The following is a 68,452-nucleotide window of genomic DNA, read 5'->3' on the forward strand; positions in this document are numbered from 1 at the left end:
TGTTGTCCAAACCACAGAAATGACCAAATATCCCCGACTTGGCTATATAATGCTTTTTTTTTTTTTTTTGGCTAATGACAGCTTTAGCCTCCACTCTAGTTAGACTGCCCTCCTTCTAAATAAAATTTATTGTGATAGCCAATCATAGAATTAGCACCAACACGCAAACTGAAAAAAAACAAAGCAAAATAAAACAGCAACTAAACAAACAAAAAAAGAATTAGCACCAGTTCCTAGCCAAAGCAAAGCCCTGCTTCCTTAAACTGTCCCCAAAATCACTGAACACAAGCCTCAATCCTATAAGTTCTAACTCCCTTTTACTGAGACACCTCATGGTGCCCTACAGTGTATGCTCTCCCTTGTTGCGATGGGCAATAAACCCAACTTGTTCAACCACACGTGTTCCTGGGGGGTTTTGGCTGGAGGACTTTGACAGCACTTACAGAGTTGGTTGCAAGCTCAAGGACTCTTTGGAATCCCATCTATGCATCTGCCTAGTCCACAAACTTCTAATTAAGTGGCCTTGAGTCTAGAGCATCAGTAACACCATTAAATAGATGGAGAAACTGAGGTCTAGACAGATTGACTTCTTCAAAGTCCCATTGTAAGCTAGCAGCTGGGTAGGAACGGGAAAGGGTGGCTGCTTGGTCCCAAGGTGAGGTATGTCCTGCAGACATGGAACCCATCCCCAATCTCACCTTGGCCACAGCAGTGTTCTCCCTGCACAGGCAACAGAACTACCTGGCAAGGTACACACATGCTCCTCTCTGAAGAATGGCTTCACTCTCTCCCTGCCCTACTATTCTCTCTGTAGAATGGTGCAGTGAGATCCCAGGTTGAGGTAAGGGATAAAGGAACCCCCACATGAGGGCTACCCTCAAGAAGGCTCACACACTGGAGTCTCAGATTAAAGGAGCCTCATATTCCCTGCCCAGCTGCTGTGTCCCAGAGTATGCACCCTCACAGACCCTGTCACCAGGAGCACCTCATTCCCATCTCACAATTTCCCTCTGCCTTTGCCCAGGTCAGGAACTACCTGGGCTACCTAGAACCCTCCTCCCTTCCTTTCTTGACCTTGAGATCTCATAATATTTCTTTAAGATCCAGTGTGGGGCCAGGCATGGTGGCTCACACTTGTAATCCCAGCACTTTGTGACATGGCAGGATGGATTGAGGCCAGGAGTTCAGGGACAGCCTGGGCAACATAGCAAGACCCCATCTCTGGAATATTTTTATTTTTATTGCATTTTAGGTTTTGAGGTACATGTAAAGAACATGCAAGATTGTTGCATAGGTACACACGTGGCAGTGTGATTTGCTGCCTTCCTCCCCTTCACCTATATCTGGCATTTTGGAAAAGAATTTTTAAAAGTCCCAGCTACTCAGGAAGCTGAGGCAGGAGGATCGCTTGAGCCTAAGAGTTGTAGTCTGCAGTGAGTTATGATTGAGCCACTGCCCTCCAGCCTGGGCAACAGAGTGAGACCCTAAAGTCAATCAACAAAATAAGAATCTGGCCGAGTGCAGTGGCTCACGTCTGTAATCCCAGCACTTTGGGAGGCTGAGGTGGGTGGATCGCCTAAGGTCAGGAGTTCGAGACCAGCTTGGCCAACATAGTGAAACCCCATTTCTACTAAATATACAAAAATTAGCCAGGCATGGTGGCAGGTGTCTGTAATCCCTGCTACTTGGGAGGCAGAGGTTGCAGTAAGTGGAGATCGCACCACTGCACTCCAGCCTGGGTGACTCCATTTCAATAAATAAATAAATATTTAAAAAAATAAGAATCTTTGAGTCCCAGAGAGAGAAAGAGAAAGAAAGCTCTTCCTCACAGTAAAATCACGTTGTATGTATAAAAGAAAAATCATTATTTGGCCACCATCAGAGTAGTTATTGCTTCAGGCAAGAACCACCAATGGATGCTAAAGTAGGGAGTAAAAGTCTGATTTTAAAAAATGCAGAGTTACAGTCTCAAAGTATCTCCCGACAAGATACTTATTAATTACAAAAGGGGATCACGGCTGTAATCCCAGCACTTTGGGAGGCTGATGCAGGAGGATTGCGTAAGCCCAGGAATCTGAGACCAGCCTAGGCAACACAGGGAGACCCTGTTTCTACAAAAAAAATTTAAAATTAACCGGGCATGGTGACTCACACCTTTAGTCCTTGAAGATCACAAGCCCAGGAGTTCAAAGATGCAGTGAGCCGTGATTGCGTCCATGCCCTCAACTTGGGTGACAGAGCAAGACCCTGTCTCAAAAAAAAAAAAAAAAAGAATTACCAAGGGAAAAATATTAAATTTACACTGGTGAAAACTGGAAGACCGCTTTAACCAAAAGATCCAATGCTAATGCCAATTTCAGGATTGACTGAACCCTCCTGCCTCCTGATAAGCTGAGAACACAGCGTCACTTCTGTGGAATTCCTGCCAAAAATGTAGAATTCAAATCTAATCATGAGGAGACATCAGAGAAACCCAAATTGAAGGACATTCTTCCAAAGAACTGGTCTGTGCTCTCCTAAAACATCAAGATCATGAAAGTTAAGTGAAGATGAAGACATTGTTCCACATTGGAGGAGACTAAAAAAACCTGATAACAAGATTCTGTTATCAGGTTTTTTGGTCTATAATTAGTCTTTTAATCTATGATTCCATTTTCCTATACAAAGATGCTATTGACATGTACACCAGGGTGGCTAGAACCAAAAAGTCAGATAACAAATATTTCTGAGGATGTGAAGCAATGGAAGCCTCATACTATGCTGGTAGCAATGTAAAAAAAAAAGTCATTGCTCTTAGGAAATTCATACTGAAGTATTTAGTTAAAAGGGCATCATATCTGCAATCACTATCAAATAATTCAGAAAAATTATATATATATATATATATATTACATATGTATATACAGAGGAAAAAACAGAAGGACAGAGACAGAAAGAGAGTAAATATGTTATCATTATAAGGCTTGGCATTTTTGCTAGTCCCATAAGAGAAAAGCAGTATATCATTGTTTTTAATTTGCATTTATTTAATTATGGAGTACTCATTTAAAACGCCCCAGAAACCATAACCCAGAATGACCACAGATATTTACTGAGTGTCCACCCTCTACTAAGCTCCAGTGATAAAAAAATATGAAGCACAACATCTGGTAGATGCAAAATGGTATTATATCTCACCGTTGTTTTCATTTTACATTTCCCTGATAAGTAAACAGATTGGGTTATCTTTTCATATATTACACATATTGGCCATTTCAGGTTTCTTCTGCTGTGAATTACCTGTTTGTATCCGATGTCTATTGCCAAGTGTATTGTTTGTCCTCTTCTTAGTGATTTGTAGATGTTTCTTACATATCCTAAAATCTAGATACTAGTTCTTTGTTGCACAGGTCAAAAGCCTAGATGGAAAGGATCAAGTTTTCAAAGCCCAGAAGCACATGTGGTAAGAATCTTTCAGATTTTTTTTTTCTTGTTGGAGAAAACCAGCTTACTAAAGAATCTTCCAGTTTTAAATGCCAGATCTTGCAGCTGAGGGAAGTATTCCGGTAGGTGCTGTGGGTCTTTGTTGAATCAACTTGAGTGTGTTTGACAACTGAGAAAAAAATTAAAATGAAATTTAATTCATAAAATACATGTCCTGTATTCTGCTGTTAAGGAAAAGAATTGGGATCTGTGCATCCGGTCTAAGCTATTATTCATTTTATATATATATATGGTAATATATATATATTAAACACATTAAATATTTTTTATTATACATGAATACCAATTTATGAGCTAGAACTGCACTTAACCACATGTTAAAATAGAAAACATACATTTCTCTTCAATTACCATTGGTGTTTCCCAGCAAAAACCTGCCAAGCCCACTCTTTTGTTTAACAGAAAATGACACTGAAGACGGGTTAATGAACATGACTTACCAGTTCCATACAGGACCTTGTTAATCTGATTAAAATTTGTTTCAGTTGGCTGCCTAGGTCAGGGTGGAGTCCAGCTTGACCTGGGCTTCCTTCCCCCTTCCATGTCACAGCTAAGCATGCAGTAAGGGCTCTTTTGGAAAAATAGGCCATTCATCACCCTAGGTACAAAGTGGAATGCCTAGAAACTGCAGCAGTAGGGTAGGTAGAAGGCGGGTGCTACTTAAATCCTGAGTGTTGGTGCAGATAGAACCCTATACGGGTCTTTGTTGGGGCCAGTTTAAGTGCTTTCTTTCTTATTTATCTATCTATCTATTTATTTATTTAGAGAAGAAGTTTTGCTTTTATTTGTTTATTTACTTATTTTTTTACTTTTTGAGAAGGAGTTTCACTCTTGTTGTCCAGGCTGGAGTGCAATGGTGTGATCTTGGCCCACTGCAACCTCCACCTCCGGGGTTCCTGCCTCAGCCTCCGGAATAGCTGGGATTACAGGCGCCCGACACCACGCCCAGCTAATTTTTTTTTTTTTTTTTTTTTGTATTTTTAGTAGAGATGGGGTTGCTCCATGTTGGCCACTCTGGTCGCGAACTCCTGACCTCAGGTAATCCACCTGCCTCTGCCTCTCAAAGTGCTGGGATTACGTGCGTGAGCCACCACACCCGGTCTTTATTTGTTTATTTTTGAGACATGGTCTCGACCGGTCACCCAGGCTGGAGTGCAGTGGCGCGATCTCGGCTCACTGGAACCTCTGCCTCTCAGGCTCAAGCCATCCTCCCACCTCAGCCTCCCGAGTAACTGGGACCACAGGTTTGCATCACCACTCCCGGATAATTTTTGTATTTTTATGAGAGACGGGTTTTCACCATGTTGGCCAGGCTGATCTCTGACTCCTGACCTCAAGCGATCCTCCTACCCTTGGCCTCCTGAAGTGTTGGGATTATAGGTGTAAGAGCTTTATAAATACCCTTTTTACGTGCTCCGTACTAGCCTCCTTCCAGTTCACAGGGAACATTTACTAGTCGCTGGGGTCACCTTCAATGCAAAGAGTCTGCCGGGGAATTAAGCATGCAAATCATTTCTCAACGACGACACGCCAAGTGCTCACAGCTTGTCCCTAGGGGAAGCACAGGCGCCTAATTTGTGTTCCTAGGTGACACAGTCATTACTTATCAATGTTCCTGGCCCTTCCCCGGAGGCGGGAAGGGTTGGAAGTTACTTCGGTTCTCTCAAAGGATGAGTAAGGAGAGATCTCGGTTTGTTTTCCCATCTGTGAAACGGGGCCACCACGGTATCTAGAGGACGTACCAGGGTGACCATTTGGGGGTCACCTCCTCCCTCCCCCTTCTTTCCCTTCTCAGCTTCCAAGGCTTGGAAATTTGGAGATTTGGAAGTTTGTTCTTGGATGGCCAGAAATCCTCCGGACGCAAGCGGTCCAGAGCTGCAACAGCCACAGGCCGGAAAGGTGCGGGCGTGAACGTCCTGCGCGCCGACGTACCCCCGCGCCCGGCTCCCCTCAACCCCCCGCTCCTCCTTCCCTCGATCCTCCCGCTCCCCTCCTCCGCGTCCCTGTCCCCGCCCCCCTCCCGCTCTCCCATTGGCCGAGCCAGCGGCCGGGCCGCCCCGGGATTTAAAGGGCCCGCTCGCCGAGCCGCCCTGGGAGCCGCTGCTGGTCCCGGCCTTGCGGCCTGCGGGGTAGGCTGCCCGGAGGAGGCGGCGGCGGCGGCAGCGCGTCTTCGGTCCCCAGGACCACGGGCTTCTTTCCTGCCAGGTAGGTCGCCAGTAGTGCGCACGCGACTCCCCCGCTCCCATCCCTGAGCCGACCTCCCCGGGTGGATCTGTAGCGCGAGTGCTGGGACCCCCTCCCCATCACCTTTCCGACCATCCCTCCTGCTATGTCCCCTACCACCACCTCCTTGCAGCCCCCGGACCTGGGCAGGACTTTGTTGGCGGCCTCTCGCCGGGTGAGGATGAGATGGGGCGCGCGGAGGATACAGGACACCCCCCAACCCGCCGCATCCATACAAGGAGAGATGCACACGGCCCCCAAGTGTCACAGAATCCCCCTCTCTGCCCTCCACCCAGAGCGACTCTACCTTGGAAACCAGGGATTCCCCTTCCCGTCGCCCGCCCCATTTGATATATGGGCCTGAAATGTATGCCATCCCATCACCATCGGACTGGACTGTTCATAGCATTGGAGAGACAGAGGTCCTTCATTCACTCCAGGTCACAGGCTGTGCGTGTGCGTGCCGAACGAACACCCACACGCACACAGTTGGCGGCTCAGCCTGATGTACCTGACTTCTCACACCCTCCCCCAGTCCCCCAGTACCTTACCTCTACATGGGTTGGGCAGCCCCAAACTGAAATGTGAGTGCTGGAGTCCATCCCTTGAGCAAGGTCTGCCCCACGGACACCCGCTCCCTCTGTGTCCCCGCTTTGACAGATCTATCCATCTGGTCTTCCATCCGTGGGGGTCCGAAATGGCCACCTTCAGCCGCCAGGAATTTTTCCAACAGCTACTGCAAGGCTGTCTCCTGCCTACTGCCCAGCAGGGCCTTGACCAGATCTGGCTGCTCCTTGCCATCTGCCTTGCCTGCCGCCTCCTCTGGAGGCTCGGTAAGTGCCTGCCATGCCGTGTGCCACCATGCCAGGCGATATCAGACTTCTCACATTCATCCATATCGAGCCACACCTTACCCTGCCACATCCTGCCAGGGCCCAGCATGTCCAAGCTGGGCCCCAACATGTTCAGCCTCACCACATCCCACCAGGCCAAACCCCATTCCACCACACCGCATACATCCTACTATGCCAGCCACCCCATGCCACACCACACTGAGCCACATCCTGCCATGCCAAGCCGTGCCCTTCAGTATTCCTGACTTCTGGGATTCCGGAAAGCTGAGATTCTTGGATCTTGGGATTCTGAAATGTCTACAACCCAAGGTTATAAGACACTGGCATGCTGATGTCACAGGGTTATGGAATCCCAAAGTACCATGATTACAGGGCTTGGAGATTCTGACAGTTTGAAATTCTCACATTCTAGACTTCTAAAATGTTGGCATTGTGGATTTCTATAATCAGGGCATGATGCGATTTCTGGATTCTAGGATTATGAAATGTTTCCACAGTCATAGCAGGCCTGTATCTTAATGAAAGATTCCAAGTCCCCAAGGTTCCTATAGGAGGTGGAGAGTTTTGGAAATCTGAGATCCGAAGGTTCTACATTTTCTTTTTTCTTTTTCTTTTATTTTAAATAGATGGTTTATTTTTTCCCAGGTTTATTATTTTGAAAATTTTCAAAGCTACTGAAAAGTTGAAAAAATAGTACAATGAGCGCCTATGCATGCATCACCAGATTCTCCAGCTTCAACATCTTGCCACATTAGCTGGCTCTATCTATCTATCTATCCATCCATCCATCTATCTATCATCTTCCTGAATTGCTTGAATAACCTGCTGACATCACAACACTGTACCCCACATCCTTCAATGTGTGGCCCCAAGAACAAGAACATCATCCCCCACAACCACATCCTCCACTATCACCCCCTGAGACATTGAATCTGGATACAATAATGTTATCCTATATAAATTGATGCTTGAATTTCTTCCAGGGTCCCCTAAATACCCTTTATAGAAGTTTCTTTTCTTTAAACTCAGGCTCTGCCACCCTCTCCAGCTCCCCAACACCTGTTCCGGGCCCCTTCGATCCCACTACATTCCAGCCTATAGGCCTTTGCCCTGGCTATGCCCTCTGCCCAGGCCATCCTCCCCTTCCTACCAGTCCACCAACCTTCTCTTTCTTGTTCTCCCTCTCTCCCTCCCTCCCTTCCTCCCACACTCTCTTTCTCTCTCTTTTTCTCGTTCTCTCTCCCTTTCTTTCTCCCTTTTGCCCAAAGGGTTGCCATCCTACCTGAAGCATGCAAGCACCGTGGCAGGCGGGTTCTTCAGCCTCTACCACTTCTTCCAGCTGCACATGGTTTGGGTCGTGCTGCTCAGCCTCCTGTGCTACCTCGTGCTGTTCCTCTGCCGACATTCCTCCCATCGAGGCGTCTTCCTCTCCGTCACCATCCTCATCTACCTACTCATGGGGTATGGGTGTGCATCCTTATCCTCACACTGTTGGCTGAAGTGTGTGGGTGGGTCCCCAGGCCCCGGATGAAGTTGTCCAAGGCAGGGAGGGGGTAAGATTCCCCAGAGAAAGAAGGGAGTCTGGGAGAATCATTCGCCTATGAGGAGACACAGAACAGGAGGGCATGGAGTGTCCCTGGAGAAGGGAATCTGGGAGATTTGTCCTCTCACAGGATTGTAAGGGACAGGTTGAGCAAGGGCTCCCCCTGGAGGAGAGAGCCTGGGATAATTTTTCATCCATGAGACTTGTAGGGTGGGAGGAAGCAGAACCCTCTGGCACCTTGGTTCCCCACCTTTATGGTCTCAGAGGCCATGAATGTCATGGGACCAAGACCAACACCTTTTTCCTCAGTGAGATGCACATGGTAGACACCGTGACATGGCACAAGATGCGAGGTAGGTAGCCCTGCCCCTCTCACCTGCTCACCCACCCCCCGCCCCACTCCACGTCTCCTAACTGCCCCACCCTGTGAGTTTCCTCCCCTGCTTTTCTCGCTCATCTGCCCACCCCACTGGACATGAAGGCCTCACATTACCCTCAGGTTCATGTCTCTTTCCACCGTGCATTTTCCCTAAGTCTGTCTGTCTCATGTCATGTACGTGCCTGACTCTCTGGAGTAAGGGCATCTATCTGTCATGCGTTTCCTTGCCCATCTGCCTACCTGTCCCATGCCCATGTATCCATCTTTGTGCCCCCTTTTCCTATTACATCTCACCTGGTGCACCTCCTCCCTGCCATGCTGATCTGCCCTCTGCCCATCCACTTGACCATGGGCACCACACATAGGGGCCCAGATGATCGTGGCCATGAAGGCAGTGTCTCTGGGCTTCGACCTGGACCGGGGCGAGGTGGGTGCAGTGCCCTCACCAGTGGAGTTCATGGGCTACCTCTACTTCGTGGGCACCATTGTCTTCGGGCCCTGGATATCCTTCCACAGCTACCTACAGGCTGTCCAAGGCCGCCCACTGGTGAGGTCCTGGGTGGACAGGTGGGCAGGGACTGTGGGAGCTGCCCCGGAGCAGCACTCATGAAGCCTTGATCCCTTCCCTACAGAGCCGCCAGTGGCTGCAGAAGGTGGCCTGGAGCCTGGCACTGGCCCTGCTGTGCCTTGTGCTGTCCACTTGCGTGGGCCCCTATCTCTTCCCGTACTTCATCCCCCTCAACGGTGACCGCCTCCTTCGCAAGTGAGCATAGCCTTTGAGACCCCTGCCCAGCAGTGAGGGGGTTGGGTAGGGACCTGTGGTTTCCCCAGTTCTGAGTCTGTCTCTTAATGCTTCTTTCTGTCTTCTGTTACTACAGCAAGAAACGCAAAGCCAGGTAAATGAGGGGGCAGGTGTAAGGGCTTATGGAGTGGGGCTGACGTGAGTGGGGGCAGAGCCCATGACCAATGGGTTCTGTGTGTCCAAGTGTGTCTGACCGTCAACTCCACGACTAGACAGAGACTGTGGCTGGCTGGCTGACCAAGCTTGGCTCTGTGACTCTGTATGACTGACACTCCAACACATACTATGTGTCTGGCTGTCCATCTGTTCAGCTGTGTTGCTATTAGAAGCAAGTCACATAACTGTCATGGAGAGTGACGTGTATGTTGGTTGAGTAACTTTAACCTGTCAGCGACTCTGGCTAGGGACATGTATGGGTTGTTTTGTCTATCGGCCACTGACCCCCTGAGTGTGAGCCTGTGAGTGGCTGTCTGGCTGTGCCATCATCAATGATAGGGTGCGTGGCTCTCATTGGATCAGATAAATCTGTGTTGATGATTCTGACATTTCGTAGCTTTGGCCAGGAATGGGTCTGACCATAGCATGTCATATGCCTGTCTGTGGAGTTCATGGGCTACCTCTGCCTGTATGTCTGCTTGTCTGACAGCTTGGTGTTATCTAGCTGACGGGTCATAACCAACTCTGGTCTGTGCCTGTCTGCAGGACTGACTGCCTCTGGTTGGACTACAGGGTTTGATCCGGCTCTTTGTTTTTATGGCCCCTCCCCTACTCCCTGGCTGCTGATTAGGTCTAATGCTGAATGACTCTCTAAAAGGTCAAGTGACTTGACCAGGGTCACCCAGCTAAGCAGCCAGGCATGAATCCCAGGCCTAACTTCAGAACCTATGCTTCTTCCAACCCAGGATGCTGCCTGTTTTTGCCCATGTCTGATTGCCACTAGCAGGGTGTGTGTGTGTGCACAGCAGGGTGTTTGATGCTCTCTGTGCCCAGCTCAGGCATTTTTGGCTGTCCTGTGGTCGCTGAGTCAGGTTAGAGCACTGCAAGGGTGGGAGTCTGATAAGATTTGTGTCTGGCTGTTAGAGGGGGCAGGTCTGTGAGATTGGGTCTCTGATGGTGGCTTTGGCCATCTGGCCATGTGAGCCTGCAAGGCCATGCCATATTTTAGGACAGCTCATGCATCTGTTTGAGCCACATAAGACTAACTACTTGAGGGTGGATGTCTGTGTGACTATCATAGTTCATCTTTTTTTGCGGCTACATTTCGTCTGTCTTGTCTGAATAATTCAGACCAGCCTCCAGGGCCTCTCTGACTCTCTTTTCTTTCTTCTCTGCTGCCTTCCTGACCCCTGGGGGCCCTAGGGGCACCATGGTAAGGTGAGTCTACAGAGTGGGACCCGGGATGCTGACATGTGGTGGGGTATCATGCTAGGGCCGAAACATGATGCCTCTCTCCCCTGCCCCTTTCTCCCCAGGTGGCTGCGAGCCTACGAGAGTGCTGTCTCCTTCCACTTCAGCAACTATTTTGTGGGCTTTCTGTCCGAGGCCACGGCCACGTTGGCGGGGGCTGGCTTTACCGAGGAGAAGGATCACCTGGAATGGTGGGAGGGCTTGGGGACCCCCCTCTCCCACAGGGTGCCGCCTAGAGGAGCTGCAGGGAGGAGGGCGGGTACTCCCAGGGGAGGGAACAGCCTAGACAGAAGTGTGGCAGTCAGATGAGTTGAGATCCCAAATGAATTTGCATGTGTCTTCTGCCCACAGGGATCTGACGGTGTCCAAGCCACTGAATGTGGAGCTGCCTCGGTCAATGGTAGAAGTTGTCACAAGCTGGAACCTGCCCATGTCTTATTGGCTAAATAACTGTGAGTCACCAAGTCACCACTCCAGCCGTATTAGTAACCCAGGCCCTTTCATACATTCATACAACATTTACTGAGCACCTTCTGCATGCAAGGCACCCCAAATCCCTACCCTTGTGGAGCTGCAGTTCTGTTGGGGGGCAAATGATAAATAAGAGAAAAAAATACCTAATAGCTCAGGTGTTGATAAGTGCTATGGTTTAAAAAAAAAAAAGATAAAGCAGGTAAAGGTAATCTAGGAGTGCTGGTGTGAGATAGGAGTGGGGAGGGTGGGGTGTTGTAATCATAAAAAAAATTAGTCAGGGCAAGTCTCCTGGAGGAGGTGACATTGGAGCAAAGATGCAAGGCAGGTGAGGGAGCAGGGAGTGCAGGTATACTCGGGAGGAGTGTAACAGATGGAAGGAATAGCAGGTGCAAAGGCCCTAAGGCAGGAGCTTGCTTGGTGTGTGGGGAACAGCAAGGAGGCCAGTGAGGCAGGAACAGAGTGAGCGAGGGGCTGGTGGCAGGCAGTGAGGTCAGGGAGGGCCCAGAGGGCCTCGTGGGCCACGGAAAGGGCTTTGGCTTTTTCTCTGAGAGAGATGAGAGCTACGGCAGGGCTCTGAGCAGAAGAGGGCCCTGGGCTGACTTCGGTTGCAACAGGATCCCTTTGGCTGCTGTGAGGACAGAGGGGAGGGGGCGTGATGGTGGTGGTGGCAGTGGATACAGAGAGGAGAGCTCAGATTCTGGCATATTCTGAAGGTGGAACTCACACAATTTGCTGAGTTTGGATGTGGGAGTTTGGGGAGGACAAATCAAGGGTGATTCCCAGGTTTTTGTCCTGAGGAACTGGAAGGGTGGAGTTGACATCCACTGAACTTGATGAGACTGGGAAGGGCAGGCTGGGGGGGAGATCGGGAGCTGGGCTTTGGGCATGTGAAGGACTTTATCCTGGGTGCTCCAACAGGTTGTGGGTACTCTCATCCTGCTGGTGGCCCTCCAGGAGGGGCTGGGGGGCTCTCAGGAGAATTTTGTCCCACATCTCTTCCCCTCCAGATGTTTTCAAGAATGCTCTCCGCCTGGGGACCTTCTCAGCTGTGCTGGTCACCTATGCAGCCAGTGCCCTCTTGCATGTGAGCAGGGCAGAGCAGGATCAGGGTGGAAGCTGCGTGGGGGCAGGTGGCAGGGCCTCTTCCTCACCCATTTCATTGTCCCCTCCACTCCCCCAGGGCTTCAGCTTCCACCTGGCTGCAGTCCTGATGTCCCTGGCTTTTATCACTTATGTGGAACATGGTGAGTGCATGACCAAGCCCAGCCCAGCCAATGGATAGAAGATTGGTGGGGGACTGGAACCAGCATCCCCTGAAGTTAACCTGACCCCCTTGCCTCTCTCCACTGCCCCAGTCCTTCGGAAGCGCCTGGCTCGGATCCTCAGTGCCTGTGTCTTGTCAAAGCGGTGCCCGCCAGACTGTTCACACCGGCATCGCTTGGTGAGGGTTCAGCCTAGGCAACCTCGTACCCGACACCCATCCAAAATGTTCCTTCTGTCTCTATCTTGTATTTGTCTCAGGGTGCCCAGCTTCTTCCTTTGGTGCCATCCTCATAGCCTCTCCTCTATTCACTGGCATCTGTTTCTCTAACAGACGTTTATCGAGCATCTGCTGTATACACACCTGGCATTCGTTTCCCCCATTGAATATCTGTGGAGCACCTGTTGGCACTCTAGGTGCTGGAGACACCATGGTGAACAAAACAGACCAAAGTCCCAGCCCTATGGGACAAACGTTTTAGCCAGGGACAGTAGATGAAAAATGAGTCAGTAAAGTCTAATAATAGTGTGTTAGCTTGTGAGTAGTGCTAAGGAGAAAATTCTTGGGGAAAGGGGGAAGGAAGGTATGGGGGTGATTTCCATTTGAAATAGAGAGGTCAGAGAAGCCTCCCTGGTGAGGTGACGTTTGAGGCCTTTAACTGAAGGAGGTGAGGGAGGGAAACGTTCCAGGCAGAGGGACCCCCAGGAAAGGCCCTGAGATAGGAAAGGCCTGGAATCTTTGAGGAACAGCAATGCAGCCAGTGTGGCTTGAGCAGAGGTGAGGTGGGGAGGGGAGATGGGTGGGAGGCATGGGCCCTCTAGGTCATAGTGGGGATTTGGTTTTGTTTCATTTTATGTTTTTCATTCTGTTTGCAATAAGAAGTACAGATAACCTCATATTTGTCTCCCACCCGCCTCCAACATTTATCACTATAAAGCCCTGACTCAAAGCCCTGCCACTCTTCCTCCTCTGCCTGGAGACGTGCCCTCCCCCAGCCCAGGATGCCCTCACTGTGGACAGCACCCTCATCCTTGGAAGCCTCTGCACTCCCATAGGAGGCTCCCTGAACCATCTCTTTTCTATCTCAGGGGGTACCCTGGGCATCCTCAGTTCTGGGATCCACTGTGCCCTGTGTGTCCCCTGGGCTCCCCTGCGCAGGAGGAGGTGGGGGACAGTGAGTAGGTCCAGTTGCCAAGTGTTTCCATCTGTTCCCCCACAGGGCCTGGGGGTGCGAGCCTTAAACTTGTTCTTTGGAGCCCTGGCCATCTTCCACCTGGCCTACCTGGGCTCCCTGTTTGATGTCGATGTGGATGACACCACAGAGGAGCAGGTGAGGGGGGGTGGCCCTGGGCTGGGTGGTTAACCAAGGGTGGCACTACCTGCCAGGGGGAAACCATGAGGACAAATGTGGGGAAGCTGAGGCCTGAGCTGCTCAGACTGTGCTGCTTCACGTGGGCAGCCAGTGCTCCTCCATCCTCTCCTGTAGTCCCTCTGCTTGAGTCACACTGTTGGGTCTTTTATTTGGGTGAAGTGTGCAAGATATGTTTATTTATTTTACTTGTAAAATTCATTTTAGGCTAGGAGCAGTGGCTCACACCTGTAATCCCAGCACTTTGGGAGGCCAAGGCAGGAAGATCACTTGAGGTCAGCAGTTCAAGACCAGCTTGGCCAAGCTGGTGAAACCCCATCTCTACCAAAAATATAAGAAATTAGCCAGGCATGGTGGCACATGCCTGTAATTCCAGCTACTCAGGAGGCTGAGGCAGGAGATCGCTTGAACCTGGAAGCGAGAGGTTGCAGTGAGCTGAGATCATGCCACTGCACTCCAGCCTGGGCCACAGAGCAAGACTCTGTCTCAAAAAAAAAATTCATTTTATAGAGATGGAGTGGAAAATCCAGGTTTTACTTTTGTTAATTATTTTACTTCATTATTGTTTAGGTAAAATTTGCGAGACTTCTTAATTTTTTTTTTGAGACAAGGTCTGTCCCCCAGGCTAAAGTGCAGTGGTGTGATCATGGCTGACTGCAGCCTCACATTCCTGGACTCAAGCCATCCTCCTGCCTCAGCCTCCTGAGTAACTGGGACTACAGGTGCACACCACTAAGCCCAGCTAATTTTTTTAAATTTTTTTGTAGAGACAGGGTCTCCCTATGTTGCCCAGGCTGATCTCGAACTCCTAGGCTCAAGCAGGCCCCTCACCCCAACCTCCCAAAGTGCCAGGATAACAGACATGAGCACCCTGTTTTATTTAATTTATTTTAAAAATATTTTATTTTACTTAGGTTGAGTATACAAACCCTGGATTCTGCACTTCAAAATTTTTCATTAAAATGTCTGCACTGGCCGGGCGCAGTGGCTCAAGCCTGTAATCCCAGCACTTTGGGAGGCCAAGGCGGGTGGATCACGAGGTCAAGAGATCGAGACCATCCTGGTCAACATGGTGAAACCCTGTCTCTACTAAAAATACAAAAAATTAGCTGGGCGTGGTGGCGCGTGCCTGTAATCCCAGTACTCAGGAGGCTGAGGCAGGAGAATTGCCTGAACCCAGGAGGCGGAGGTTGAGGTGAGCCGAGATCGCGCCATTGCACTCCAGCCTGGGTAACAAGAGCGAAACTCCGTCTCAAAAAAAAATAAAAAAGTCTGCACTATTTTTGTTCATGCTGAGTATGCAAATTCCAGATTTTACTCCTTTTTAAATTAACAACAATTTTAAAATAACATTTATTCATATGGCTCTTGTAGAATCCAGGTTTTTGCTTCTCTTTTAGTTAGTTTTTTCAGTCTAAAACAAAACTTCATGTTTTTTGACATTAAAAAAATTTTTAATCCAGATTAAGTGTACAAAATCTGGGTTTGCTTTTTTTTTTGAAACAGTCTCTGTCATCCAAGCTGGAGTGCAGTGGCACAATCATAGCTCACTGAAGCCTCAAACTCCCGGGCTGGAGCAATCTACCCACCTCAGCCTCCCAAGTAGCTGGAAGTGCATGCCACTACACTTGGCTTTTTTCTTTTGTTTTGTTTTCTTTTTGAGATGACGTCTCGCTCTGTCGCCCAGGCTGGAGTGCAGTGGTGCGATCTTGGCTCACTGCAACCTCTGCCTCCCGGGTTCAAGTGATTCTTCTACCTCAGCCTCCTGAGTAGCTGGGACTACAGGCATGTGCCACCACCCCCGACTAATTTTTGTATTTTTAGTAAGACGGGGTTTCACCATGTTGGCCAGGCTGGTCTCAAACTCCTGACCTCATGATCCACCTGCCTCAGCCTCCCAAAGTGCTGGGATTACAGGCATGAGCCACCACGCCTGGCCTGCTTCTTTTTAAATAAAATTTTTGTTTTGTTTTTATTAAAATATTTTAAAATAGTGAATGTCTATCATGTGGTTCAAAAACCAAACAGTAGTCAAGATATTCAGAGAAAAGACTTGCTCCCACCTTCTGCCCCCCACCCTCTTACAGGTAATCACTTTTATCCTTTTTTTTTTTTTTGAGACGGAGTCTCTCCCTGTCGCCCAGGCTGGAGTGCAGTGGCGCAATCTCAGCTTATTATAACCTCCAGCTCCCAGTTTAAGTGATTCTCCTGCCTCAGCCTCCGGAGTAGCTGTGATTACAGGCATGCACCACCACACCCGGCTAATTTTTGTATTTTAGTAGAGACAGGGTTTCACCATGTTAGCCACGCTGGTCTCGAACTCCTGACCTCAGGTGATCCACCCGCCTTGGCCTCCCAAAGTGCTGGGATTACAGGTGTGAGCCACTGCGCCCGGCCCATTTTTATCCTTTTATTAAAATATCTTTACAAAATTTAAGCATATTTGTGCCCTCACCTAGGGCACAAATATAAAAATGTATTTTAGGCCGGGTGCAGTGGCTCAGGCCTGTAATCTCAACACTTTGGGAGGCCGAGGCGGGAAGATCACAAGGTCAGGAGTTCGAGACCAGCTGACCAACATGGTGAAACCCTGTCTCTATAAAAATACAAAAATTAGCTGGGCATGGTAGCAGGCACCTGTAATCCCAGCTACTTGGGAGGCTGAGGCAGGAGAATCGTTTGAACCTGGGAGGCAGAGGCTGCAGTGAGCTGAGATTGCGCTATTGCAATCCAGCCTGGGTGACAGAGCGAGACTTCATCTCAAAAAATATATATATTTAAATTCTACCGCCCCCCCCCCAGTTTTTGCCCTAAAGATAACGCACGAATGATACTATTCTGTAATTTTTGAAAATCTTCCACATCAGTATATAGTGTCCTCATTCATTTTTTCCACTGTGAGGATGTAACAGTTTAATTTTTCTCTTATTGGTGGACATCAGGTGATTTCTAGTCCTTTCCTGTTATAAGTGATGCTGCAGCAGGAACTCTGTACCCATGTGGATCCACACAGGTGCAGACAGATCTGTAGGATCTGTTCCTGATAGTCTCAATGGAGTAGTACTTTTGTGCTTTCCCACCAGCAATGCATGAATGTGCTTGCTGCCCCACCAGCATAGAGTGCCTCTCAAACTTCTGGATTTGTTTGCCACTTCAATAAAGAGGAAGATGGCCGGGCAGAGCGGCTCACACCTGTAATCCCAGCACTTTGGGAGGCCAAGGCAGGTGGATCATTTGAGATCAGGAGTTCGAGACCAGCCTGGCCAACTAGTAAAACTCCATCTCTACTAAAAGTACAAAAATTAGCCAGGTATGGTGGCACAGTATCTGTAATCCCAGCTACTTGGGAGGCTGAGGCAGGAGAACCCAGGAGGTAGAGGTTGCAGTGAGCTGAGATCATGCCACTGCACTCCAACCTGGGCAACAGAATGAGACCCTGTCTCAAAAAAAATAATAATTAAAAGAGGAAGATTATGAATGAGGCTGAGCATCTTTTCATATGTTTAAGAGCCATTTGTTTTTCCTTTACTGAGATGACTTATTCACCTTCTCAAAATCTTTAGGAGCTCTTTATATGTTTGGGAGATAACAGGCCAGAGAATGGGATCACTTTGTTTTTAAAATGATTTTTAAAGAAGATGACAAAAACTATATCTGGTCACCTTTCATATGTATGCAAACCCTTCTGCAGGGCCTCACCTAGGGCAATCATAGAAATGTCCTTGGGCAAAGGATGGGTTTTCCTGAGACCTTCTTTGTCCTTGCTGAGTAAGACCATCACCTCTTTCTCTCCCACAGGGCTACGGCATGGCATACACTCTCCACAAGTGGTCAGAGCTCAGCTGGGCCAGTCACTGGGTCACTTTTGGATGCTGGATCTTCTACCGTCTCATAGGCTGAGGCACATCTGTGGACCCTAATAACCCTCTTGAGACCCCTCTCAGCGTGCCACTGATGGAAGACGAGGGAAGGCCCTCTCTCTATTCCTTGGCCCCCTCCATCCTTGATTCCCAACATCTTAACAGACACACACACACACACACACACACACAATCACACTATGTCCATGCCTGTCAATCCCCACCCCACCACAAGGCGGGAAGGGGGTAGTCCCTGCTGGGACCTAGGGGTGGGGGACACTTGGGGAAACTGAGAGCGGGAGATCCAGGGCCTCCCCGCCTTCTGTCTTCCTTTTTATATACAGTTTGTTATTGTCAAATAAAAGTAGGAAATATACAATAGGCTTCTTCTTCACTGCTCAGAGGGGAATAGGAATGAGTGAGGAAGGGGGCACAGCATGGATAAAGGTTTGGAAGCTGGAAACCATGAGGAGAGAGCAGACTATGATTGGTTCATGGTTAGTTTATGATTGTTAGATTAGATGATGAGATGGCAGGGTCCTGGTCCTGCTTGGTTTGAGTAGGGCAGGGACAGATTGTATAATTGGATGTTGGGGAGGCCTGATTGGCTGGAAAACTGAAGGATCCCCATTCTGATTGGTTGTTCTGAGTGGGACACAGAGGAGAGAAAGCAAGAGAGATGACGGATTGGTGCCTATTTGTCCTTCGGACTGAGGGTTGTGGGTTCTAATTGGATGGGAGATCTGGGATAGGTCTGGATTCTGATCGATTGCTCCGTCTGGGGTTCCACTGGTGGTTAGCCATTTGATTGACTTTTTAGAATTGGCACAGGGAGATTGAGGGTCTTCATGCCAATTGGCCAGTAGGACTCAGAGGCTTGGGTTCTGATTAGTTATTCTGACTTGTGGTTGGGGGAAGAGAGAATGATCACTATTAGAACCGAAGAGTTCTGAGCACGTAAGAGCTGGGGAGGGGGTGGTTGCAGTGTACAGGATGCGATCTGCCTGTAACAGTTTCCTTGCATTACGATGCGGGTTACTCTACTTAGAAAAGGGCGGAGGTGAGAGGATGCAACGCAACGCTGATTTCACCAGCAGATGATGAGGATACAGCCCTTAATGAGTCCCTGTTTTGATCGACTGAAGAGGGAATGGGGAAAGTGAAGCCAGGACTCGATGCAGATTGGCTACGGACGCAAAACGCCCACCAACCTTGGCCGGCCCCCAGTCTCCACCCTAAACCTGACTCAGGTGAAAATGGCGCCACGCGTGGGGGCGGGACCGGCAGCACACAGAGAGCGCCTATTGGTTGGGAGCGGCAAGGGCCGCCTTCTTCGCTTCGCCATTGGCCCGCTCCATAAGGCGAGGAAACCTACGAGGGGGATGAGCCCGAACTAGGGATGTGACAGAGCTCCAGAGGCAACACAGAGAGCGTCCGGCGCCCCGTGGGAGGCCGCTACCGTCTCGCGGCTAGGTGAGTGCCCTCCACCCGGCACCCTGTCCCTCCCCTAGCTCTCCCAGGCTACGCTGCCAGCCCTCGGCGGCGTGCCTGCGCGAGACCCTTTGCCACCCCCCCCACACACTGCCCCCTTGCGCCGGCGCGAGACCCCCTGCTACCGCAAGGTTATCCGGACGACAGGATCCGCCTTCTCATTGGGCAGTAGGACTGAAGGGGTCTGGTTCGGATTGGAGGACTTTGTGTTCCGCTTTAGCGCTCCTCTCCCGATGCTAGCCTTTCAATTTCCGCCACTTCCCGGCAGGTTGACGGCATTGCACGCTTTCGCGGGAAGGCTGTGGCTTTCCAAACCCCTGCACTGAAGGTTGTAGTTCTGATTCGTTTTCTTTCCTCTGTCCCCCAGCTGCAGTTTTCAGGACTACGGGGACGGCGGAGGGAGGGAATAGCTTTCTTTTGAACAGTCCAAGACGCTGACCCGTGCAACGGGACCACGCCTGGTTCCTGTGTCTCTTACCAAACCGTGACCCCGGAGCACAGGACTGGGTTTGGTGGTCGTGACCAGTTTGTGATCCTTGAAGGAAGAGACCAAGCCTGGTCCTGTATCTCCCTCGCCAGACTGACAGAGAGGGCTGGGATCAGGTGTTGTTCTCATTTGCCTCCCACCAGACTTTGACCCCCAAGGACTGAGATTGGGACTGTTTCTACTACATTATAATATGGCTCCTAGAGGGCTGGAACTAGCTTTCAGTCTTTCTGTGGCCTTATATTTCAGTCATGTTCTTTTTCTTTTCTTTTTTATTTTATTTTGAGACAGAATCTTGCTTGTTGCCCAGGCTGAAGTGCAGTGGCGCAATCTCTGCTCACTGTAAGCTCCGCCTCCCGGGTTCAAGAGATTCTCCTGCCTCAGCCCCCCAAGGAGTTGTAACTACAGGTGCAGCCACCACACCAGGATAATTTTTGTATTTTTAGTAGAGACGGGGTTTCATCATGTTGGCCAGACTGGTCTCGAATTCCTGAGCTCAAGTGATCCACTCGCCTCGGCCTCCCAAAGTGCTGGGATTACAGGCATGAGCCACAGCACCCGGCATTCTTTTCTTTTTTAGAGGCAGAGTCTCCGGCTGGAGTGCAGTGATGTGATCACGGCTTACTTTAGCCTTGAACTCCTGGGCTCAAAGCGATCCTCCTGCCTCAGCCTACCTAGTAGCTGGGACTACAGACATGTGTCATCACACATGGCTAATTTTCTCATTTCTTTTTTTTTTTTTTTTAAGATGGGGTTTCACCATGTTGATCAGGCTGGTCTTGAACTCCTGACCTCAGGTGATCCTCCCACTTTGGCCTCCAAAGTGCTTGGATTACAGGCGTGAGCCACCATGCCGGGCCAATTTTCTTATTTCTTAAGAGTTTTGCTACCTTGCCCAGGCTGGGCTTGAATTCCTGGCCTCAGGCACTACTCCTGCCTCAGCCTTCCAAAAGCACTGGAATTACCAGCCATAGTGCCTGGCCTTAGTCATACTCTTAAAACAGAATGTAATTAGAAATGTTACAGTCCTGTCTGTTAACTGGTAAATTCAGTCCTTTTACATTTCTTTTGGTAATAAACTATTTGAATTTTATTATCTCATTCTGTGCTTTCTATTTGTCCAGGTTTTCCTGTTCCTTTTTTTTTTAACTTCCTACCTATCCACACGCAGCCATCTGCCCACAAAGACATGACTACCAACGCGGGCCCTTTGCACCCATACTGGCCTCAGCACCTAAGACTGGACAACTTTGTGCCTAATGACCGCCCCACCTGGCATATACTGGCTGGCCTCTTCTCTGTCACAGGGGTCTTAGTTGTGACCACGTGGCTGTTGTCGGGTCGTGCTGCGGTGGTCCCACTGGGGACTTGGCGGCGACTGTCCCTGTGCTGGTTTGCAGTGTGTGGGTTCATTCACCTGGTGATTGAGGGCTGGTTCATTCTCTACTATGAGGACCTGCTTGAAGACCAAGCCTTCTTATCCCAACTCTGTGAGTGCTGAGTTCTTTCATATGCTGTGGGAGGGGATTTGCTGGGCAGGGATTGGCTTGGATTTTACCTTCCCACCTATTCTTCCGTTTGATTTATTTTAAATTTTTATTTAACCTTTTAAAAAATTTATTATGGGCCGGGTGCAGTGGCTCACGCCTGTAGTCCCAGCACCTTGGGAGGCTGAAACGGGAGGATCACTTGAGATCAGTAGTTCAAGACCAGCCTGGCCAACATGGTGAAACCCTGTCTCTGCTAAAAATACAAAAATTAGCCGGGTGTGGTGGCACACACCTGTAGTCCCAGCTACTCGGGAGGCTGAGGCAGGAGAATTGCTTGAACCTGGGAGGCAGAGGTTGCAGTGAGCCAAGACTGCACCATTGCACTCCAGCCTGGGCAACAGAGTGAGACTTCATCTTAAAAAAAAAAATTGTAATAATTATCGTTCTTTTTTTTTTTTTTGCCCTTCTCCAAAACTGGTAGATAACTTGTTTTTGAGACAAGGTCTTGCTCTGTTGCCCAGGCTGGAGTGCAATGGCGTGATCATAACTCACTGCCATAGCTCACTGCAGCCTCCAACTCCTGGGCTCAAGTGATCATCTCACCTCAGCCTCCCCAGCGGCTGGGAGTATAGGTGCATAGCTCTATGCCTGGCTAATATTTTCACTTTTTTGTAGAGACAGGGTCTTGCTATGTTGTTCAGGCTGTTCTTCAACTCTTGGGCTCAAGCAGTCCTTCCACCTCAGCCTCCCAAAATGCTGGGATGACAGGTATGCACCACTGTGCCCAGGCTTATTTAACTTTTTTGTTCCATGTATATTTACATGGGTCAAACAACCATTTAAATAGATTTGCAGTGAAAATCTTTCTATCCACCAAGTTTCCCCAAATGCTATTAGGCACTGGTATTTTTTGTTTGTTTGTTTGTTTGAGATGGAGTCTTGCTCTGTCCCCCAGACTGGAGTGCAGTGGCGTGATCTCAGCTCACTGCAACCTCCACCTCCTGGGTTCAAGCGACTCTCTTGCCTCAGCCTCCCTAGTAGCTGAAATTACAGGGGCCTGCCACCACAACTGGCTAATTTCTGTATTTTTTGTAGAGACGGGATTTCCTCATGTAGGCCAGGCTGGTCTCAAACTCCCGACCTTGCTCCTCGGCTTCCCAAAGTACTGGAATGAGCCATTGTGCCCAGCCAGCCACCATTGATAGTTGTTTATGTTTCTTTCCAATTTATTTACATTTGTAAATCTCAATTTGCTCCATTGTAAAAGGGGGATAATAGTAATAACCAGCTGTATGTAAGATACTTAGAAGAGTGTTTGGCAAACAGTGGATGCCATGTAATATTCCTATTATTATTATCATTGTTTGTATTTTTCCCTTTTTATGCAAATGATAACATGCTATACATACTTCTGATCTTTTCGCTTTTTCTTTTTTTCCTTACAAGAAAACCAAAGAAGCCATTTTCTTTTTTGAGACAGAGTCTCGCTCTGTCACCCAGGCTAGAGTGCAGTGGCATGATTATAGCTCACTGCAGCCTTGAATTCCTGGGCAATCAAGCGATCCTCCTGCCTCAGCCTCCCTAGTAGCTGAGATTATAGGCATGTGTCACCACACCCAGTTAATTTTTTAAAACAACATACTTTTTTAGTGATGGGGTTCTGGCTTCAAATGACCTGCCCACCTCAGCCTCCCAAAGTGCTAGGATTACAAGCATCAGCCACCACACCTGGCTGCTTTTTTCAATGAGGTCACTCTTCATGATTTCATAAAGAGCTTTTGAAACAAACATTATACAGTTATTTGACTTGTCTTGTATTGATGGACATTTTCCCTCAATCTTCTGCCATTATAAACAAGGCTGTGTGCGGTGGCTCACGCCTATAATCCCAGCACTTTGGAAGGCTCAGGCAGGTGGATCACTTGAGGCCAGGAGTTCAAAACAAGCCTGGCCAACATGGTAAAACCTGTCTCTACTAAAAATACAAAAATCAGCTGGGCATGGTGTCGCTTGCCTGTAATCCCCAAGCTCAGGAGACTGTGGCAGGAGAATCTCTTAAACCCAGGAGGAAGAGGTTGCAGTGAGCCAAGATCACGCCCCTGCATTCCAGCCTGGGCAACAGAGCAAGACTCTGTCTCAAAAAAATAAAATAGGCTGAGCGTGGTGGCTCACGCTTGTAATCCCAGCACTTTGGGAGGCCGAGGCAATTGGATCACTTGAGATCAGGAGTTAGAGACCAGCGTGGCCAACATAGTGAAACCTCATCTCTACGAAAATACAAAAATTAGCTGGATGTGATAGTAGGTGCCTGTAATCGTAGCTACTCGGGAGGAAAATCACTTGAACCTGGGAGGCGGAGGTTGCAATGAGCCAGGATCGCGCCACTACACTCCAGCCTGGGTGACAGAGTGAGACTCCGTCTCAAAAAATAATAATAAATAAATATACAATAGTGTTTTTTGGCCTCAGGAATAAAGCTGCTATGAACATTCTAATATAAGTCTTTATGTGGACATCTGCTTTTGTTTCTCTTGGGTAAATAATAGGAGTGCAGTGGCTGGATTTTATGGTAGGTGTGTGTATAATTTTATGGAAAACTACCAAACTGTGTTTCAAAAATGGTTTCACCATTTTATATCTCCACCAACAACGTAGGAGAATTCTGGTTTCTCCACATCCTTGCCAACACTTGTCATGGTCAGATTTTTTTTTGGTTTTTATTTTTTGGAGGCCAAGTCTCACTCTCTCGCCCATGCAGGAGTGCAGTGCTGCCATCTCAGCTCACCGCAACCTCCGCCTCCCAGGTCCCGGCAATTCTCCTACCTCAGCCTCCTGAGTAGCTGGGATTACAGGCATGCGCCACCACACCCAGCTCATTTTTATATTTTTAGTAGAGACGGGATTTCACCGTGTTTGTCAGGCTGGTCTCATACTCCTGACCTCAGGTGATCCACCTGCCTCAGTTTCCCAAAGTGCTGGGATTACAGGTGTGAGCCACCAAGCCCGGCTGGTCAGATGTTTCTTAAATTTTAGTCATTCCAGTAGATGTGAGTGATATCTCATTTTGGTTTTAATTTGCTTTTTCTTAGTGACTAATGGAAGTTTGAACATCTTTCATGTGCTTATTGGCCATTTAGAAATCCTCTTTGTGAATAACCTATTCAAGTCTTCTGCCTAGTTTTATATTGGATGGTCTTTTTCTTTCTTTCTTTCTTTTTTTTTTTTTCCCTAAGACAGGGTCTCACTCTGTCGTGCAGGCTGAGCACCGTGGTGCTATCATAGCTCACTGCAACCTCAACCTCCTGGGTTCAAACCATCCTCCCACTTCAGCTTAGGTTCATGCCACCATGTCCAACTAATTTTTGTGTGTTTTGTAGAGATGGGGTCTCACTATATTGTTCAGACTGGTCTCGAACTCCTTTATGCAAGCCGTCATCCCACCTTAGCCTCCCAGAGTGTTGGGATTACAGGTATGAGCCACCATGCAAGCCCGATTCTCTGCTCTTTTTTTTAATATATAATTTTTTTTATTTTTTTGAGATGGAGTCTCACTGTTGCCCAGGCTGGAGTGCAGTGGCATGATCTCTGCTCACTGCAATCTCTGCCTCCCAGGTTTAAATGATTCTCCTGCCTCAGCCTCCCATGTAGCTGGGATTACAGGCGCACACTACCATGCCTGACTACTCTGCTCATTCTTTTATTCACTCCTCTGTTCACCTACAGTCTCTCTGTCTCATTAGCTACTTTACTCACTCCCGTCATCTACACCTGCCTCCTTTCATGCCACACACATTTCTTGAGTACCAATCACAGCCACACTGTTTTGTGTCAGGCTTTGCACACATTACCTTGTTTTAGATAAACCACTAGAATCCAAACAGTTACCCCATTTCACTGATGAGGAAGCGGGCGTGTGGGAAGGTTATGAAGTCGCTTGCAGGGGCCCCCAGCTCTCACAAATGTGGGTTGCTTTCCCTGCCTTTATTCTTCCTGTCTCTCTCTTTTCCTCAGGGAAAGAATATTCCAAGGGAGACAGCCGATACATCCTGTAAGTGTTTGCGTCTGTCAGTGGAGACTGGCATTGGTTTTGGGGGAGTGGTGAGTTGGGAAGCACTAAAGGGGTCACCTGTGGGAAGAGCATAGCAATGCCAGTGTCCCCTCATGCTTTCTCCCGCAGGGGTGACAACTTCACAGTGTGCATGGAGAGCATCACAGTTTGCCTTTGGGGACCACTCAGCCTGTGGGTGGTGATTGCCTTTCTCCGCCAGCATCCCCTACGCTTTGTTCTACAGCTCGTGGTCTCTGTGGGTGAGGAGAGGGCACTAGAGGGGCACTGGGCACTAGGTGGGGGAAGGTACATCCCTGGGATCTCTCAATGGTGCCCTTCCAGGGATGAGTCAGACTCAATGACAAACCCCCTGAGGCTCTGGAATGGCCATGCCCTTCTCTGAGCCTGTGCTTTCAGGTGGGGAGGGTTCGTTTTTCTTCCTCCTCCTCCTCCTCCTCCATCACAAAGTCTCCTGTGAAGGTTATGTGAGGTGGCTCAGGGTGACAGGAAGCCCCTGGAACCTCCAGGATCAGGACTCTGAAATCCTTTCCTGTAAGTCAGTCATCTTTTTTTTTTTAAAAAAGACGGGGTTTCACCGTGTTGGTCAGGCTGGTCTTGAACTCTCGACCTCAGGTGATCCACCCACCTTGGCCTCCAAAGTGCTTGGATTATAGGCGTGAGCCACCATGCCCAGCTCAGTCATCTTTTTTAAAAAACAGGGTCTGGCTCTGTCACTCAGGCCAGAGTGCTATAGCATGATCTCGGCTCACTGCAACCTCTACCTCCTAGGCTCAAGCAATCTTCCCCCCTCAGCCTCCTGAGTAGCTGAGACTACAGACATGTGCCACCGTGCCTGGCTAATTTTTGTATTTTTAGTAGAGATGGAGTTTTGCCATGTTGCCCAGGCTGATCTCAAGCTCTTAAGCTCAAGCAATCCTCCTGGCTTGGCCTCCTGAAGTGCTGGGATTATAGGCTTGAGCCACCATGCCTGGCCTCAGTCGTCTTTTGTTGTTAAATTGTTAGCTTTCGGGGTCCAAAGTGGCTCCCGCCAGAGGTCATGGCACTCGCGAAGGCGAAGTCATCAGTTCAAGGCTAACCTGAGCAACCTCATAAGCTCAAACTTATTGGCAAAAAAAAAAAAAAAAAAATTGTTAGCTTTCTTTAGTTCTAGAGATACGAGTTATCTTTAGTCCCAGAATCCTAAGCTGTCTTGGATTCTAGGATTTTGAATTTCCTTAAATCTGAAGGCGTGAGCTCTCCTGAGTTCAGATATTCTCAGCTCTCTGTCGTCTGGAATCCCACTTTTCTGATTTCTTAGATTTTCAGCTTTAGGATTTCAGAATACTTAGCTCTGAGACCCTAAATGATGACTTGGAAAGTGCCTTGGAATAGAGTTGGGGAAAGCTTCCCCTTCCTCACAGGGGCTTCTCCTTTCCCTCCTGCCACCCACAGGTCAGATCTATGGGGATGTGCTCTACTTCCTGACGGAGCACCGTGACGGATTCCAGCATGGGGAGCTGGGCCACCCTCTCTACTTCTGGTTTTACTTTGTCTTCATGAACAGCCTGTGGCTGGTGCTGCCTGGAGTCCTTGTGCTTGATGCTGTGAAGCACCTCACTCATGCCCAGAGCACGCTGGATGCCAAGACCACGAAAGCCAAGAGCAAGAAGAACTGAGGAGTGGTGGACCGGGCTCAAATGCTGGCCAAGGAGGAGCTCTCCACCTGCCAGAAGAGTCTAGTCCTGCTCCCACAGGTTGGAGGGACAAAGCTAATTGATCTGTACACTCAGGCTCGTGCGTGGGCACGAGACGGGGAAGAAAAGGGCTGTGTGGAGGCACTGCTGGGAGCCATTGGGACACAGATACAAGAGAAGCCAGGAGGTCTATGATGGCGGCAATTTTTAAAATCGGGAAATAAAAGATCTTAACTCTAATACTGAGTGATCTTTAATTACTAACCCCAGAGATGCCCTATGACCCCACAGACCCCCATCGGCCTCATATAGACCTCCCACCTCTGACCTCACAAACCTCCATCACTGACCTCCCAAGACCCCATAACTTACCACACAGACCCTGTCACTGGCCCCACAGTCACCTTCTCTTAAGCTGCCATAGCAAAATACCACAGACACATATATATCATGGAATATTATGCAGCCATAAAAAAAACGATGAGTTCATGTCCTTTGTAGGGACATAAATGAACCTGGAAACCATCATTCTCAGCAAGCTGACACAAGAACAGAAAATCAAACACCACATGTTCTCACTCATAGGCAGGTGTTGAACAATGAGAACACATGGACACAGGGAGGGGAGCATCACACACTGAGGTCTGTTGGGGAAATAGGGGAGGGACAGCGTGGGGTAGGGAGTTGGGGAGAGATAGCATGGGGAGAAATGCCAGATATAGGTGATGGGGATGGAGGCAGCAAATCACATTGCCATGTGTGTACCTATGCAACAATCTTGCATGTTCTTCACATGTACTCCAAAACCTAAAATACAATTTAAAAAAAAGTATTACATGCAGGGCCAAGCGCAGTGGTTCACACCTGTAATCCCAGCACTTTGGGAGGCTGAGGTGGGAGAATCGCTTAGGCTCAGGAGTTCAAGACCAGCCTGGGCAATATGATGAAACCCCGTCTCTACAAAAATCAGCCAGGCATGGTGGCACACACCTGTAGTTGAGACAGGAGGATCACTTGAACCTGGGAGGTCAAGGCGGCAGTGAGCTGAGAGTGCACCACTGCACACCAGCCTGGCTGACAAAGTGAGACCCCATCTCAAAAAAATAAAAGAATGAAAAAAAAATGCCACAGACTAGGGGGACTAAACCATGGAAATTCATTTTCTCACAGTTCCAGAGTCCAAGATCAAGCTGTCAGCAGGTTTGGCTTCTGCAGCCCCTCTCCGTAGCTTGCAGGTGGCCACCTTCTCACTGTGTCCTCACATGGTCTCTATGAACTAGTGTCCCTGGTGTGTCCAAATTTCCTCTTTTTTTTTTTTTTTTTTTTTGAGACAGGGCCTCACTATGTGCCAGGCTAGAATGCAGTGATGTGATCATGGTTCACTGCAGCCTCTACCTCCCGGGCTCCAGCGATCTTCCTGCCTCAGCCTCCTGAGTATCTGGGACTATACAGGTGTGTACCACCACATACTGCTAGTTATTTTTATTTTTTATAGCAATGGAGTCTCACTGTTGCCCAGGCTGGACTCAAACTCCTGGGCTCAAGCAATCCTCCCACCTCAGCTTCCCAAGTAACTGGGACAACAGGCATATGCCATTATTCCTGATTAACTTTTTAAAAAATTTTTTGTAGAGATGGGGTCTCACTATGTTGCCCAAGCTGATCTCAAACTCCTATACTCAAGTGATCCTCCCACCTCAGCCTCCCAAGTAGCTGAGAGTATAGGTGTGAGCTACCATGTCTGGCCCAAATTTTCTTTTGTGAGGACACCATTTGACCAGCCTGGGCAACATGATGAAATCCCATCTCTACAAAAAATTTTTAAAAATTAGCCAGGCATCATGAGGCCAAGGTGGGAGGATCACCTGAGCTGGGGAGGTGGAGGCTGCAATGAGCCATGATCATGGTAAGACCCTGTCTTTAAAAAAAAAAAAAAAAAAAAAAAAAAGGGGCTCCTGCCAGGCGCAGTGGCTCAATGCATGTAGATCACCTAAGGTCGGGAGTTTGAGACCAGCCTGGCCAACATGGTGAAACTCTGTCTCTACTAAAAATACAAAAATTAGCCTGGCATGGTGGCACATGCCTGTAATCCCAGCTACTTGGGAGGCTGAGGCAGGAGAATCACTTGAACCCAGGAAGTCAAGGTTGCAGTGAGCCAATATCATGGCACCACTGTACTCTAGCCTGGCAGCCTAGGCAACAGAGACTGTCTCAAAAAAAAAAGGGTAGGGGAAGCTGTGTTGGATTAGGGCCTACTATATGAGTCTCATTTTAACTTAACCACCTCTTTAAAGTCCCTGTCTCCAAATATAGTCACATTCTGTGATATTGGGGGTTAGGGCTTTAACATACAAATTTGGGGAGGACACAGTTCAGTCTATAACATTCTGTTCTCTCTGGCCTCCCAGAATTCATGTCCTTGTGTGCAAATGTGTTCACCCCCATCCCAGCGACCCAATGCTCTGTGCTCTCTCTTGTGCTTTCTCTCTCTTTTTTTTTTTTTTTTTTGGAGACAGTCTTACTCTGTGGCCCAGGCTGGAGTGCAATGGCATGATTTCAGGTCACTGCAACCTCCGCCTCCCGAGCTCAAGTGATTCTCCTGCCTCAGCCTCCCAAGTAGCTTGGATTACAGGCATGTGCCACCATGCCAGGCTAATTTTTGTATTTTTAGTAGAGACAGAGTTTTACCATGTTAGCCTGGCTGGTCTCGAACTCCTGGCCTCAGGTGATTCGCCCAACTTGGCCTCCCAAAGTGCTGGGATTATAGGCATAAACCACTGTGCCTGGCCTCTAAAAACTCTTAAACCAGTCCAACATTAAGTCCCAAGTCTTACATAAATGTCATCCAAATCAAGTGTGAATGAGACTGGAGGTATGATTCATCACGATGCAAAAATTCTTCTCTAGCTGTGAACCCGTGAAACCAGATAAATATCTGCTTCCAAAATTCAGTGGTAGGACAAGCATAAGCTAGATAGATATTTCCATTCCAAAAAGGAGAAATCAGAAAGAAGAAAGGGATCACAGGACAGGCATGGTGTCTCATGCACGTAATCCCAGCATTTTGGGAGGCTGAGATGGGAGGGTCACTTGAACCCAGGAATTTGAGACCACCCAGGGCAACATGGTGAAACCCTGTCTCTACAAAAAATTAAAAACTTAGCCAGGTATGGTGGCTGGGACCTATAGTCCCAGCTCCTCAGGAGGCTGAAGTGGGAGGATTGATTAAGCCCAGGAGGCCAAGGCTGCAGTGAGCCCTGATCTCACCCCTATACCCCAGCCTGGGCAACAGAGTGAGATCCTGTCTCAGAAAAAAAAAAAAGGAGCACAGGTCCCAAATAAGTTTGCAACTGAATAAGACAAATTCTATTAGATTTTTAAGACTTGAGAATGATCCTATTTGGCTCTGTGCTCTGTCCTCTGGGCCCATAAGATTGGGGGCCCCACTTTCCTGGGTCACTGGAGAGGCGGTGTTGCTCACTGAGCTCTGGGTGGCAGCCTGGCCCACTGAAACAGAGGAGGTTTCTCTGCCCTCTGGAACTGAGGAGGAGATAGCCTCACCTTTGGGATTATTCTTCCTTTTTCTTGAAGTATAATGCATATACACAGCCAGAAAGCTCTGTTGTCTTGTCCTGTTGAATCCCAGAAGTCCTGCAGTCTTCTTTCATTTTGTCCAGTCTCTGTCCTCTTTAGTCCCAGCTGGCCGTGTTTCTGCTGGTATCTCTATTTCTGGCTTCTGCTGAGATGGCTGATTAGGTCAGTGAGTCACACCCATGATCTCTTTGTGGCATGATTGTCTAGCCACACCCTTTGTCTTGTCACCAGAGCACATTCTCAAATTTTGCAGTATTGGATAGGCTGTGAATTTTTTTTTTAATCTTCACATTCAAGTTCCTTTCTGCCTGACAATTTCTTTTTCAATTTCTCTCTCTCCTCTTGCATTCTACTAGAAGCAGCAAAGAGAAATGAGGCCACATAACACACTGCTTAGAAATCTCCTTAGCTAAATCTCCCAAGTTCACATCTCAACTTCTACCTTCCACAAAACAGTAGAACACAATTAACCAAGTTCTTTGCCTTTCCTCCATTTTCCAATAACATACTCCTCATTTCCATCTGAGGGCTCACCAGGAGTACCCTCAACATCCATATTTCTACCAGTAGTCTTCAAGATAATTGTCTTAGTCCGTTTGGACTGCTTTAACAAAATACCATAAACTGGGTAGCTTATGGGCAACTGAAATTGATTTCTCACGGTTCTGGGGTCTGGGAAGTCCAAAATCAAGGTGCTGGCAAATTCAGTGTCTAATGAGGGCCTGTTTCCTTACAGGTGGCTCCTTCTCTCTGTACCCTCACATGGTGGGAGAGTAGAAATCTGGTCCCTTCATCACGTATAATGGAATGACCTAATCACCTCCCAAAGGCCCCACCTCCTAATATCATTACACTGGGGATTAGGTTTCAACATAGGGATTGGAGGTGGCAGGGGGACACAAATGTTAAGAGCATAGCAGCAACATGTTTTTCGGTTTTGTTTTTGGTTGTTTTTTGTTGTTGTTGTTGTTGTTGTTGTTTTGCGACGGAGTCTCACTCTGTTGCCAGGCTAGAGTGCAGTGGTGTGATCTCAGCTCCCTGCAACCTCCGCCTCCCAGGTTCAAACAATTCTCCTGCCTCAGCCTCCCGAGTAGCTGGGACTACAGGCACGTGCCACCACGCCCAGCTAATTTTTGTATTTTTAGTAGAGACACGGTTTCAGCATGTTGGCCAGGCTAGTCTAGATCTCTTGACCTCTAAAAAAAAAATTAGATCTCTTGACCTTGTGATCCACCCACCTTGGCCTCCCAAAGTGCTGGGATTACAGAGGTGAGCCATCATGCCCGGCCAACATAGATTTTTTTCTAACATGTACCTCAAAACTCATCCCAGTTCCAAAGCCACTTCCACATTTTCAGGTATTTGTTACTGCAGCACCCCACTTCCCAGGACCAAGATCTATGTCAGTTTTCTAGCACTGCTGTAACAAAATGCCACAGACCTGGTGGCTTAAACAACAAAAATTTATTTTCTTACAGTTCTGGAGGTGGGAAATGCCAAGTTCAAGGTGTCAGCCAGTTTAGTGTCCCCTGAGGCCTCTGTCCTTGGCTTGTAGATGGTCACATTCTCACTGTGTCCTCACACAGTCTTCCCTCTGCCTGCGCATGTCTGTGTCCTAATCTCTTCTTATAGGGACACCAGCCATATTGGATTAGGACCTGCCCTCACCAACCTCATTTTAACTTAATCACCTCTTGAAAGGCCCTATTTTCAAACAGTCACATTCTGAAGTACTAAGGGTTAGAGCTTCAGCATGAATGTTGGGGAGATACAATTCAGTCAGTAGTATCTCTCTGTGCTCACCCCACTCGCTCCCCAATACTTAACCTCACAGACCCCCATCATATGCCTTGATTACTCAGCTCACAGATCCCCCTGCATTGCTGCCACATGGACCCCCCCAACACCTACCCTATAGACTTCCCATCACAAACCCTAAGGATCCCCCATCACTCACCCCACAGGCCCCATCATGAACCCTGCATATTCACATCATTCACCTCACAGAGCCACATTACTTATCCAACAGACCCCACCCCTGGATCATTCAGCTTATTGGCTCCTAATCACTTCACTCACTCTACAGACTCACTCATCACTGACTCTACAAAGCTCTAATCACTCACCCCACTGACATCCCATTACTAACCCCACAGGTGCCTTCCAGTCACCTCACAGACTCTCCGTCTCTCACACCACAAAGCCCTCTCACCTTGCAAGCTAGCACATCAGCACTCCTACAGCTCCCCCAGTCATTCACCCACCACACAGATGCTCCCATCACCCCACAGAACCTCATCAGTCATCTACACATCCCCATTCCTCAAAGACCTTCACTTCCCCTACAGACTCTCCCCACAGCCCCCATCATTAACCATATAGAATATTGTCACTTGCCACTCAATACCCCATCATTCACTCTCTAGGCTCCCTGCACCCTGCAGACTCCTCCGTCACTACCCCACAGATTCCTATTACTCAGTTTATTGTGCCCTGATCATACCTTCCATAGGCCCCATCACTAACCCCACAAACCCTCATCCTCCCCTGTGTTCATTGGCTCTGGCTTCCATAACAAAACACCACAGACCAGGTGGCTTAAACAATAAACTTATTTTCTCACAGTTTGGGAGGCTGGAAGGTCCAAGGGTAAGGTGCCATCAGGATTGGTGTCTGGTGTGGCTTCTCTCCCTGGCTTGCAGATGGCTACCTTCTCACTGTGTCCTCACGTGGCCCTTTGTGCACTGACCCCCAGTGTCCCTGGTAAGGACATCAGTCTTGTAAGGACACCAATCCTGTTAAATTAGGGCCCCACCCTTATAACCTCATTTAACCTTAATTAGCTCCTTAAAGGTTCTATCTCAGATATAGTCACATTGGAGTTTAGGGCTTCAACATATGAATTTGGGGAGGAGGACATCATTCAGTTCATAACATTCCCTCAGATGCCACAGCTCTCACCTCACAGAGTCCCCAGCACTCCTGCTGCACACATTCCATCACTCAGCCTCTTGGCTTCTGATAAGCCACCCCGAAGACATCCCATCACTAATTCTATAGGTCCCCCATCACTTCCCCGACGTGCCCCATCAACCCATAAGATGCCCATCACTCCCTACAAACATGTTCATTTGTTCTGTAGATTGCCCATTATTGACCCCACAGAAACCCCATAACTCACCCCACAGACTTAGACTCCATGATTCACCCCCACAAGCCCCTATCACCTCAACATCTTCACCCTGAAGATCCCATAACTCACCCCAGAAGCCCCTCATTGGTCACCCTACCAGCCCCATCACTGACCTCACAGACCCAGCACTCATCCTACAGATCCTCCTTTACTAACCCTATAAGCACCCCATAACTCACCTTGCAGAACCCATCACTCAACCCACAGAGTCCATCTCTCATCCCACAGGCCCTTTATCATCATACCACCATTCCATCCCTCAACTCACAGTCCTCCACCATTTACCATGTAACCCCATCACTTACAGATGCCGTCATTCACCCCGTGACTTACCTCATAGTCTACCTATCATGCACCCACAGACCCCCATCTACCCCAGGGATCCCCCATCACTCTCCCCACAGACCTGTCATTCACCTAACAGATACCCTTCACTTACTCTACAGACCCCCATCACTCATCCTGCCGGCTATCATTACCTTATAAACCCTCAGTCATAAAACAATTGGGTACTTGAGAAGTTTTGAAGAGATGGAAAAGAATAAATAATAAAACTACAGATACCTGGAGACTGGCTTCAAGTGACTCGTGTAAGGCCAGGCGCGATGGCTCACACCTGTAATCCCAACACTTTGGGAGGCCCAGGAGGGTGGATCACCTGAGGTTCAGGAGTTCAAGACCAGCCTGGCCCACATGGTGCAGCCCATTTGCACTAAAAATACAATAGAATTAGCCAGGTGTGGTGGCAGGCACCTGTAGTCTCAGCTACTTGGGAGGCTGAGACAGGAGAATCACTTGAACCTGGGGGGCAGAGATTGCAGTGAGCTGAGACCGTGACATTGCACTCCAGCCTGGGCAACAAGAACGAAACTCTGTCTCAAAAAGAAAAAAGAAATATCAAGGGACCTGCGGACTTCAGTTCAAATCCTGGCTCTGCTTAGGCCTACAGTATATAGCTTTGGAGAGATGCCTCACTGTTACGGTCAAAGCCCTGCATGATCTCACTCTATTCTCACCTTGTCTGCTGTCACTTGCCTACCATTCACTCTACTTAAAGGCATGCTGACCTCCTTGCTCTTCCTCAGACACAACAGGCATAGCTCCAAGTTCCATCCATTGCACTGCCTACTCTCTGTGACACTACCCCCTTTGACTTTGAGCTTTTTTCTCCCTGGCTTTCAGTACTGTAATCTGTAAAATGCTAAGAATAATAACACCTACCTGCTATGGTTCGAATGTTTGTCCCCTCCAAAACTCATGTTGAAATGAAATCTTTATTTTAACAGTATTAAGAAGGTGGGAAATCCGACTATGATATTTGAGAGATGGGACCTTGGGAGGTAATTAGGATTAGATTAGATGAGGTCACGAGGGTGGGGCATTAGTAGCTTTCTAAAAGGAGAAACAGATCTGAGCTAGCAAGGTCAGCCCCTCACCATGTGATGCCCTGCTCTGCCTCACTACTCTACAGAGAGGCCCCACCAGCAGAAGGCCCTCACCAGATGTTACCCCTTGACCTTGGACTTCCCAGCCTCCAAACTGTAAGACATAAATTTCATTTCCTTCCCTCCTTCCTTCCTTCCTTCCTTCCTTCCTTCCTTCCTTCCTTCCTTCCTTCCTTCCTTCCTTCCTTTCCTTCTCTCTCTCTCTCTCTCTCTCTCTCTCTCTCTCTCTCTCTCTCTCTCTCTCTCTCTTTCTTTCAGACAGGGTTTCACTCTGTTACCCAGACTGGAGTGCAATGGCACAATCACAGCTCACTGCAGCCTCAAACTTCTGGGCATAAGCAATCCTCCTCCCTCAGCCTCTTAAGTTGCTAGGACAACAGGCATGTGGCCACGCCCAGCTAATTTTTTAATTATTTGTACAGACAGGAGCTTGCTATGTTCCCGAGGCTGGTCTTGAACTGGCCTCAAACAATCCTCCCACCTTAGCCTCCCAAATTTCTTTTTTTTCACATCTGGGAAGAAAATCACTTTATTCTGATTAACTCACAAAGAATAAAATCATAACAGCTGGTTTAAGGAGGCCACACAAACATTTGACCAGCTCCAAATTCTACAGAGTAGGAACACCCCCTTCCATTTCAATTCTGAAGCAAGGAAGCTAGGAATGACAGGAGAGGTTTAACTGATGGCTACACTTTATACCTTCACTATTAATTAAATTTTTATGTTAACTTGGTTATGAGAGCTGGTTTTCCATTTCTCCAGTTTGAACTTCTTGATTAGGCCAATTCGTTTGCAAGTCGGCACTGTTTCAGCACCTCACTGAAACCCTCACAGAGCTTGATGTCGCCTTAGTTCTGGGCGCACTCCAAGAACTGTTTGATCTCACAGAAGCAAGGCTGCTGCTGCTGTGCCAGCTGGGTTCCCTGAGGCTCCTGGTAAGTGATGTCAGGCCTTGCAGGCTCAGGATCACTTCCTCCACTGAAGCCCCCAGTAATGGCATGGCCCAGTGTGTGCCCCACAGCAGAGCCCACAGCCACGCCAGCTGCAGTGGTTGCCATCTGGGACAGCAGACCTGGCTGCCGGGGCGCAGCAGCAGGAGAGCCAACTGCAGAGGAGGGTGCCGCTGCTGGTGGCTGAGCGGCTGGTGTTGGCCTGGGCGCAGCTCTTATCTGAGGGGCCCGGCTGGCCGGAGGGGCCATGCGGGAGGTGCGGCTTCAGCTTCCACGTGGCATCCTAGCTATGGGGCTGCTTGGCCTTTAGACGTGCAATAACCAGCCAAATTTCTTTATAAATTACCCAGTCTTGGGCATTTGATTATAGCAACAGAAAAATGGACTAAGATACTACCTCATAGGGTTTTTATGCAGATTATTAGAATTAATTTATGTAGACTGCCTAGCATACACTTTGTATTTGTTGCATGGAAGAATGAATAAACAAAAGAGAAAGTTCTCCCCAGGACTATGGCAGGGACTTCCTTTTTTATCTCCTTGCTTCCAGTATCTTTCTATCCAAGTCTCTCCCCAGGACTAAGACAGAGGCATCTGACCACATCATATACCCCTGTCTAAACCTTTGCCCCAGTGCCCTCAGGATCGATTCCAAACTCCAGGCTAATGCTTTGCACATCCCACCCCATGATAAATAAAAAGCAGACTCTTAGTCCTTGTTTCCATCAGAAAATCCAGCCATGTTATAGGTGATTTTGACTCTAAGTACGTGGAGCAAGAGAGACATGCCCATAACCCTCTTCTGGCTTTCAGAGAAAATCTCCATTATTTATACCTTCTAAAAATAGAGATATCTATTTAATATTAATACCAAGGCAACATATTATTTTAAAAGACACCAAAATAGAATTGTAGACTTGCCTAAAAAGTTAACCTTAAGGGTAGCATCCATATGACACAGACACAATAGTTGAAGTGCTAATATCTTACAAGACTCCATTGTTGGAAATAACATTTGTAAGTGCAGCTTGTATTTTGTCCAAATCACACCCATGTTGTGCAATGAAGTGGGAAGAGTGCCTTTTTGCATTTTGCCATACATAAAGTTTCTCAGAAAAGTCTAAGATATATTCAGCAAATCAGCCAATATCTAGTAGACATACACTGTTTAAGAACAGGACCAACCTTAACATGTTATGAAGATTAAGACAAAAGCAAACTTTTGTGGGTTTTTATTTTGAATTGGGGTCTCTGTCACCCAGGCTGGAGTGTATTGGCATCATCACAGCTCCATTGCAATCTGGACCTCCCAGGCTCAAGCAGTCCTCCCACCTCAGCCTCCTGAATAGCTAGCAGCACAGGTGCACACCACCACACACAGCTAATTTATTTTTAAAAATTGTAGAAACAGGGACTTCCTATGTTGTCCAGGCTGGTCTCAAACTCCCTGGCTCAAGTGATCCTCCCACCTCAGCCTCCCAAAGTGCTGGGATTACAAGTGTGAGCCACTGTGCCCGACTCAGTTTATTTTTTAAAATTTTTCTTCATTTATTCTTGGCTTCTTGCATTCATTGTTTGGAGCACTATGTGCTCAGCACATTACTAAGCTTTTTGCATGCTCTGCTGGGCATTTCCCATTTGCTGTTCCAGATCCATTATCCACCCTGCTCTGGGACCACAGGAAGCTGATCTTTTACAGATGGTATCATTTAGGCTCCATTGATTGGTTCATAGTTGAGGCTGGCCACTTCTCTTTTAATGGGTCCCTGGCAGTCAGTACCAACATTTTAGTCAGGTTTCAAAGAAATCTCTAGACTAAGCTGGACAGAGGCTCTTCCAATGATTTAGTGATTCCCCAAGATCTGAGAATGTGAAACTTGGAAAAGGGACACAAAGACCGGGGGTCCTTTGAGCTGGTTCCATAATGGCAGAGCTTTAGAGACATGCTGCTGAGCTCCCTGGGGTTGTCTTGCTTTCTGTCCTCTGAAGGCTTGATTGTTAACTTCTCCCTGGGTTTCAGTTAGAAGCATTAGTGTCCTTCCTGGAGTGGAATTACCTGTAAGTTTTCCTCCTAGTTATATAAACTTGGGAAAGTATGATCTAGTCAAGTTTCAGACAATGGCAAACTAAAAAGCTAGAACTCCAGAGAGCATAAAAATGTTTTTTGGGGATAAATTATTTAATGAAGTATAACATTCATACAGAAAGTACAAAAATCATCAATGTACAAAATCTCCATGAATTTTCACAACGCATAAAACATTTTCCTTTTTCTTCTTTATCTGATTTTACTAAGTCGAGGTGTAAATTATTAATTTTTTTTTAGACAGGGCCTTGCCCTGTGATACAGGTTACTGCAGTGGTGTGATCATGGCTCACTGCAGCCTTGACTTCCTAAGCTCAGCTATCCTGCCGCTTCAGCCTCCGGAGTAGCTGGGATTGCAGGCGTGCGCCACCACGTCCAGCTAATTGTTTATTTTTTTTGTTAGACAGGGTCTTGCCGTGTTTCCCAGGCTGCTCTAGAACTCCTGGGCTCAAGCGATCCGCTCGTCTCGGCCTCCCGAAGTGCTGAGATTGTAAGGCGTGAGCCACTGCGCCCTGCCGAGTATATTTTTTAAAACACTTTGATCGGGGTCGGTGCTCACACCTGTAATCCCCACACTTTGGGAGGCCAAGACGGGCAGATCACTTGAGGTCAGGAGTTCGAGACCAGCCTGGGCAACACGGCTAAACCCGGTCTCTACAAGAAATACACAAATCGGCTGGGTGTGGTGGCGCGCACCTGTAGTCCCAGCTACTCGGGAGGATGAGGCGGAAGGATCGCTTGGTCATAGCTCACTCTGAAGCTACAGTGAGCTGTGATCGCGCCATTGCACTCTATCTTGGGTGACAGAGCGAAACCTTGCCTCCAAAAAAAAAAAGGATTTTTTTCGGTTCAGTGGGTTCATTTAAAGCGAGGGCCAACGGTATTTGAAATATATGACATAATCTGTCAGCAGAGGCATGAGGCAACGTGAGGCGGGGTGTGGGGTCTGACGTCATCACGCAGCAGCTTCCTTTCCCCGCCCATTTCTCTCGGCGAACGAGGTTTAACACCTTTGTGAATACGGAAGTAGACTGTCAAAACAACCAAACCGTGGGCCTGGGGGAGGCGGGGCCTCAGTAGGCGTCTGCTCGCTAGCTGAAATAAAGCAAAACGCCCTACTTTTGAGGGGCGGGACTCCTGACAACAGTACTCGGCGCAGGCGCAGAGGCGACCTCAAGGCAGGGCTGGGTGGGCGGGGCGGTGAGGGAGGAGGTTCGCGCCGTACCCTCTGCGCCTGCGCCCTGGTGCGAGGTGGGGCGGCGGGCTTCAGTACAGTAGAGTGCGCGCCGGGTTGGGGGCCAACTGTCTGCCGTCACCCTGAGACGGGCGGTGACGGGATGGCGGCAGCCTCCGGGGCCTCGGACTTGTCTGGCTCCGGAGCGCCCCCGCCCGGCGTGGGAGCTCAGGCGGCGGCGGCCGCTGAGGAGGAGGAGCGAGAGGTGGTGCGGGTCCGAGTCAAGGTGAGGCTGGCGGAGAGTCGGCCCAGCAGCTGGGGCATCCCAGGGGATGGGGAAGCGGTGGCTGTCATAGGATAGAGGGCGGGAGCTGAGATTTGGGACAAAACCTGAGCGATGAAGCTTGAGGGCTAAGTGATGGTGGCGAGGAGGAGGGAGGGCCTGAGTGCCTTGGAACCTTAGCGCTGTACCTAAGGTTCTGAAAATGGAGAGACAGAGGTCTATGGGAAGAATGGGTGGAGCTTATGGACAGAGGGGAGGGGCTATGGGGCGGGAGGAGGGGCCGTAGTAGTTGAGGGTGGGGTTCTGAGGTATGAGAAGATGCTGGCCGTGGAGTCAGTCAACTCATAAGTGTTGAGAGTGCACTTATGAGCAAGTCCCCACTTTGATGAGCTGATGGGCTCGTGGGAGGAGCCAAAGAAATGAGATGCTTCGAACACTGAAATAATTAAAAAGGTTATGAACTAGGGAGTCACTTTAGCCAAGATTGTACGGGAAAATCCCCAGAGTATTGAAGGAGCAGAGCCCTGAATAAAAGTAGTCAGCCATGTGCATATTAGAAGGGAAGAGTATTCTAGGCAGAGGGAATAACAAGGGCAAAGGCTAGGGGATGGGAATGAGCTTGGCATGTTTCCGTAGGTCCCTGATTGCTGGAGTGGAAAGAAGGAGGGGAAGAGTGGTAGGAGGTGAATAAGAGAGCTAAGACAGAGGCAGATCACCAAAGGCCTTTGGTGCGATGTTGAAGAAGAACGCTGTTGCAATAGTTCCAGCAAACGATGGTGGCTCCAACCAACCAGTGGCACTGGCAGTGATGAGAAGAGGGCCCACACATCACTTCAGTGTAATAGAGCTCTAAGGTAGAAGTTTGACATTCAGAAAAAAGATGATGCCTGAGCTGGGAGTGAACCACGTGAAGGAAGTGGGAGGGATGTTCCAGATAGGGGGATCAGCACAGTCACTGGCCTGGAGTCAGGATGGGTTCAAGGTAACTTCTAACAGCTTGGTACTACCAGAGTGTAAAGTTCAAGAAAAAACTGGTGATAGGCTGGCTGGGGCCCTAGGGTTGGCATTGAAGAGATTTAAGCAGGGGAGTGTTGTAGGTAGATGTGTTAGATTGGTTGCAGCATCATAGAGGACTGATTTAACAGCAGCCAGACTGGACATGGTGATTCTGGCAACCATAGTTGAAGGGATATAGAAGAGGGATTGGGGGCCTGAACCCTTGCAGTAGCCTCCTCCTCACTGGACACTGTGGTCCAGAACACCTGCCTTGATCTGGCCCCTGGCACCTCTCTGACTTTACCTTCTGCCACTCTGCACCTCACTCTTCAGCATGGTGATGAGGCTCCTATTGGCCTACCCCATGTCTTCTCTCCCTAGAAATGTGAGAGCTTCTTGGCGCCGGAGTTCCGCTCTTTTGCTGTAGATCCCCAGATCACCTCACTCGACGTGTTGCAGCACATCCTCATCCGAGCCTTTGATTTGAGTGGGTGAGTGGGAAGATGCTGGGGACTGGCCAGTAGGCCACCCACCTCTACAGTGGTTGTCTGGCCTTTGTTTGGTAGGGTTTTTGTTTATTTTGCTACTACAAATAATCCCAGAGTGAACAGCCACATATGCATGTCTTAGAGTACAGTAGTCTCCTTTTATCTGTGGTTTTGCTTTCTGCAGTCAACCTCAGTCTGCAAATATTACATACAATAAGATATTTTGAGAGAGAGAGAGAGACCACATTCATATTACTTTTATTACAGTTTACTGACAGTCCCCAACTTACAATAACTGGACTTAGGATTTGTCTACTTTACAACGGTGCAAGTGATATGCATTCAGTAGAAACTGTACTGTGAGCGCCCAGCCATTCTGATTTTCACTTTCAGTAGTGTTCAATAAATTACAAGACATATTCAACACTATTATAAAGCAGGCTTTGTATGTTAGATGTTTTTGCCCAACTATAGGCCGATGTAAGTGTTCTGAGCACGTTTAAGGTAGGCGAGGCTAACTTCTGATGTTTGGTAGGTTAGATATGTTAAATGCATTTTCTTTTTTTTGAGATGGAGTCTCGCTATCACCCAGTCTGAAGGGTAGTGACACGATCTCGGCTTACTGCAGCCTGCACCTCCTGAGTTCAAGTGATTCTCCTGCTGCAGCCTCCCAAGTAGCTGGGACTACAGGCATGCACAACTACACCCAGATAATTTTTTTTTTTTGAGACAGAGTTTTGCCCTTGTACCCCAAGCTGCTGTGCGATGGTGTGATCTCGGCTCACTTCAACCTCTGCTTCCTGGGTTCAAGTGATTTTCCTGCCTCAGTCTCCTGAGTAGCTGGGATTACAGGCACCCACCACCACACCTAGCTAATTTTTGTATCTTTAGTAGAGACGGGGTTTCACCATATTGGCCAGGCTAGTCTCAAACCCCTGACCTCAAGTTATCTGTCCGCCTTAGCCTCCCAAAGTGCTAGGATTATAGGTGTGAGGCACCACAGCCAGCGCCAGATAATTTTTTGAACTTCTCTTTTTTTTTTTTTTTTTTTGAGACAGAGTGTCACTCTGTTACCCAGGCTGGAGTACAGTGGCCTGATCTTGGCTCACTGAAGCCTCTGCCTCCTGGGTTCAAGCGATTCTCATGCCTCAGCCTCCTGAGTAGCTGGGATTACAGGTGTGTACCACCACACGCAGCTAATTTTCACCATGTTGGTCAGGCTGGTCTGAACCTCCTGACCTCAAGTGATCTACCCACCTTGGCCTCCCAAAATGTTGGGATTACAGGCATGAGCCTCTGTGCCCGGCCAATTTTTTTTATCTTTAGTAGAGACGGGGTTTCACCACGTTGCCCAGGGCAGTCTCAAAGTCCTGAGCTCAAGTGATCTGCCCACCTCAGCCTCCCAAAGTGCTGGGATTACAGATGAGCCACTTTGCCCAGCCAAATGCATTGTCAAGTTACAGTATTTCCAATTTATGATGCGTTTATTGGTATTTAACTATCATAAATCAAAAAGCATTTGTATTGTCATAATTGTTCTATTATTGTTAATCTCTTACTGTGCCTAATTTATCAATTAAACTTTATCATAGGTATGTATATATGTGAAAAAAACATAGTATATATAGGGCTTGGTACTATTTTCGGTTTCAGGCATCCACTGTGGGGTCTTGGAATGTATCCCCTGCAGATAAAGAGGGACCACTGTATTTGGAAACGTCCAGTCATGGAATAAATTCCTAGCAGTAGCATTGCCGGGTAAAAGGGTATTTGCTTTATAAAGTTTTAATGGGTGTTTCCAAAATGCTCTCCAGACAGGTTTTACCAATTTATGATCTCACCAGCGGCACATAAAATTCCTGTCTCCCTCACACCCTCACAAATACTGGCTACCGTAAAACTGCAAAATTTGCCAACCTGATAGCTGAAAAGTGGTGTCTCTTGGGGTTAGATGTGATGGTCATTTTGGTTCTGGAGGAATACCTGCCCATGGTGAGAAGTTCAAACTGTACAAAATTGTTGGGTATTTAGGATTCGTCTGTGGTTAGTATCTAGGTGAGTATCACGCAACAAACTTCTTTGCATAGTTGCATAAGTATAGCTGAAGAATAAATTCTTATTTGACTTTTTTTTTTACTTTCTTACATAAACATTTTTGTTGTGAAAAATAACAAAGATTGCTTTATTTTTATATGTAGTAAGAAGGTTGCTGTCTTCCTACTTCTGTCCCCCATCTATCCTGTTACTGTCCCCATAGGGGACCAACTTTTTTTTTTTTTTTTGTGATGGAGTCTTGCTCTGTCACCGAGGCTGGAGTGCCATGGGACGATCTTGGCTCACTGCAACCTCCACCTCCTGGGTTCAAACGATTCTCCTGCCTCAGCCTCCTGAGTAGCTGAGAATACACTTGCACCACCACACCCGGCTAATTTTTTTGTATTTTTAGTGTAGACAGGGTTTCACCAAGTTGGCCAGGCTGGTCTCAAACTCCTAACCTCAGGTGATCCACCCACCTTGGCCTCCCAAAATGCAGAGATTATAGGCATGAGCCACCGCACCTGGCCAACATTTACCAGTTTCCAATGTGACCTCCAATGTGTGTTTGTGTAACAAAGTGGATATAAATGACTTCACCTCAGGCTGTCCATAATCCTTGGCACAGTCCCTTGCACATAGTAGGAAGTTGTTTTCAACACCATCTATATTACCTTCCTTGTTTTGGAAACTGTCCCTGAGGTCTCCAGGGCACCAGTGGCCCTGCGATCTCCCTCGTATCCTCTGTCCAGGAAGAAGAACTTTGGCATCAGCTACTTGGGCCGGGACCGGCTAGGACAGGAAGCTTACCTCTCACTCCTATCTGACTGGGACCTCAGCACAGCCTTTGCTGCTGCCTCCAAACCTTACCTGCAATTGCGCGTAGATATTCGGCCCTCGGAGGACAGTGAGTACCCAGTGCCCCTGGGAGCTCTGCTCTGGGTTCCCCATAGGGTGATGTCACCCCTCACAATATACTCTCTCACAGTGGGATGGGCAGCAAGTTATCCTAAGTATAGATCCTGGCTCAGCCACTAGGCCTCTGTTTCTTCACTTGTAAAGAGAAAGTTGTATCTTAGAACCATTGTGAGGATTAGATGGGGAAATTCATATAAAATGCCTGGAACAGTGCATGACTGCATAATGAAGGCTCAGAAAGTGTTATAATAATGATAATTATTAGAAAGCTCTAATATAATTATATTGTATTATACTATTATAACCTAGTAATGTATGTTTTAATTATATATAATAGAAATTTATAATATATAACAGGATAGCTTTAGCATCATGTATTTCAGTTATAATACCTAAATGTAACAATGCATGTTATAATAATGCTAGGTGTGTTTATTCATTCCCTCATTCTGCACCCATATTCATTTGTTTGTGTTCTTGCTCACTCATTCATTTGTTCCCTTGACCTCTCAGCCACTTTTTCTTTTCTCATCTTTGTTCCTCCACTCTTGCCTATTCTGGTCCCTGCGAGCAAACAGATAAATTAAGACATGGTCTCAACATTTGATTACAGACCATACGTTAGATAATTGTATTGTGTCGCTATTAAATTTCCTGGGTGTGTGTCGTAGTCATTTTGTGCTACTATAACAGACTACCACAGACTGAGGAATTTGTAAAGAAGAGAAGTTAATTTCTTACAGTTCAGAAGACTGGGAAATCCAAGATCAAGGTGCTGGCAGGTTGTGTGTCTGTTGAGGGCTTTCTTGCTGTGTTCTCACATGAAAGGAGCAGAAGAGAGTGAACACACACCCTCAACCCCTTTTAAGAGCCCTAATCCACCAGATGTGGTAGTTCACGCCTGTAATCCCAGCACTTTGGGAGGCTGAGGTGGGCAGATCACCTGAAGTCAGGAGTTTGAGACCATCCTGACCAACATGGTGAAACCCTGTCTCTGCTAAAAAAAATATAAAAATCAGCCAGGTGTAGTGGCGCATAACTGTAATCCCAGCTACTCGGGAGGCTGAGGCACGAGAATTACTTGAACCTGGGAGGTGGAGGTTGCAGTGAGCCAAGATCGTGCTCAGAGTGAGACTTCATCTCAAAAACAAAAAAGAGCCCTAATCCCATCCATGAGAGCTCTACCCTCATGACTTAATCACCTCTTAAAGGCCTCACCTCTTAATATGATCACACTGGTAATTAAATTGCAGCACATGAATTTGAGGGGAAACATTCAAACCATAGCAGTGTGGTACTGGTATCATATCTACTGAAGGAAAATGTCCTTGTTCTTGGGAAAAACACAGTTAAGTATGAAGGGGTAAAATGTCATGGCGTCTGCAAATAACTTGGCAAAAATAATATGTTTATATACAGAGAGAGCTAAAGCAAATGTGGCCCCAAAAAATGTTAATAGGGGATCTAGATGAAGTATGTATGGGTGTTCAGTGTATTCTTTTAACTTTATTATAGGGTATGAAATTTTTTTTGTTTTTGAGACGGAGTCTTCCTCTGTCACCCAGACTAGAGTGCAGTGGCACAATCTCAGCTCACTGCAGCCTCTGCCTTCCAGGTTCAAGCACTTCTCCTGCCTCAGCCTCCCAAGTAGCTGGGATTACAGGTGCCTGCTACTGCACCCGGCTAATTTTTGTATTTTTAGTAGAGATGGGGTTTCATTATGTTGGCCAGGCTGGTCTCGAACTCCTGACCTCGTGATCCACCCGCCTTGGCCTCCCAAAGTGCTGGGATTACAGGCATGAGCCACTGCACCCGGTCTTGAAATTGTTTTAAATAGTCGTGGAGTGGAAGATGTGATTCCCAGCCTCAAGGAGCTCACGTGCCCATTTGGGATGATTGGGGCACTTTATTGATGTCATAATGACATATAAATAGTTAATGTATATTGAACACTTAGGGCCATTCTGTGCACATAATATTTTTTCATCGAATTGTGAAACTAATCCTATAGGATAGGGACAATAATTTTCCCCATATTATAGATGAGGAAACTGAGGCTCAGAGAGGTGGCAGGACTCGTCCCAGTCATATAGACAATAAGTGGAAGAGCAGGATTTGAACCCAGGCAGTGGCTGAACTGGCTCGTTCTTAACCATTTAATTCTACAACATTTTGGACTTGTTAAAATTGGCAACTTTGCAAAAAAGAGACAGATGAGAGAGAGAAACAAGAGTCAGAGGGAAAGATAGTGACAGAGATGGGCAGGAAGCCAAATAGGAAAAGATAGGTAGACACACGGGAACCTCTGCCACTGAGTAGCCATCTGCTTATATCAGTCACTTAACTAATTACCTGGGCCTTGTTTTCCTCACCTGTAAAAGAGACACAGTAACACTATTTCGGTAAAAAAATCAAATCTGCGTGGCTGATAAACATGTGGAGAAAATCCCAAGTTCATGAGAACCGGGACTAATGCAGAGAGACAGTCACCCAGGAGTCTGGCAGGAATACATCTTTAAAAGGTTTTCTTTTTAGGCCAGACACAGTGGTTCATGCCTGTAATCCCAGCAGTTTGGAAGGCCGAGGCAGGCAGATCACCTGAGGTCAGGAGTTTGAGACCAGCCTGGCCAACATGGCAAAACCCTCTCTCTACTAAAAATACAAAAAATTAGCTGGGCGTGGTGGCAGGCGCCTGTGAACTTCGCTACTTGGAAGGCTGAGGCAGGAGAATTGCTTGAACCCAGGAAGCGGAGGTTGCAGATCTCAAGACTGCACTCCAGCCTGGGCGACAGAGCGAGACTCTGTCTCAAAACAAAAACAAAAACAAAAAAAGTGGCACAATCTCAGCTCACTGCAACCTCCGCCTCCTGGGTTCAAGCGATTCCCCTGCCTCAGCCTCCCGAGTAGCTGAGACTACAGGTGTGGACCACCATGCCCAGCTAATTGTTTTTGTATTTTAGTAGTGATAGGGTTTCACCATGTTGGCCAGGATGGTCTCAATCTCCTGACCTCATGATCAGCTCACCTTGGCCTCCCAAAGTGCTGGGATTACAGGCAGGAGCCACCGCGCCCAGCTAATTGTTTTTTGTATTTCAGTAGAGACGGGGTTTCACCATGTTGGGAAGGATGGTCTCAATCTTCTGCCCTTGTGATAGGCCTGCCTCGGCCTCCCAAGTGCTGGGATTACAGGCGTGAGACACCACGCCCAGCCAAAAAGTTATCTTTTTAAAGAGGATGAGCAGCTGGGCATGGTGGCTCACACCTGTAATCCCAGCACTTTGGGAGGCTGAGGTGGGCAGATCAACTGAGGTCAGGAGTTCAAGACCAACCTAGCCAACACGGTGAAACCCTGTCTCTGCTAAAAATACAAAAATTAGCCAGGCGTGGTGGTGGGCCCCTATAGTCCCAGCTACTCAGGAGGCTGAGGCAGGAGAATCACTTGAACCTGGTAGGAAGAGGTTTCAGTGAGCTGAGATCATGCCACTGCACTCCAACCGGGGCAACAGAGTGCAACTCCATCTCAAAATAAATAAATAAAGAGGATGAGCTTTCCAGTTTTTAATCAATTAGTTCTTTTCCTACTGTTTTCAGAAGCCCTCTGTCTTATTTACCAAATTCCTGCACATACATGGGTCTGTTTCTGAATTCCTAATTCTTCTATGTTGATCTTTTTTTAAAATTCTGAGCCAATTCTATGCTTTTTTTAATATATATATAAAGATGGGGTTTCACCATGATGGCCAGGCTGGTTTTGAGCTCCTGACCTCAAGTGATCCACCCACCTCAGCCTCCCAAAGTGCTAGGCTTACAGGCGTGAGCCAGTACACCTGGCCTTTTTTTTTTTTTTAATTCTATGCTTTTTTAATTATTATAGTTATTTATTTATTTATTTATTTATTTATTTATTTTGAGACAGGGTCTCATTCCATCATCCTGGCTGGAATGCAGTGGCCCGATCTCAGCTAACTGCAGCCTCCGCTTCCTAGGCTCAAGCAATCGTCCCACCTCAGCCTCCTGAGTAGCTAGGACTACAGGGGCATGCCACTATGCCCAGCTAATTTTTGTATTTTTTGTAGAGACAGGGTTTCGCCATGTTGGCTGAGTTTCATCTCATACTTTGGAACATCTTCCCCATCTATAAGCTTATACAAATAGCCTATCTTTTCTTCCACTATGCTTATTGTTTTCTTTTTTATGTATAAATCTTTACTCTGGCCAGGCACAGTGGCTCACGCCTGTAATCCCAGCATTTTGGGAGGCCAAGGCAGATGGATACCTTGAGGTCAGGAGTTCGAGACCAGCCTGGCCAACATAGTGAAACCCTGTCTCTACTAAAAATACAAAAATTAGCCAAGCATGGTGGCATGCGCCTGTAATCTCAGCTGCTCGGGAGGCTGAGGCAGAGAATCGCTTTAACTCAGGAGGCAGAGGCTGCAGTGAGCTGAGATCATGCCACTGCACTCTAGCCTGGGCAGCAGAGCGAGACTCCACCTCAAAAAAAAAAAAAATCTTATTCTATCAGCATTGTGATAAATAGACCCAGCTTTAAAAAAATTCAGATAGTCAATTATGCCAGCTTTATTTATTTATTTATTTATGAGACAAAGTTTCACTCATCGCCCAGACTGGAGTGCAGTTGTGTGATCTTGGCTCACTGCAACCTCTACCTCCCAGGTTCAAGCAATTCTCCTGCCTCAGCCTCCCAAGTAGTTGGGACTACAGGTGTCCACCACCATGCCTGGCTAATTTTTGTATTTTTAGTAGAGATGGTGTTTTGCCATGTTGGTCAGGCTGATCTCGAACTCCTGACCTCAGATGATATACCCGCCTCAGCCTCCCAAAGTTCTGGGATTAGAGGCGTCAGCCACTGTGCCTGGCCTGCCAGTATCACTTATTAAATAACACCTTTTCTGCAGTGATTCGAAATGCCACGTTTCTCATATATACAGTTCCCACATATGCATGCTTGGATTTATTTCTGGGCTTTCTGTTGCATTCTACCAACAGGCTCTATTTGTCTACTGCTATGCTAACACCATGTTATTTTTATGACTGGTTTTGTGGTCAATTTTAATAAGCTTTTGCCATCCTCCCACTGTTCTTTTTTTTTAGCTATTCTTAAATGTGAATTATTCTATAGAAACCTTAAGGAGCTGGGCGCGGTGGCTCACACCTGTAATCCCAGCACTTTGGGAGGCCGAGGCGGGTGGATCACAAGGTCAAGAGATTGAGACCATCCTGGTCAACATGGTGAAAACCCATCTCTACTAAAAATACAAAAAATTAGCTGGGCACAGTGGCACGTGCCTATAATCCCAGCTACTCAGGAGGTTGAGGCAGGAGAATTGCCTGAACCCAGGAGGTGGAGGTTGCGGTGAGCCGAGATTGCGCCATTGCACTCCAGCCTGGGTAACAAGAGCGAAACTCCGTCTCAAAAAAAAAAAAAAAGAAACCTTAAGGTAATTTTATCCAGTTCCAGGAAAACCCCCATTCAATTTCTGACTGGCATTGCACTGAGTTTATATATTAACTTAGGATTTGGGAAGTTTGACAATTTTATGATAAGGAAATGTTGTGTGTATCACAAATATAATGTAATACCAGAAGCAGGGGCTGGGCCAGCAGCTCATAATGAAACACTTAGATGTTTCTTCAGGGAAATGTGTGTATTTTCACACTATGTGGGTTATATAAAGACTATATATAGTTTCCTGTCAGTTCAGATCAGGTTTTGCTACTAGGTGAGTTTGTGCTTGTAGACATTCTTTGCCTGTTTTTTTTTTTTGAGATGGAGTCTTGCACTGTTGGGCTGGAGGGCAGTGGTGCCATCTCGGCTCACTGCAACCTCAGCCTCCCAAGTAGCTAGGATTACAGAAGCCTGTCACCATGCCTGGCTAATTTTTTTTTTTGTATTTTTAGTAGAGATGGGGTTTTACTATGTTGGCCAGGCTGGTCTCAAACTCCTGGCCTCTCAATCCGCCCGCATCAGCCTCCCAAAGTGCTGGGATTATAGGCATGAGCCACCATGCCTGGCTTCTTTGCCTGTTTTATTAATGGAATGAGGGGGTTGGTTTTTATCAGTGTAAAATGTCTCTTTTTATGTGAAATGCTTTTGGCCTTGAGTGGTGCTTTTTCTGACATTCCCATGGCTACTATTGTTTTCTGTGATTCTTTAATTTTTAGTCTTTTGTGTCACCCTGTTTCAGGTATATCTCTCATACCTCTCATAAAAACCTCATAGCAGAATTTGTGCTTTTTAAGACAACTGACATTGAAATTTTTTTTTTTTTGACACATAGTCTTGTTCTGTCACCCAGGCTGGAGTGTGGTAGTGCGATCTTGGCTCACTGCAGCCTCTGCCTCCCAGGTTCAAGCAGTTCTCCTGCCTCAGCCTCCCAAGTAGCTGGGATTACAGGCACATACCACCATGCACATCTAATTTTTGTATTTTTAGTAGAGACAAGGTTTTAGCATGTTGGCCAGGCTGGTCTTGAACTTCCAACCTTAGGTGATCCACCAGCCTTGGCCTCCCAAAGTGCTGGGATTATAGGCATGAGCCACTGCACCTCACCCCAACAATGAAATCTTTGACCACTTTTTTTCCTTTAATCTTTCCCACCCTTTCTGGCCTTTAAAATGGAGCTTTGGAACACTTCTAATTCTTAATCATTTTCTGGTCCCTAACCCTTAACTTCTAGGTTTTGCTTAGACAGCTTTAATTTTTTTTCTTTTTTCTTTTTTCTTTTTGAGATAGAGTCTTGCTCTGTTGCCCAAGCTGGAGTGCAGTGGCATGATCTTGGCTCACCACAACCTCCTCCTCCCAGGTTCAAACAATTCTCCTGCCTCAGCCTCCAGAGTTGCTGGGATAACAGAAGCATGCCACCACACCCAGCTAAATTTTTTATATTTTTAGAGACAGGGTTTCACCATGTTGGCCAGGCTGGTCTCGAACTTCTGACTTCAAGTGATCCACCTCCCTCAGCCTTCCAAAGGGCTGAGAGTATAGGTGTGAGCCACTGTGCCCAGCAATTTTTTTTTTTAATTCCAGGTTATCATTCTATTTTCTTACTAACCCACTAAGTAACTTATGTTTCGGGAATCCTAATGTAACATATATTACAAACCCCCAATCATGTTATCTTTGTCATTTTAACGATAAATATTAAAAAACCAGGGCCCTCCACCATTTACCTGCCTCTTTGTCTCTCCCTATCTTGAGCCCTTCTAGTCATACAGGAGTTATTTGCTCAGACAACTTCTTTCTTCTCCTCCAAAAGGGTGCATGGGTTAGATGTACTCTAATGGTCAAAAATGTTTTTCTTTGGCTGAATAGATCTGTACTGTCTTGGCTGGGGGCAGGGCCCTTGAATCCCAGGTCTTTCTTCTTAGTGTTCCACAGGTGCTGTGAGCCACTGTCTTACTGCTTCCAGGGTTATGGAGCAGAAGTCTGTTGCTTGTCTGACCTTTCCAATGTAAGCAGCCATTCTTTGTCTCTGAAAGCTGCAAGAGTTTTTCTTTTTCTTTACTTTTCTTTCTTTCTTTTTTTTTTTTTAGGCAGGTGTCTGTTGCCCAGGCTGGAGTATAGTAGCATGATCTCGGTTCACTGCAACCCCTGCCTCCCAGGTTCAAACGGTCCTCCCACCCACCTCGGCCTCCTGAGTTGCTGAGACTACAGGTGTATGTCACCATGCCTGGCTAATTTTTATATTTTTGGGTACAGACAGGGTTTTACCATGTTGCCCAGGCTGGTTTTGAACTCCTGGGCTCAAGTAATCCACCTGCCTCGGCCTCCTAAAGCGCTGGGATTAAGCTGGGCATGGTGGCTTATGCCTGTAATCCCAGCACTTTGGGAGGCTGAGGTGGGCAGATCACTTGAGCTCAGCAGTTCAAGACCAGCCTGGCCAACATGGTGAAACCCCATCTCTACTAAAAATACAAAAATTAGCCAGGTGTGGTGGTACACACCTGTAGTCCTAGCTACTCAGGAGGCTGAGGCAGGAGAATCAGTTGAACCCGGGAAGCAGAGGTTCCAGTGAGCTGAGATTGCACCACTGCACTGCAGCCTGGGTGACAGAGCAGGACTCCACCTCAAAAAAACAAAAATTCCTGGGATTACAGGCATGAGCTGTTGTACCCAGGCTAAGAGTTTTTCTTTATTCTTAGAATTTGGACATTTTGGGCTGGACGCGATTGTTCACTCCTGTAATCCCAGCACTTTGGGAGGCCAAGGTAGGCAGATCACTTGAGCTCAGGAGTTCAAGACAGGCCTGGCCAATGTGGTGAAACCCTGTCTCTGCTAAAAATACAAAAATTAGCCAGGCATGGTGGCGCGCCTCTATAATCCCAGCTACTCGGGAGGCTGAAGCAGGAGAATGGCTTGAACCCAGGAGGTGGAGGTTGCAGTGAGCTGAGATCATGCTCTTGCACTCCAGCCAGGTGACAGAGCAAGACCATCTCAAAAAAAAAAAAAAAAGAATTTGAGCTTTTCACCAATGTATGAATGGGGTGGGGGGGAGCTATTGTGTGTTGCTTGTTAGTTAATCCTATCTAAGACTTGGCGAGCCATTCCTTCATCTCAGAGAAATTTTCCTTCATACTTGTTCAGTTGTAACGTCTCCACCTGATCCTTTTTCTCCCCCTGCATTTCCTATTATTTCTATACTAGGTCTCCTGGACTTGGCATCCAAGTCTCTCTTCTTTTTCACTCAAATCATCAAGGCTTAGCTCCATGCCTTGCAGTGGTTCTTCTGTTTGAACTTTTAGACCATTACTGATTTTTCGTAATGTGACCTTCATTTTACCTGTTGAGTGTTTTAATGCTCTGATTAATGTTTTAGAAAGACCATTCTGGCAGCTGTTGGGAGAGATTGGAGAGGAACACAGAGGAAGTAGGGACTGATTAGGAGGCAGTTTCAGGTGAGAGATATGGTGGCTCAGACAGGGTGAGAAGATGGAGATGAGAGAACAGGTAGGATGGAAAAGTGCTTTACATGCAGAGGCCATAGGACTTGGCAGTGGTTTGGACCTGGGAGTTAAGAGTGGGAGGGGGTGGCCGGGCGTGATGGCTCATGCCTGTAATCCAAGCACTTTGGAGGCCGAGGTGGGTGGATCACCTGAGGTTGGGAGTTCAAGACCAGCCTGACCAACGTGGTGAAACCCCGTCTTGGTTAAAAAAAAAGAGAGAGAGTGGGAGGGGGGCAAAGATGTCTCTCAGGTTTCTGGTCTATTAAACAACTGAACAGGTGGAGATGCTGTTTGTTGAGACAAGGAGCAGAGGAGGAGGCTATGTCTAGAGTGGATCTTGGGCTCCTCTCTTTGGACCCCTTAGGTTTGCAGTGCCCCATGAGGCATCCAGGGAAAAGCAGTGACATCCAGACATGGCCTACGGTTTGTTTCCCTGCCCAGCTCTGTGGGAGAATTGGGCTCCATGGGAATGCTGCTTAAGGATGGTATTTGCTTGAAAATGACAGTGGCTTAAACAAATAGAAGTTGCTTGGTTTCACAGAATGGAGTTTGAAAGTTAGCCCCTTGGTCCGGGCGCAGTGGCTCGTGCCTGTAATCCTAGCACTTTGGGAGGCCGAGGTGGGTGGATAACCTGAGGTCAGGAGTTCGAGATCAGCCTGGTCAACATGGTGAAACCCCATCTCTACTAAAAATACAAAAAAATTAGCCAGGCATGGTGGCAGGCACCTGTAATCTCAGCTACTCAGGTGGCTGAGGCAGGAGAATTGCTTGAACCCAGGACACAGACGTTACAGTGAGCCGAGATTGTGCCACTGCACTCCAGCCTGGGCTACAGAGAGAGACTCTGTCGCAAAAAAAAAAAAAAAAAGAAAAGAAAACACGGCATACCTGTTCCACTGTTGCACAAATATTTTATTTCTATTCTAAAGTACGTCTGGGCTGTGGATTAGGGTGAATGAGGTTCAGATCCCAGCCCTACAATTTCCTGGCCGTAGAATCTTTGTCACTTACTATTTGCTCCAAACCTTTTTGTCATCGTCTGTAAAATGAGAATGGTAACATTAGTGTACACTGTTTGTGGGAGGAGGACTGGCAAGAATATGAGAATAGGAGTTGGAGCTCTTGAGCTTTGGGCTTGGCCTTCAAATTTCCACTCTTTCACTCACTAGCTAAGGGGACTTGGCCAAATGCCTTATCCCGACTGTGTCTGTTTCCTCATAGAGAGTCACAGTAATAGTAGTGCTCCACCAATAGGATTGTAGTGACTATTGCATGAGTCACTATTTCCAAAGAATTCGGAACAGTTCCTGACACATAGCACTATGGAGTGTTAGCTAGTATTATTTCTTATATTATTGTTGAGCGCTTGTCCTAGTGCTTGGCACATCGTAACTGCTCAATAAATATTACTTTATATCATTAAAATATTAGAGGCTGCCCAGTCATTTCCTGAGATACCTACTACAAACGAATTGTTTGTTTGTTTTTTAGATGGAGTCTAGCTTTGTTGCCCAGGCTAGAGTGCAGTGGTGTAATCTCAGCTCACTGCAACCTCTGCCTCCCAGGTTCAAGTGATTCTCCTGCCTCTACATCCCTAGTAGCTGGGATTATAGGCGTGTGCCATCACACCCAGCTAATTTTTGTATTTTTAGTAGAGACAGGGTTTCACTGTGTTGGTCAGTCTGGTCTCGAACTCCTGACCTCAGGTGATCTGCCCGCCTCAGCCTCCCAAAGTGCTGGGATTACAGGTGTGAGCCACCACACCTGGCCTTGATTTTGTTTTTTACATGATTTGGATGATACAGGAAGAGGGACTGGGAGTCATTGGTGGCCTGGCTTCAGTAGAAGGAGAGGAAGCCAGCCCTGAGGTCTGGGTTCTCATCCCCATTCTCATAGCACTTTGTTCTGTCTGCCCAGGCCCATTGCTGGAAGACTGGGACATAATCAGTCCCAAAGATGTCATTGGCTCCGACGTGTTGCTGGCTGAGAAACGATCATCACTGACAACTGCTGCCCTGCCCTTTACACAGTCCATCCTCACTCAGGTGTTTTCAGGGACCCTGGGGATCCAGCTGTGGTTGGAGGGCAGGGCCTACCTAGCACCCTGGTTCTGAGCATGCCGGTTGGAATCTGCCCCTAGTCCACACAGCTGATGGTAGCCTCCCTCCCTCCTTCTCATAGGTGGGCCGTACCTTGTCTAAGGTCCAACAAGTACTGAGCTGGTCGTATGGGGAAGATGTCAAGCCCTTCAAGCCACCCTTAAGCGATGCTGAGTTTCACACATACCTGAACCACGAGGGCCAGCTCTCCCGACCTGAAGAGTTGCGCCTGCGGATCTATCATGGTGGTGTGGAGCCCTCACTGCGAAAGGTGAGCATCCTCAGTCGTCTGTTGAGTCCATCACTGCTGTACTCATTAACAGCTCCTGAGACACATGCAGTCAGCCACACTGCTGTGGGTGGGGGTAGAGATGTTCCAAGGTAGGAAGCTCTCTTTCAGGAGGGGCAAGCAGTCAGAGGCCTAGCAGACTTATCAGAAGGAAGACAGAGGCCCAAGGCGGGTGGGTGGGTGGTGACTGACAGACACTGGGGCTTGGCTCATCTGGAGAACTCCAGCCTTACTCCTTTCACCCCTGGCCAGGTGGTGTGGCGGTACCTGTTAAACGTGTATCCAGATGGACTGACAGGCCGAGAGCGGATGGACTACATGAAACGCAAGAGCCGCGAGTATGAGCAGCTCAAGAGCGAGTGGGCCCAGCGAGCAAGCCCTGAGGACCTGGAGTTCATCCGCAGCACGGTCCTCAAGGATGTGCTGCGCACTGACCGGGCCCACCCCTACTATGCAGGGCCTGAGGATGGCCCACATCTACGGGCGCTGCACGACCTGCTCACCACCTATGCCGTTACCCACCCACAGGTGTCCTACTGCCAGGGCATGAGTGACCTTGCCTCACCCATCCTCGCTGTCATGGACCACGAGGGCCATGCCTTCGTCTGCTTTTGTGGCATCATGAAGCGTCTGGCCGCCAACTTCCACCCTGATGGCCGCGCCATGGCTACCAAGTTTGCACACCTGAAGTTGTTGCTGCGACACGCCGACCCTGACTTTTACCAATACCTACAAGAGGCAGGCGCTGATGACCTCTTCTTCTGTTACCGCTGGCTGCTGCTGGAGCTCAAGCGTGAGTTCGCCTTTGACGACGCCCTCCGCATGCTTGAGGTCACCTGGAGTTCGCTGCCCCCTGATCCTCCTGAACATGAGGTAGAGCTGGTTGGACCCCCCAGCCAAGCAGACACTGGTTTTGGTGGCCACAGGGGGTGGCCTGTGCGACAGAGGCACATGCTGAGGCCTGCCAGTGGAGGAGGTAGTACCTTTGAAGATGCTGTTGACCACCTGGCCACAGCCAGCCAGGGGCCTGGTGGTGGGGGGCGTCTCCTGAGACAAGCCAGCTTGGATGGTCTCCAGCAACTCAGGGATAACATGGGCTCCAGAAGGGGCCCTCTGGTCCAGCTGCCCCATCCAGCTGCCCTTATCAGCTCCAAGTCCCTCTCCGAGCCTTTATTGAACTCCCCAGATCCACTGCTCTCCTCCTTTTCCCACCCTGATTCCCCGTCTTCCTCATCTCCACCATCTACCCAGGAGGCCTCTCCCACTGGTGATATGGCTGTAGGATCCCCCATGATGCAAGAGGTAGGCTCCCCGAAAGACCCAGGAAAGTCCCTGCCACCCGTACCACCAATGGGCCTGCCCCCGCCCCAGGAGTTTGGCAGGGGAAACCCATTCATGCTGTTCCTCTGCCTGGCCATCCTGCTGGAACACCGCGACCACATCATGCGCAATGGGCTGGATTATAACGAGCTGGCCATGCACTTTGACCGCCTTGTGCGAAAACACCACCTAGGGCGCGTCCTGCGCCGGGCCAGGGCTCTCTTTGCTGATTATCTACAGTCAGAGGTGTGGGACTCGGAGGAGGGGGCTGAGGCCACAGCTACATCTTGATCAGGCTTTCTCTGGCCCTCCATTGGCACCACCAGATCTCCATTCTTTGCCATGAGGGCCAACACATGAGACCCCACCTCCCTGCCTGCCAGCCCTAGACCTGTTGGAGCATAGAGCCCTTCCTCCCCAGGTCTAAGTATGTGGGGCTCTGCTTTGGCACTGCCCCACGGAGGCCATGGCCTCTTTATTCTGTTTCTGTTGTTTTGTTTTTAACAACTATACTTTGCACACATAAAGGTCACTGTGTGGTCTGTGTGTTTCTCTGTCCCCTCCCTGGGTTTTGCTGTAGATGGAGCAAAGGGCCCCTCAGGGGCCCTTTACCTGATGGAGAGGAAATACTTCACTTGGTGGAGGGAGGCTCCAGCTTCCCCGCTGTGGTGGGGAGAGTGGATGCTGAGAATCGGTTCCCAAAGGTGAGCTCAAGTCAGGCACTGCTTGAGGAAGGCCTGAGTCTGTTTTTTGGTACATCCATCTGCCTGTAAGGGTCTGTATTATGTCTGTGAATATGTTTTCAGGACAGCCCCCTGGATGAAAGATAAGAGTTCTTGGCTCAAACAAGGGCAAGATTCATTACTGAGATTGGGAAGTATGGGCTACTTAGAAACACTAGACCAGCCACCCCTGCCATTCCACACGTCACCATTTCTAGGATCTTGACCTCTCTATGAGGTTTATGCACCAATGCTGGCAGCCCTGGGCAGGGGCCTTGGCCTCCTTTTTGTTTTCCACTTCAGACAGGTAACTGCAGATGTTAACAAGGTTTGAGGGAGGCATGTCTCACACGTGAGTGTGGAAGCCCAGTCATCACATTGTTGAATTACAAAAGGATCTAAGGCTCCTATTCTTGTCACTTGCTTTGGAGCCAGTTTGAAGGACTGTGGCCTAGCCATGCCTAGGGCCCTAAACTGGGATTCACCTCATGGTACCTGTCTTAACTATTTCAGCAATAGAAACCACTTATTTACCTTCTCCATCTCACTAATATGGACAAGCATCAAGCACTGATAAAGCTCAGGCCTTAATAGAAGTCACTTAGTTATTTGGAGGATAATGATCAAAAAAAAGGTCCTTTTTCCCACTGACATTCTCAGAGGATGGGACTCTCTCACAGGCCATGTGCGGTCATCTACAAAGGATGGGTGAGATAACTGGGGTCCTCCGGTCATGGTCTAGCCATGCCAGCTTCTCCCAAGTACCAACCAGGCTTGACCCTGCTTAGCTTCAGAGATCAGACAAGATCCAGCATATTCAGGACGGTATGGCTGTAGACCAGGCTGGGTTCTGGCCAGAAGCTGTTGCACCAGGCAATGCTGCCAAAGATGAGGAGGCATCAGGGCAGTCATCCCCTCTGCTGTTTGCCCCAAGAATGCCATAGAAAGCTGAGGATGACCCTTAAAAGGCTCCTGTCACCCCCAGTGTTGGGGGGAAGTTGACTATTCCTCAGATGAAAGCCCAGTCATTTGAAGAGCAAGACGTGACTATTCTGTGTCTAGGGAGCTCAAGCATTGGGGGTCTAATGAGTGCATTTTGTGGATATGGGCTCAGACTCCCCAAAGGACCACCCAACCTACGGGAGTGTCTGGCTTTCCAAGGTCATGAAATGTCTCTTGTCAGTAAACAGCTGATACCCTCTGGGATGCATTCTGTGATTAATGGAATCACAGAATGCATTCCAGACAAGCCAATTCTGTGGGCAGTAGTTTGGGACTTCTCAGGGACTGAAGAGTCCTTTCTGTGATTAGGAGGCTCAGATACCCTGAAGGGCAGAAACCTCTAATATTCCTCTAGGACACTTAGGGTTTATGATTTCTGCAAAGATGGCAGACAGCAAAGCTACTAATTCCTTTGCACGAAACCAACTCTGGAGAAACTAGAGAGGGAAACATGGGTTCCAGAATAGCAATGAGAGCCCCACGGGGAAATGGAAGGCTGTCTTTAACTGGTGTGTGTTTTGAGTGGTGGGGATGGCCAGAGGCAGCAAATAGAGCATAGGATAGGTTAGGGAAAAAGAGATTTAAGTTCTGGCTCTCACCTCTTCCCTATATTGCCTTGGGGAGGTCTTTGCCCCTTTCACTGCAGAAATCATCCATACCACTGGCACACATGTCTAGGGTGCTAGGATCAGGGCAGTAGGGCCCTGCAGGGGAAAGAAAGAAGCAGCCAGAGGAAATCAGTCCTCCACCTCTCCCTCTTCAGACACCTGGGCTGGTGGATTACACTTAAGGAGACTGCCACCTGTTTTTTTTTGGTTTTGTTTTGTTTTGTTTTTTGAGATAGAGTCTCACTCTGTAGCCCAAGCTGGAGTGCAGTGGCACAATCTTGGCTCACTGCAACCTCTGCCTCCCGGGTTCAAGTGATTCTCCTGTCTCAGCCTCCCAAGTACCTGGGATTACAGGTGCATGCCACCATGCCTGGCTAATTTTTGTATATTAGTAGAGACGGGGTTTCACCATGTTGGTCAGGCTAGTCTCGAACTCCTAACCTCAGGCGATCCATCTGCCTCGGCCTCCCATAGTGGTGGGATTACAGGCGTGAGCCACCACACCAGGCCAAGACTGCCACTTCTTAAAGCAGTTTTCCTCCGATGATTTAAAGATGAACCCCCTACTAGGGGAATTGTCAGGTGTCCAAAGAGCAAGTGAGTGGGATAACTGTGCTTCTGTGGTATCTGCAGCTGTCCACCCTCTGGTTCTTCTCTCACGCATCCTTTTACCCCGGAGCTCCAGGTCATTGAGCTGACTCAAATTGGGCCTTCAGCCTTTCCTCAGTATGTTCTATCAGCCAGGAGGGAAGATAACTTCAGGGGACATGTAAGTTCACCACCAAAATAACCAAACACCAGGGCAGTATGACTTCCACCAAGGAAAAATAAACTGGACATTCTCTAGTGCTGGATAACAAATTACCCCAAACTTAGCCACTTAAAATATAACAGGGCTGAGCACAGTGGCTCACACCTGTAATCCCAGCACTTTGAGAGGCCGAGGCAGGCAGATGATGAGGTCAGGAGTTCAAGACCAGCCTGGCTAACATAGTGAAACCCCGTCTCTACTAAAAATACAAAAATTAGCCAGGCATGGTGGCACGTGCCTGTAGTCCCAGGTACTCGGGAGGCTGAGGCAGGAGAATTGCTTGAATCCAGAACGCAGAGGTTGTGGTGAGCTGAGATCACGCCACTGCACTTCAGCCTGGGCAACAGAGTGAGACTGTCTCAAAAAAAAATCAGTTTCTAGGCCAGGTGCAGTGACTCACACCTGTAATCCCAGCACTTTGAGAGGCTGAGGCGGGCAGATCACCTGAAGTCAGGAGTTCAAGACCAGCTTGACCAACATGGTGAAACCCATCTTTACTAAAAATACAAAAAAATTAGCCAGGTATGGTACCACATGCCTGTGATTCCAGCTACTTGGGAGGCTGAGGCAGGAGAATCACTTGAACCTTGGGGGCAGAGGTGGCAGTGAGCCAAAATTGTGACACTGCACTCTAGTCTGGGGGACAGAGACTCTCTCAAAAAAAAAGAAAAAACGCTACAGTTTCTGAGGGTCAGGAATCTGGAAGCAGCTTAGCTGGGTGGTTTTGACTCAGGGTCTCTCCTGGCGTTTTACTCAAGTTGGCAGCCAGGACTGCAGTCAGCTGAAGGCTTCACTTAGCTGACAGACCCTCTTCCAACATGGCCCACTCACAGGGCTGTTGGCAAGAGGCTTCAGTTTCTCACCACCTGAGCATCTCTGTGGGGCTCCTCATAACATGTCATCCTAATGAGCAGGTGAGACCATGACCAAGACAAAAGCCATAATGTCTATCAAAACCTCAGAAAAGACATACCATCGCTTCTGCTGTATTTTGTTGGTCACATAGACCAACCCTAGTATAACATGGGAGGGGACTATACAGGGCGTGAATACCAGGAGGCAGGAATCATGACTATATTGGAAACTGGTTCCTATACTGGGTAACATATAATATCTGAAGCAGAAGTATTGAGGCAGATGAAACATTTTAAATAAGCATAATAAAAACTATTAGAATATAAAACAGGAACTAGAGATTATAAAAAGGACCCCCAAAAATATTAGGTGTGAGTATGATGGTAGAAAAAAAACAAAGCAGCCCAGTGCGGTGGCTCATGCCTGTAATCCCAGCCCTTTGGGAGGCTGAGGCAGGAGTATCACTTGAGCTCAAGAGTTTGAGACCAGCCTGGGCAACGTGGCAAAACCCTGTCTCTACATAAAATACAAAACATTGGCCGAATGTGGTGATGTACCCCTATGGCCCTGGCTAATTGGGAGGCTGAGGTGGGAGGATCACTTAAGTCCAGGAGGTTGAAGCTGCAGTGAGCTGAGACTGTACTATTGCACTCCAGCCTGAGTGACAAGAGCAAGACCCTGTCTCAAAAAAAAAAAAAAAATACTGTAAATGGAGAATATGGAATGAGATGTCCCAATAGTAATTGCAAAAATATTTGAAACACAGAGACCCTCATTGGATTAAAAAAAAGTCCAACAGAGGGCCGGGCGCGGTGGCTCAAGCCTGTAATCCCAGCACTTTGGGAGGCCGAGGTGGGTGGATCACGAGGTCAAGAGATCGAGACCATCCTGGTCAACAAGGTGAAACCCCGTCTCTACTAAAAAAAATATAAAAACTTAGCTGGGCATGGTGGCACATGCCTGTAGTCCCAGCTACTCGGGAGGCTGAGGCAGGAGAATTGCTTGAACCCAGAAGGTGGAGGTTGCGGTGAGCCGAGATCGCGCCATTGCACTCTAGTCTGGGTAACAACAGCGAAACTCTGTCTCAAAAGAAAAAAAAGTCCAACAGGATACAAACACAAAGATTTAGAAATGTTGAAAATGAAAGGATGAAGAAAGGATATAGCACACTAAAAGCCCAAAGAAAGCTGAGATGGCTATCCTAATAGCTAAGAAAATAGGCTGAGTGCAGTGGCTCTTGCCTGTAATCCCAGCACTTTAGGAGGCCGAGGCGGACGGATCACTTGAGGCCAGGAGTTCAAGACTAGCCTGGCCAACATGGTGCAACCCTGTCTCTACTAAAAATACAAAAATTAGCCTAGCATGGTGGCATGTGCCTATAGTCCCAGCTACTCAGAAGGCTGAGGTAGGAGAATCGTCTGAACCTGGGAGGCAGAAGTTGCAGTAAGCTGAGATTGCGCCACTGCACTCCAGCCTGGGTGACAGATGGAGACTCAAAAAGAAAAAGTTGGCAAAAGAGCAGAGGAACAAACCCAAAGGACTGAGTCATAGAGGAAATAATATAAGGAAGGAAAAAGATACAATAGGGAATTATAAAGTAATAAAGATTAACAAAATAGGCCGGGCACAGTGGCTCATGCCTGTAATCCCAACACTTTGGGAGGCAAAGGTGGGCAGATCACTTGAGGCCAGGAGTTCGAGACCAGCCTGGCCAAAATGGTGAAACCCTGTCTCTACTAAAAATACAAAAATTAGCCAGGCGTGGTGGTGCATGCCTATAGTCCCAGGTACTCCGGAGGATGAGGCAGGAGAATTGCTTGAACTCGGGAGGCAGAGGTTGCAGTGAGCCAAGATTGCACCACTGCACTCCAACCTGGGTGACAGAGTAAGACTCTGTCTCAAAAAAAAAAAAAAAAAAAAAAAGCCAGGGGCAGTGGCTCAGGCCTATAATCCTAGCACTTTGGGAGGCTGAGGCAGGCAGATCACTTGAAGGTCAGGAGTTTGAGACCAGCCTGGCCAAAATGGTGAAACCCTGTCTCTACTAAAAATACAAAAATTAGCCAGGCATGGTGGCAGGTGCCTGTAGTTCCAGCTACTTGGGAGGCTAAGGTAGGAGAATTTCTTGAACCTGGGAGGCAGAGGTTGCAGTGAGCTGAGATTGCACCACTGTACTCCAGCCTGAAGTGAAACTTCATCTCAAAAAAAAAAACAAAAAAGGTGGTACTTTGGAAATAATAATAATAGACCTTTGCCAAGACTGATTTTAAACAATGCAAAATGTATAATAAAGGAAAATTATAGACACAAAAAGGCTAAAAATTGCAAACTAATGCACTTGAAAACAGATGAAAAGCAAAAATTTTAGGAAACATTAAAATGTGCTCAAATGAATGCAAAAATAAATAGAAAGCTTGGCCAGGCGTGGTGGCTCACACCTGTAATCTCAGCACTTTGGAAGGCCGAGGCAGGTGGATCACCTGAGGTCGGGAGTTCAAGACCAGCCTGGCCAACATGGTGAAACCCTGTCTTAAAAAAAAAAAAAAGAAAATAAATAGAAAGCTTGAATGTAACCAGAATATAGCTACATTTTAGGAAAATTTAAAATGATAATCCAGGTGCAGTGGCTCAAACCTGTAATCCCAGCACTTTGGGAGGCTGAGGTGGGTGGATCACCTGAGGTCGGGAGTTCAAGACCAGCCTAACCATCATGGAGAAACCTGTCTCTACTAAAAGTACAAAATTAGCCAGTTGTGGTGGTACATGCCTGTAATCCCAGCTACTCAGGAGGCTGAGGCAGGAGAACCGCTTGAACCCGGGAGATGGAGGTTGTGGTGAGCTGAGATTGCGCCATCACATTCCAGCCTAGGCAACAAGACTCCATCTCAAAAAAACAACAACAAAAAGATAATCGAAGATACCCCATCTTATTGTAACAAACAGCCTCAGGCCCAGCCCCAGATGGTTTTGTAGATTGTAGTTTTATCAAACTTTCTAGGGACTGTAATTCCCATCTTATACAAATTGTTCCAGAAAATAGGAAAAGAGAAAAAGTTGTACAGTTCCTTTTATGAGGGTAAAATAGTCTTGCTTCTAAAACCAGATAAGGAAAATACTAAACTATAAAGTTATAGACCTACTGAACTTATGAATATAGATGCAAAAATTCTAATAAAATATTGGCTACCTGAATTCAATAGTGCATTTTTTAAAAAATCACAAGTAGGTTTTATCCCAGTAATGCAATTGACCCAAATTAGAAAATTAGTGAATGCAATTAACCACATTAATAAAGGAAAAATTATATGATCTCAAAGCAGAAAAGGATTTGATAAGGTTCAGTGCCTGTTTATGATATTTAAAAGGGGGCTGGGCATGGTGGCTCATGCCTGCAATCCCCATTCTTTGGGATGCTGAGGCAGGTAGATCGCTTGAGCCCAGGAGTTTTAGACCAGGCTGGGCAACATGGCATAACCCTATCTCTACAAAACAAACAAACAATAACAAAAACTGTTTGCAAACAAAATAAAAGTAGAAGAGAACTTCTTTAACTTCATAAAGGTTACATGGCAAAATCTTACAACAAAAATGCTTAACAGAGAATTTTTAAATGCATTTCCCTTTAAGATCAGGAACAAGGCAAGGATGTTCACTCAATACTATTCCTTAATATAAAACCAGCTAATGCTATAAGGAAAAAGAAGTGAGGTGTACATTGAAGAAGGAATTGGTAGAACTCATTTGCAAATGATTTGAGTGACTACCTTAAAGAACCAACAGAATGACCAAAACAATTAACAGGACTAATAAGAGAGTTCAGCAAGGTTTCCCAATACAAAATCAACCTGTAAGAATCAAAAGCATGTCTGTACAGCAACAATAACCAACAAAAAAAATAAAGTAAGGGCCGGGCGCGGTGGCTCAAGCCTATAATCCCTTTGGGAGGCCAAGGCAGGTGGATCACGAGGTCAAGAGATCGAGACCATCCTGGTCAACATGGTGAAACCCCGTCTCTACTAAAAATACAAAAAATTAGCTGGGCATGGTGGCGCGTGCCTGTAATCCCAGCTACTCGGGAGGCTGAGGCAGGAGAATTGCCTGAACCCAGGAGGTGGAGGTTGTGGTGAGCCGAGATCACGCCATTGCACTCCAGCCTGGGTAACAAGAGCGAAACTCTGTCTCAAAAATAAAATAAAGTAAGAATGAATTTAATAAAAAAGACTTCTGGCCAGGTGTGGTGGCTCATGCCTATAATGCCAGCACTCTGGGAGGCCGAGGTGGGTGGATCACCTGAGGTCAGGAGTTTGAGACCAGCCTGACCAATATGATGAAACCCTGTCTCTACTAAAAATACAAAAATTAGCCAGGCATGGTGGCATGTGCCTGTGATCCCAGATACTCAGGAGGCTGAGACAGGAGAATTGCTTGATCCCAGGAGGTGAAGGTAGCAGTGAGCCAAGATCGCACCATTGCACTCCAGCCTGGGCAACAAGTGAAACTCCATGTTAAAAAAAAAAAAAAAATTAAGCTCTAACAATAGAAATCGATGATCTGAATAATGAGAGAGACATTTCATGCTCTTTGCTGGAAAGATTTTGATAATGCGTAAGTTATTTTTAGCAAATTATCCCAAAACTTAGTGGCTTAAAACAATGAATATTTATTATCTCACACAGTTTTGGAGAGTCAGGATTCTGAAAGTGGCTTAACTGGGTGGTTCTGACTCAGAGCCTCTCATGAGGCTGCAATCAGGATGTTGGCCAGGATTGCAGTTATCTGAAGGCTTCTATTCACCTTTAAAGAAGGCTTGTTCAGCTGGGCGCCGTGGCTCACGCCTGTAATCCCTTTGGATTACTCTGGGAGGCTGAGGCAGTCGGATCACCTGAGGTCAGGAGTTTGAGACCAGCCTGACCAATATGGTGAAACCCTGTCTTTGAAAAAAAAAAAGAAGAAGAAGAAGAAGAAGACTTGCTCACGTGGCTGTTGGCAAGAGACCTTAGTTTCTTGCCACCTGGATCCCTCCATAGGGTTGCTCATGACATACCAGCTAATGTCCCACAAAGTGAGCAATCTGCATGAAGAGAGCAGGAAGCAGACATTCCTTTTACAACCTGGTCTTGGAAATGACACACTATCTCTTACACCTCATTCTGTGCTTTACAATTGAGTCACCAAGTCCAGCACACGTGCAAATGGAAGGGACTTAGGCTCCAACTCTGATGAGTTCAGTATCAGAATGTGGGCATATCTTAAAACCTCCAGTTAATATTAGTAAGATGTTATTTCTCCCAAAATGTATAAATTCAATGCAATCTCAATAAAACTTCCAATTACTTTTTTAAAAAATGTTTTGAAACAGAGTCTCACTTTGTCACCCAGGCTGGAGTGCAGTGGCATGATCATAGCTCACTGCAGGCTCCAGCTCCAAGATTGTGCCAGTGCACTCCAGCTTGGGTGACAGAGACTCAAAAAAACAAAAACAAAAACAAAAACAAAAAACCTAAACGTGAGAGCAAAACTATAAAGTTAATAAAAGAAACTGTAGGAGAATATCTTGTGACCTGGGGGAAGAGAATTGATTTATATAAAAGCACAGACCATAAGGAAAACAAAAGATTATATCAACATTATGGATCTTTATTCAACTAAGGTTACTGTTTACAAAGTTAATAACACAAATGCCAGAGCTGGAGAGTCTGTTTCCAACTCCTAAGGGATTCATAATTAGACTCTGTGAGGAATCCCTGACAATCAACAGGAAGATACATATGAGAATCGGCCCAACAGAAATATGAATGTATTGTATTCTGAATGTTAGCAAATTTGGTCCGTGTTGGGCAAATTCATTCTATGGATAAGAAATTTAGTCTCTGAGGGCAAACTAACCTATTCTTTGTTGATGAGGTGCTCAGAAATGAAAAATCTGTCAAATCCGTTTATTGTAAAGGTAGCCCAGACAATGAAGACCAAATTATGGGCAGTGGGCTCAGACACCACTTGCTTGGGATAAGCCTATTGTGTATTGCGAAAGTCCCTTCTGTGAATCAAGGTCTCAGTTACTTTTGAAGAGAGCAAAAATTGGATTAGGATTTGCCTCTGAAGATCTTAGAATCCTGTTTTGTAAAAGGCATCTCAGGCAGTCTACTGGTGAGAAAATTAAGGGGCTGGCTTCACGGGGGAGTCAGACAAGGATGAGGACTGAAGTCAGAGATGAGACGGAATGATGCCAGGGAAAAGGGTCCCATGACAGATGGCTAGATGTTGAGCACAGAGGAGAAAAAATAAGAGTTAGGGTCAAACCTGAAAACGTAGGGTCTGACATCATGGACTGTGAAGGGTGATGACATTAGTGATGGTGGGGGAATACAATGTTGGGCGTTTGAAGGATATGAGGTTAAGGAACTAGAAGATGAGCCGGGCATGGTGGCTCATGCCTGTAATCCCAGCACGTTGGGAGGCTGAGGCGAGCGGATCACGAGGTTAAAAGATCGAGACCATCCTGCCCAACACGGTGAAACCCGTCTCTACTAAAAACATCAAAATTAGCTGGGCGTGGTTGCGCGCGCCTGTAGTCCCAGCTACAGGCTGAGGCAGGAGAATTGCATGGGGCGGCGGAGGTTGCAGTGAGCCGAGATCGTGCCACTGCACTCCAGCCTGGCGACAGAGCAAGACTCTGTCTCAAAAAAAAAAAAAAAAAAAAGAATTAGAAGATGAAGGAGGTTGACATCAGAGAATGGCAGGGACCTAGAGCAAAACAGCTGCGATGGTGAGGAAGACATCAGATCCAGCGGGGGAAATGATGGTAAGGACGGGAGGACGATGTCAGGGACGGCAGGTAGTATAAGAGTGAGGTTTCTGTGTGGAAGGGATGAAGACGCTCAGCCGGTTGTTGGGGGTGGATGCTGACATTTAGGGTGCACCAGTTTTGGAAAAGTCGACACCATTTCCGGAAACGCGCAGAGAGCATTGCCCCCTTTGCTTTGCCGTCCCTTCCTCTCCCTACCACCACGCCCCTTCTGGCCTCAGCCAATCAGCACGCACGCCGGAACGCGCAGGGTGAACGGTCTGTGACGTCCTCACTACGCACGCTTTATCAGTCGTCTTCCCGCGCAGCTCCATCTCTGTTTTCTCTGCTCTTCCGACCTCTCTGTGTGTTCGGCTTCTTTACGTTCTAATTTCCAGGTAAGCTGCGTATGTCCTGCGCAATGGCAGCTCCTAGCCACATATGCGCCGCGCCGCCCGAGACCAGGGGATAGCGAGTAGGGAGAATAAAGGCCAGTGACACGTAGGCTTGGCTTTTTCTGGGGCGTGGGGTCCCATGCTCGGAGGTGAAACGTTTCGGTTGGTGGAAAGCCGGCGCGCCGCGTTTGAGTGTGAGGCGTACCGGGAGGGCATGGTGGCGTCAGTGGTGTCAGTAACCACGCGACAGCCTACACTTGATTTCCTTTCCTCACGTGGCGACCGCCATCTTGTTCCGCCAGCGTCGAGGGAAGGCAAGGATGCTCTGGGCTTGCGCAGTGGCACAAAATGACGGGTGTGGCGGCTGTGAATTTGTGTGAGGATGCGCGATGGTGGTTCCCTAATGGTGGCGGCGCTGAGCCAGCCCCGCAGATTGCCACCTTATTGGCCTCCTTTCTCAGCCTCTCTCTAGTTATCCATATTTTGTTCCTCTTTCTTGTCTATTTTCTGTGCTTCTCTGCCTTTCGCTGTTTTCTCACTTCTCCATTTTTTCTTCCTTTCTGCCACCATTCTTCTT

At 47.7% G+C, this 68,452-nt stretch overlaps 4 protein-coding genes, 1 long non-coding RNA gene, 1 other non-coding gene and 1 pseudogene across 24 annotated transcripts in view; 4 read left to right on the forward strand and 3 right to left on the reverse strand.

Moving 5' to 3' along the window:
• The first annotated feature begins 5,575 nt into the window (after positions 1–5,575).
• On the forward strand, positions 5,576–18,031 carry PORCN (porcupine O-acyltransferase). Of its 10 annotated transcripts, none has more exons than XM_078363161.1 (16): positions 5,576–5,688; positions 5,840–5,881; positions 6,003–6,539; positions 7,829–8,021; positions 8,413–8,456; positions 8,848–9,029; positions 9,115–9,245; positions 9,361–9,378; positions 10,644–10,658; positions 10,757–10,882; positions 11,043–11,143; positions 12,173–12,249; positions 12,346–12,409; positions 12,521–12,606; positions 13,646–13,756; positions 17,594–18,031. In XM_078363161.1, the coding sequence occupies exons 3-16, from the start codon at positions 6,212–6,214 to the stop codon at positions 17,693–17,695; spliced, it is 1,578 nt and encodes a 525-aa protein (XP_078219287.1). In that variant the 5' UTR covers positions 5,576–5,688; positions 5,840–5,881; positions 6,003–6,211; the 3' UTR covers positions 17,696–18,031. The 10 variants fall into 10 exon arrangements, with proteins under 10 accessions (XP_078219287.1, XP_035144068.1, XP_078219290.1 ...); XM_035288177.3 differs by having other exon boundaries at positions 6,367–6,539; XM_078363164.1 differs by having other exon boundaries at positions 6,367–6,539; positions 7,900–8,021.
• A 1,014-nt stretch (positions 18,032–19,045) lies between these two features.
• Positions 19,046–27,105, forward strand: EBP (EBP cholestenol delta-isomerase). 6 transcript variants are annotated; one of them, XM_008989231.4, is made up of 6 exons: positions 19,046–19,128; positions 19,514–19,749; positions 20,758–21,123; positions 25,135–25,171; positions 25,301–25,431; positions 26,624–27,105. In XM_008989231.4, exons 3-6 carry the CDS (start codon positions 20,823–20,825, stop codon positions 26,845–26,847), a joined length of 693 nt encoding a protein of 230 aa, XP_008987479.1. In that variant the 5' UTR covers positions 19,046–19,128; positions 19,514–19,749; positions 20,758–20,822; the 3' UTR covers positions 26,848–27,105. The 6 variants fall into 6 exon arrangements, with proteins under 6 accessions (XP_008987479.1, XP_008987481.1, XP_002762881.1 ...); XM_008989233.4 differs by having other exon boundaries at positions 20,805–21,123; XM_002762835.6 differs by lacking the exon at positions 19,514–19,749.
• A 5,952-nt stretch (positions 27,106–33,057) lies between these two features.
• Positions 33,058–34,959, reverse strand: LOC128930658 (uncharacterized). The gene is made up of 2 exons (XR_013531612.1): positions 34,874–34,959; positions 33,058–33,219 (listed from the first exon to the last, which is right to left on the reverse strand). It is a non-coding gene; the product is annotated as an uncharacterized LOC128930658 (long non-coding RNA).
• Positions 34,960–35,101: 142 nt separating this feature from the next.
• TBC1D25 (TBC1 domain family member 25) lies at positions 35,102–57,243 on the forward strand. 3 transcript variants are annotated; one of them, XM_054251065.2, is made up of 6 exons: positions 35,102–35,193; positions 40,971–41,080; positions 43,864–44,018; positions 54,911–55,038; positions 55,175–55,363; positions 55,634–57,243. In XM_054251065.2, exons 1-6 carry the CDS (start codon positions 35,155–35,157, stop codon positions 56,990–56,992), a joined length of 1,980 nt encoding a protein of 659 aa, XP_054107040.2. In that variant the 5' UTR covers positions 35,102–35,154; the 3' UTR covers positions 56,993–57,243. The 3 variants fall into 3 exon arrangements, with proteins under 3 accessions (XP_054107040.2, XP_078219295.1, XP_002762882.1); XM_078363169.1 differs by lacking the exon at positions 35,102–35,193 and adding an exon at positions 39,380–39,596 and having other exon boundaries at positions 40,971–41,151; XM_002762836.6 differs by lacking the exon at positions 35,102–35,193 and adding an exon at positions 39,380–39,596.
• On the reverse strand, positions 35,683–36,332 carry LOC100398833 (coiled-coil-helix-coiled-coil-helix domain-containing protein 2 pseudogene; annotated as a pseudogene).
• A 477-nt stretch (positions 57,244–57,720) lies between the features above and the next one.
• LOC118150848 (small nucleolar RNA U13) lies at positions 57,721–57,821 on the reverse strand. Its single transcript, XR_004738977.1, has one exon. It is a non-coding gene; the product is annotated as a small nucleolar RNA U13 (small nucleolar RNA).
• A 9,994-nt stretch (positions 57,822–67,815) lies between these two features.
• Positions 67,816–68,452, forward strand: part of RBM3 (RNA binding motif protein 3) — a 3,793-nt gene continuing 3,156 nt past the window's right edge. For 2 of the 3 annotated variants that reach the window (XM_078363174.1, XM_008989235.5), the window contains exon 1: positions 67,816–67,878. The gene's annotated coding sequence lies outside the window, so the exon portion shown is untranslated. Of the gene's footprint in view, positions 67,879–68,210; positions 68,252–68,452 lie in introns of those variants that run through there. The other variant, XM_078363175.1, reaches the window with a different exon arrangement.

Source organism: Callithrix jacchus, chromosome X, assembly GCF_049354715.1.
Source record: "Callithrix jacchus isolate 240 chromosome X, calJac240_pri, whole genome shotgun sequence".
NCBI lineage: Eukaryota > Metazoa > Chordata > Mammalia > Primates > Cebidae > Callithrix > Callithrix jacchus.

Bases quoted from the DNA above. Each gene is read 5' to 3' on its own strand.
- PORCN (XM_078363161.1), top strand. From the start codon at position 6,212: ATGTACCTGACTTCTCACACCCTCCCCCAGTCCCCCAGTACCTTACCT. The intron at 12,250-12,345 runs GTGAGCAGGGCA...CCACTCCCCCAG, and splicing joins CAGCCAGTGCCCTCTTGCAT to GGCTTCAGCTTCCACCTGGC. The intron at 12,607-13,645 runs GTGAGGGTTCAG...GTTCCCCCACAG, and splicing joins GTTCACACCGGCATCGCTTG to GGCCTGGGGGTGCGAGCCTT.
- EBP (XM_008989231.4), top strand. From the start codon at position 20,823: ATGACTACCAACGCGGGCCCTTTGCACCCATACTGGCCTCAGCACCTA. The intron at 25,172-25,300 runs GTAAGTGTTTGC...TTTCTCCCGCAG, and splicing joins GGAGACAGCCGATACATCCT to GGGTGACAACTTCACAGTGT. The intron at 25,432-26,623 runs GTGAGGAGAGGG...TGCCACCCACAG, and splicing joins ACAGCTCGTGGTCTCTGTGG to GTCAGATCTATGGGGATGTG.
- TBC1D25 (XM_002762836.6), top strand. From the start codon at position 39,474: ATGGCGGCAGCCTCCGGGGCCTCGGACTTGTCTGGCTCCGGAGCGCCC. The intron at 39,597-40,970 runs GTGAGGCTGGCG...TTCTCTCCCTAG, and splicing joins TGGTGCGGGTCCGAGTCAAG to AAATGTGAGAGCTTCTTGGC. The intron at 55,039-55,174 runs GTGTTTTCAGGG...TCCTTCTCATAG, and splicing joins CACAGTCCATCCTCACTCAG to GTGGGCCGTACCTTGTCTAA.